This window comes from Apodemus sylvaticus, chromosome 15 (assembly GCF_947179515.1).
Source record: "Apodemus sylvaticus chromosome 15, mApoSyl1.1, whole genome shotgun sequence".
NCBI lineage: Eukaryota > Metazoa > Chordata > Mammalia > Rodentia > Muridae > Apodemus > Apodemus sylvaticus.
In genome coordinates, this window is record NC_067486.1 from 1,791,218 (window position 1) to 1,863,306 (window position 72,089).

A 72,089-nucleotide genomic window follows, 5' to 3' on the forward strand; every position below is an offset into this window, starting at 1 on the left:
CATGTAACAACATCCTGTAAGCAGTCCTTATGTGTCACTTTGTTGGTGCTGGAAATACAGTCTTAGCATGGGAGGGGGTAGGTCATTACCTTGGAGGATGACAGGCATGTAAGACTGCCTGGCTAGCTATACACCTTCATAGAGGACTGCTTAGAGTGATTTCCATGACGACAACTTGATCAAATTAGATCCATTTTTCCCTTTGATCCCTTTCTCTGTAGGATTCCAAAGTACAGTTGGCAAACCTGGAATCCACATCAAGTTGGAAAAACAAGCGGAGCAGGCATTGCCCTCCCTGAGGGTTGCCATGGTCACCACGAGCAGCCAGAGAGAGACCTGGCAGTGGGTTCCAGCCCCAGCTTCCTCCCCACTGCCTCAGTCATACACACAGCTCCATAGCCACAATGAAACTGCACCTGCAGCACCGAGGCCCTGGCCCCCCTTGCAGCTGGACCACATGGTTTCTCAGCCTGGTGGCTGCAGATGAACCTCTGATCCGTTAGCTCTGCCTTCTCTAGCTCCTGCCAAGGTGGCAGAAGTCTATTCTTCTTTACTCCATGGGTCTGTCTGGCCCTAGAAAAGAGAAGTGTGTTGTGGAAAACGACCTCTGCTCTCCGTAGGAGGTCAGGGTGGTTCATTTAGGCTTGGGAGTAAGAAAACCTGTCAAATCCTGACCTCTGACAGTGCAGGCCCAGCTAACCTTACACATCTCGTTTCTTGTGTACTGGCTAGAGCTTGCCCAGAGGTGCCATGAGAGATAATCCACAGGGTGGGCGGGGCTGTCTCGTCTGTCTACACTGTGGCCAGCTATAGACGTGATTTAGATTAGGGATGGGAAGTGGTTTAGTATGGTTTGCTTTCCTTTTCTCTTTTAGCTTGAATCAAACACATTCACTTCTTGAAGGTGCAAACCGGTGCCTATGGACACCTTCTGTTGTGTTCTTAAGGTGTCCAAATAAAGCACAGTCGTGACTCGCTAATGCCTAATATTGTAGGCAATAAAGGTCCACAAGGCCCCAGTCCCACAAAGAACTACAGGCAACTAGAGAATGCTTAAGAGTTGGGGATATAGCCTTCCCCAGGGAAGAGTGCACAACTGATTCTCCAATACCAACTGGAGACAGACATCAAACCCTCACATGGGTTGAGCAGGTTGTGTTTATGTTTTTAGGAATAACAGATTACTGATTATATAATATATTCTTAATTAAGAAGGAAGGGAGATATGATATAACTGTATTATAATCCCCACCCAGTTTTTTTTTAATATACACAACAGATGGAGACCTGGAGCCACTGGTCCTATCACCCCTCACTCAGCTTCTCCAGCTCTAACTACCATCCTGCCAAGCTGCCACACGCATCTGCCCCACACATTAGAACTCGTGGATGCCCTATCAGTCCCTGTTTTGTGACAACCACTTACCTTGCTCACCTAAGTCACCTCAGCAGCTGGAAAGGGAAGCTCTGGCAACCATAGTTTCCTGTGGTTCGGGCTAATGGGTACATCCTGTCCCTATGGTTATCTCAGAGGCCTCAGCTACCCTCTCCATGAGCCACACGTCTACTCCCGGCTCACAAGTGAGCCCCTCCCTCTAGCCCCTAATCTGGTGGTTCACAGCTGAGCAGAATACTAAAATAGGACCCTTTTAAAGATGGGAGTCCACCCTTTCCCCAGGAAGTTTGATTTTTGCTATAGGCTTTCTGTATGCACTAATTAAGGTTTATAGTTGCAGTCAACAGAAACCAAGTTCCTCTAGACTCACAACAGAACCACAGCAGCAGAGTGGTATCAGGTAGAACAGGGAATCAATGCGAAGTCCGACAAAATGGCTCAGAGTGGGCCAGAGTCAGTGGAACCCAGAGAACAAGGAACATTCCAGAACATCCCAGGAAAAGCACAGAAGACGCTTCTTTTCCTGTAGTCAGAGATAACCCCAGACCCAACTGCTACCCCATGGAGCCTGTCATCTTGGGCTAAAGGTCACTAGTTGACCAGGAGCAAATTAAGGCCTTCGGAGGACAAAGTAAGAGAAGCCTGAGAGGTCCCTGACCTGGGGTTTCTCAGCACTTATGAGAATACAGTCGTTTCTTTATAAATGTCTCAGCCTCAAGTATTCTGCTACAGCAATGCAGGAGGGCTAACCACATCTCCCAGAAATGCTTGGTAATAAATGAGCCATGTGACAAAGGTCTGGCCAGTGAGGGAGGAAAGCGTGTCCAGCTTACCTGTCTGGTTCCTAGAGAAAGGAGCAGGCTAGTCTCTTGACCAATTTATCTTTCTTACTTGTGGGAATCGATCATAAACATTTTTTTCTGCTGTCATGTTCTTGATTTCTAAGTTCTTTCTCTGTTCTCTAGCTGTTTTTAATGTTTTATTTAATAATATTTTGTGTGTGGTGTGTGGGACTGTGAAGATACATGTATGTGTCACAGAATGTGTGTATGTGTGTATACGTATGTGGTGTGTTGAAGCATGTGTGTAGTGTTGGGAGTGGGGAGTGCAGGGTGTGTGTAAGTATGTATGTATGTGGTGTGTATAGTGTGTGTTTGTGTGTGGTGTGTGTGTATGTGTGTGTATATATATATATATATACACACACATACGTGTGTGTGGTGTGTATATATATATGTGGTGTATGTGTGTGTGCATGTGTGTATGTGTGAGTATAAAGACACATGTATGTGCCACAGCACACATTTGGAAGTCAGAACACAACTTCTGTTAATCACATCTCTCCTTCCATTGTATGGGTCCCAAGAATCAAACTCAAGGCCTCAGGCTTCTGTGGCAAGCCCCTTTACCCACTGTGCCGCACTGTCAGCCCTAATTCTCATTCTTAAACACTTCCTCTGCTTGTATTCTTCAGATCCTTTCCATTGCTGCAATGAGCGCAACCAGAAGCAACTTGGAGAGGAGAGGGTTGGTTTCAGCTCACAGCTCTCCAGTCACACTCCATCCCTAAGGGGGTCAGGCAGGAAACAGGGCACAAGGACTGAAGGAGGAGTGCCGCTCACTGGCTCGCTCCTGACAGCGTGTTCAGTCTGCTTTCTTATAGAACTCAGGACCACAGCCCAGGGCTTGCTCTGCCCATAGTGAGCTGGACCTGAGCACAGCAATCATTAATGAAGAAAAGTCCCTGCAGATTTGCACACGGGCCAGTCTGATGGAGTTAATTCCTCAGTTGAAGTTCCCTCTCCTTAGATGATCCTAACCTGTGCCAAGTTGACAAAAACTAACCAACACATTGACCCCTTGCCAAATCAACGCATAAATACATCACTCATAACCTTTCTTTTTAAATTATCCCCAAGATCTTATGTAAATAGCACCATGTAAAACATAGTATAACTTTAAAACTCTCGCAGGATTTAAATTTTCAACACTGTTAAAATCCAAAGTCTCTCAATACAGGCTCCTGTAAAATCAAAAACTAAGTTAACCAGGGCAAGAGAAACGGGAGAAATGGCTCCATGGTTAAGAGCACTGGCTGCTCTGACGAACCAGGCTTCGTTCCCCGTGTGCTCTTGGCAGCTCACAACCATTACTGGTAACGCCAGTTCTAGGAGATTCAGGGTCTCATAGCCTCTGCAGTGTTTCTGTGTGGCACACATACATGTATGTAGAGAAACATAAAATAAATCTCAGATGGGAGGTGGAGAAAGTCTCTACAGGACTTGCTGCTCTTCTAGAGGACCTGAGTTTAGTTCCCAGCACCCATATCAGGTAGCTTTACCACTTCCTATAATTCCATCTTAACCTCCTCTTCTGACCTCAGAGGGCAACTGCACTCTCTCTCTCTCTCTCTCTCTCTCTCTCTCTCTCTCTCTCTCTCTCTCTTTCTCTTACACACACACACACACACACACACACACACACAAGCACACACATGCACAAAATTAAGTCACGTGTTTCTCATTTCAAAATGGAGCAGCATAAGTACCTTAGTGTTTTCTGATGTCTGAGACTCGTTCATGGTCTCCTGGGTTCTCTTCTGGCTGACTCTGCCATCTGATGGGCCCCTGACTCCTCCATTGTGCTGGGGTCTCCATAGGCTGCCCCTTCATAAATGGCTTCCTGGGCTCTCTTCAGGGACTCCCTGTTGCCACACAGCCCAAGCCTTGGCTGCTCTCCATGACCCTTCAGTCCTGGGGCTTTCTCCTTCATCAGCAGCCTCCCCTGACCTCTCCCTGTGCTAAGCCTCAGCTGCTCTCCATGACCCCCCTTAATTCTGCAGTTCTTATGCTGCTAAAACCAGCTCCATGTGGGAGAGTCTTACACATGACCAAGCTCAGGTGCCAGCATCAGATGCAGCTTTGGCCCCCTCTGGTCCCATCACTGTCACCAACACCAGGGATAGAGGGAGAGGGGAGAAGGAGGGAAAGAAGGAGGGAGGGATAGAAGGAGGAATAGAGGAAGGGAAGAAGGGAGGGATGGAGAGTGAGGGAGAAAGGGAGGGAGGGAGAGAAGAAAGGGGGATAGAGGGATAGAGGGAAGGGGAGGGAGGAAAGGAGGGAGAGAGGAAGAGGGAGAAAGAGGGGGAGGGAGGAATAAGAGGGAAGGAGGGAGAGATGGAGAGAGCTCCAGGAGACTGTGAAATTAATGATAAGCAAATTTGCTGAGTCAATGTGATCTAACCCTGCCAGGCCTCCTTTAAGATACACACCTTAATCCTAATCTGAATTCCAGATATAAGGCTCAGAGGCGGACCTCAGAGAGAACTGGTGTTTCCCTTGGCAAACAGTTTCCACTCTCCAAGACTCTGAATCTGGTATTTTTCATGTATGGAGTCTCCTCTTCCACATTCCAGAACCAACAAATCACACACACACACACACATACACACACACACACACACACACACACACACACACAAGCATTAGCTGTTAACAGCTCACCTCTCACACCATGGTTTAATATAATATTTGAAATTTGGTTCTGGTGTTGTCTCTGGGAGACAGATCACTGGGACTCAGTGTCACCACCTGATTAATATGGAACTGGGCTGCTCCTGTCTGAGGCCCCTCCCCCTCTGTTGTTCTTGGCTCTCCCCTGAGGCACATAGGTGTCCCAGTAAGTGTGTGGAACTTGAAGGACAACCTCTGGTGTCAACCCTTGCTTTCCACCTTGTTGGGGGCATTTGCCACCTCATCTACCAGGCCACAGTTTCTGGGGAGTCTCCACCTACACAGTAGAGAGGCTAGGATAACAGATACGTGCTTCTATGCCCAACTTTAGTGGGTTCTCTTACTCAGGTGGCAAGCACTTTATTCACTGAGCTTTGTCCCTGGCACCCCTTCTGGCTTCTTAGCAATCCAATGCAGACCAGCGTCTGTCATGAAGCAGGGCCATACAGGATAAGATGCCTTGAGAGATGGTGAAAAAGCAGGCTAGACACCAGCCCCTCTGGTATGCTAGAAGTAGTTACCACAGGGAGAGTGCTATCCCTCCACCAGGATGGGTCAGAATGTACCCAGTGAGAGAAACAAGCTGAGAACAGATAGAACAGGGAAGGCTGTCCTTTGGAACGGTTTTTGCACTAAGAGAGAAAGAAAAACAGAGCTGGAGAGGAGGAGGCCTGGAGAAATGCCCATGTAAACAGGGAGAGCAATCTGTATACTGAGGGACTATCCTAAAGGGGAGAGGGGGGCACTGGAACTGCAGATGGATAAGTAGGAGCCTGGTTGGAGAGGCAGCAACTCAGGCATGCAGGCAGGACAGGGCCAGCCTTCACGGAGAGGCAAGGGGTAGTGGGGGCTGAGGAGTGAGCAGAGTGTTTGGAAGCTGGCATCCTGCACTTCCATGCACAGCCCTGCTGTTTCCAACTTTTGTTTGGTTTCTGAGACTGGCAGAGAGGGCAGACAGCACCGAGCATAGGTACAGAGATTCAAGGGCTACAGTGTGAGATGTGACAGTCAGGCTAATGCCAGAGGGAGACGCTCCTGATTCATCCACCTTAGACACATCAGAATTCCAGGATCCAAACTGTACCTCTGAAACAAATAATTATCAAAGACCCCAAAGGCACAGTCAATTCATAATATTAGTTTCCTAAGCTCAAACAAAAGAAAACTATGCCAGAGAGAGAATAATTCCAAAGGATAACTGCCTACTAATATCTGAATTTATAATTACCAACAGCACCCAACCACATACACTGCTCCCTCAGATACTGACTGCCCCAAAGCCCTCCAAACTGTAGTTTTATGGCTTTGTTTCAAAAAAGAAACAAACAAACAAAAACAAACAAACAAAAAGTCCTCATATCTTTCAAAGATAACCAAGAATCTCCAGTAATATTTTTCTAAGCCTACAAAATCAAAGCCAAATTAAAAAAAAAAAAAGTTTTTCTGTTTCTCCAGATGCAAACACCAGTAAAAAAAGAAAAGCTAGCGTAACTTAACAATTTAGGCCATACACACATACATTGCTAGCTTCAGAGGAGCTAAAGGTTAGAACCACTCACATTATGCTGCTTATAACTTAATTTTTATTAAAGATAAATATCATTGACAAATCATAAATACATATACCCGCTCCCAAAATACAGTATCATAGCCTGTAGAACCTCCTCCACATACAGGCAAATGACAATTCCAAACTCCATTCAGTGACATAGACATTTAATTTTTAATCCTTTAGGAAATCAAATTTGACTACAAAGTGTCCGCAGCTGCATATGAGTCGTCTGCAGTCACAGGAGGCATTTTTTAGGTGAAATGAGTCAGCTCTCCTCCCCTGATACTTCCCTGAAACAGAATTTAAGTAGCTTCTGGGCTCCCCTCTGTGTGGGACAGAGAGGTGGCACTGGGTGACATCCAGGGCAGGGTAAAGTGAGAAGGGTCTGACCCTGTGGGTATCACCCTGAGCATCTGCTCTAACTTCACTTCTGTTACTGTGACAGAATCACCTTGGGGAAGAGAAGGTTTATTTAGCTCACACGCCCGGGCTGCAGTGTGTTATTGCAGGGAAGTCAAGGCAGGAACATGAAGCAGACGGGCGGGCACACCACAGTCCCACAGACAGAGAGGTAAACACGGATCCTTGCTTGCCCTTGGCTGGCTTTCTCCTCTCATACTGTTGCCTAGGGAATAGTGTCGCCCACAATGGACTGAGTCTTCCTACATCAATTAATAATGAAGAAATAATTTCTCATTAAAACTCTCTTCCAGAGTTAACAGTTAAAACTACCCAGCACAGTATCTGAACTGGAGGCACCAGGCTCTGATCCCCAAGACCCCTACAGGAGGTAGTAAAATGTGTGATGCAAAACAACTCAACAGGGGCTGGAGAGGCACAGTAGGGGAGCCCTGATAAGCATTAGGGCTCCATCCCCAGCACCAAAAACCACAAAGCAATACCACAGAAAAAGCAGGTATATGACATTTTGGCCACAAAATCCATTTTCTTCTTGTATTTAAAAGTGTTATACCTGGTAATTAGAAAATGCTACTTTTTAATGGACTTAAAACCTTTCGCTATTGTTGCTCTGCTTCGGTCTAACTTGCTCCTGCCAGGCTTACTCAGCTGTTCTGGACTCTGAGTTTAGATGGTTTCACTCTTTACTTCCAGGAATGATCTAAGGCCACTCTGAGGGTCTTACCCCGGGAGTTAAATAACAGGTGGGAAACTGGGGCAAGCCTCCCAACAAATTTTTCTATTGAATTCCCAACCAAACTAGGGCATTTTGCAAATAATTCTACCTGAGAGGGATTTTTTTTTTTCCTACTACACCTCTACCAGTGCTCACACACAGGGATTTGCATCCTGGAAAGCAACAGGAATAAAAATAAGCAAAGAATTTCAGAGGTCAGCGTTTGAAGGAGTCGTTGCAAAAATTATTTTGTTTACGTGTTACTTATTAGAGCCTTGCATGCACATGTGTGCAGACACATATGTGCCACCGTGGGCTTGTAAAGACCAAGTCTCCCCTTCTATCACAAGGGTCTCAAGGACTGAACTCAATCTGCCATACTTGGCCACACACGACCTCATGATAAGGCTAGTCTCAATGGGAAGTTTGTGAGAATTCTGAGGAAAGCCCCAGGGCTAAGTCACAGGAAGCAGAACCGGGAAGAAGTAGACCAACACTCCAGACAACACCCAGGAGGACAGGGGTGGCAGCGTGCAGGCAGAGTGAGATGCTGGTGACTCCTGGGGTAGCACCAGCCCCAAGCTTCTGAGAGAATCAAGCACACAGGAAGGGATGTTAATGGTGCACCAATGGAGAAGGCCGAGCACTGTGTCTGTGCCACGTCTCAGTTGCAGGGTGAGTCACTGAGTCACCTCAGCTGCCTCTGCTGATACCAATCTGGTTGTAAGAATGAAGAATGTCCCCTTGGGAAGGGTGCTGGCATCTTCAATGCAACAGCAAGTATGGGCACAGGTGACCACATCTGTCTAGGCTCCAGTACGCTGTGCATATACCTACGCCCAACCCTCTTCTCAGCACTGAATGCTCGCTCCAGTCTGCTGTCTATGTGGATGCAAAGGGCAATATGGCTAACAAGTAAGTAAAAGAAAGGTCTGGTACATGGCGCCCGGTGCTAGGTGCTGACGCCAGCTCTCCCACCCTCCAGACAGCAACACCACCATATGGTACAAGCTTTGGCTTCCCCCTCTGTCAAAGAAGATGTGGTCGGGGTTGGTTTTGACGGTGTATGTAGTCTATAGTACACACCCAGAAACAAATACCCTTTCTCTACCTGGTTCAGAATTTCACATATTCTCAATAAGGGTCTAGAACTTGGTGCTTCATGATTTTGAAAAATGTCACAGACAGAATTTTCCCCAAGAGTTGTGGAAGAGATTAATAGGAGAGACAGGAACAAGCATGAATATGAGGCCCTGGAGGCAGCTTCTGGCTTCCTCCAACCTAATGGTGTTCCAACCGTTAAGTTTTCCTGAGTTCAGGTGAGAGCATATTCCAACATTTACAGTTACATAGCCACGAGAAGCCTTTGCCCCAAGCACATAGTAAAATCTAGAAAAGCTGTGGGAAATCAATAATTCCTGTGACACAGAGCAAGATTACGTGTCTGGTGACTGTGGCTAAATGGCCAAAAGCCCCCTGTCTTTACCCATTTATGAAAACCTTCAGGGGTAGAGACACCCAGCTGGGAAGAGAAAGTTAAATTCCAAAAGGCAACACTCAGCATGTCTATGACTACATGATAAATTCCGGGAGGTCAGGAAGGACCACAGATGTAGGAAGAGCCCCTAGACTGGGCCTGCTTCCAGGCTTTGTATCTCCGGAGCTTAGACCCAGCCCAGAGCCCAGGAAAGCTCTGGATACCCCACTATGCCTGTGCCTGGCTACCCTTGAGTTTGAACTTAGATGTTTGAAGTGCCCCAGCGCTGCAAATGGTCACTAATAGTACATCCAAAGCAGAGTCAGCTCAATGGAGACATCTCCCTCATTGGGATGTTAGCAGTGGTCAGTCTATAGAGCAAGACTCAGCAGTGGCTTCTCAGCCTGACTTTTATGGTCCTATAAAACCAGTTTCCTTCTGGCATGGAAGTGAGCTATAGAGGCTGCAGGCATGCATGTCTCTTAAAATCATACTGAGGACACTTTGGGTATCAAGTGGTTAATCTATATTAACTCAGTGCCCAGCTACATCATTCGAGCAAAGGGTAAGGCCTGAAAAAGCTGGTTTATTCCAGTCTTGACATTCTAAAAGTACAAGGGATTGGGAAGTGAGGGGCACGAGACTCTGGAAAAGGACTGAAGGATGCTACTTAGCTGTAAGTCCCTCCCCAACCCCTAGTTTCTCCCACCACCACCTTCTCCCAAGGCATGAGACACCCAATTGGGGACCGACCACCAACTGAATCCTGATACCCCTTGATTCTCATTCCAGCTCCGTCTATAGGCTGTGAGTTTTTGAACGAGTAAGTGACATGGCTGGTCTTAACCTACAAAAGGGGGATGACCATATCCAGGGCTTCTTCATATATATGCTGAGCCCAGAAACGGGTGGATGAAGGGCGTGTCTCAGACATCGAGGGCATCCGGCAAAGGCCTGAAAAGATGAGATCTGTTATTGCTCCGGGTGCCAAGTGGGAACAAGTCATTCCTCAGCTTTCGTATCTATCCTTTCCCATGTAGCTTTGAGAACATCCTCATCCTCTCTCTACCCGAGACAGTTCCCAGCAAGAACATCCCAGATCTTCCCAAATCATCACCAAAGGTTGTCAGAAGTTTGTCCTAGGTGCCAGCAGGCTCCCCTCAGACAGCAGGGCAGTCCTGTTCTTTCGAGCTCTCCAGTGCCTGCCAGTAAGTGAGCAGGTCCTGGGGCTTCATAAAATGGCAGGCCACGATTTTCTGAAAGCGGCACACAGAGAAGCGTAAACCACCGGGGAAGAAGGTCTGTTTGCTGTGGAGCTCCTCCGGCCGGATCTTCAGCTTAGCCAGGCAGAGCCCAACAAACACATCCTCCAGCTTGATGAAGGGCACACTCTCTGAGACGTTGTATACTTGGATCGCCACGTCGCTGGAAAAGACATAACCAGTACCGGAGCAAAAAGGTGGGTACCTGTCCCAGGGATATTCGAACTTACTCACAAACCACTTGTTGAACTTCTGCCTGATGGGAAAGTCATGGGGCTTTATGTAGCCTGTGAAGAACCTGGTCGTTTTATTTTTCTTTAGCAGCAGTTCGGTCAGATACCCAACATTCACAAACATGTCTGAGTCTGTTTTCATCACAAAAGCTGTCTGAGGACAAAAGTGGTAGACCCATTCCATACCCATCATGGTCTTCAGGGTCAAGTTGAAATAGGCGTCTTTGAAGTCCTTCTGGATGATGTCACGGTGCTGCTCGCTCTCCAGGGTTGTGGCGTCCATGTCCTCAGTGCTGTCGGAGGCCCCCAGAAGGAAGAAGGTCCTCACCTGCTGGCCCCGCACCGATGTCTCTCTACCCCATGTCTTGCGAATGGCCATGCGAGCGGCCAGCTGCTTGTGGGATGATGTCACCAGCAGCACGAGGAAAGGCGGCTTCTGCTTGCAGTCTATATCCGGAAGCTGAAGGAATTTCCCGTTACTTTTCTTGAAAACAAACGGGAGTTCTCTGAAAGACTCCATGCTGAAGTACAAGCAGAGCGCGCCCATCATGAGAATGGAAGCATAAACTAGCCTCGTCTTCATGTGGGCCATCTGAAAGAACAAAGAAACAAACGGCCAGGCCTGAGAAGTGTCGGGGTAGAATAATACAAACCCGAACACATAAACTGAAAAAAAAATTTAAAGTTTACCAAAAAAAGTTCCCAATGTAAAGGAAAAATAAATGTTTAAGGAAATAGAATTATGAATCGGTGCAAACATCACACATTATATATGTGTTCCAAATTATATCAAACCCCATACATATGCAATTAAAAAATTAACTTTTAAAAAAAATACGGAGTTGATGTACCAGGTAGGTGAGGTACATGAGATACATGACGGTATCTCATGTACAGCTGAGTAAACTGGAATCTTTCAGAACAGAAATGGAGGCCACACCTCAACAGTGAGACACAAAGGGCTGCCTAACACTTTGGATCACAGTACCACACCTGGGATTCTAGACACTGGGCCCAGTGCTGGGGACAGCCAGCCCCTCACTGATGAACTAACTATTCAGACTCCTTGACAAAGAATGCCACAAAGTAGCTAGATTATGGGTCTGGGAGCTGTGCATTCTGGGTATAAGCACAGGAGTGTCCACAGACTTCTCTGTGTTCAAAAAGTAACTCTTAAGAATTTGAGTTCCTGATTTTAGCTCATTCAGAATGACTAAGATCAGCTGCACAAATGACAGGAGCTGGAGGATGGCTCAGTGGTTGAGAGCACTGGATACTTTTCCAGAGGATCCGGGTTTGATTCCCAGCACCCACATGGCAACCACAACTGTCTGTGACTCCAATCCTAGGGGATCTGACACCTTTACACAGTCATACATGCAGACAAAACGCCAATGCACATAAAATAAAAACAAGTTTTTATAAATAAATAAATGACAAAAAAAAAAAAGAATTTGAGTTCCTGACAGGCTTATGTGTTTGAACTCTTACAGCTAGTGGTGTAGCTGTAAGAGTATAGAGCCCGTTATGAGATGGGGCCCAGCTACAAGAATGATGAGTTCTTGGGGTAAGCAGTCTATGGCATGGTCCTCTCTCTACCTCCTGACCCAGGAGATATGAGCAAGCAGCCTCACACTCCTGCTACCGGCACTGCAAGCTGCTCCCAGTGGTATCTATGTCTTCCTACTGCAATGGAGTATAATCTCAAATCATGATCCAAAATAAGTCCTTCCCCAGTGGCCATTTCTCATCTGGTGCCCAATCACAGCAATGAGAAAAGTCATGAACACAGAGCCACGCCCAATTTTCTGATTTGCGTAATTGCCTCGAAATTCTAGAAACCTGCGAATGTCTTAAGGTTACTCTTTAAACCCTCCAATCCGATTTTCTTTTATCATCTGCCCAATCTTCTTTCTCAGTAAACTTGGAGCAGCCATGTTAGTGCTGTCATACTGAGAAAGAATGACACTCACCTCTGCCAAGTAAGAGCTCAGGTCCGTCCAGAGGGCTAAGCCACAGGATAGAAGCCAAAAGGAAATGAATCCCTTTAGAAAAGCAGCCGGTGAGCGAGATTCCACACTACCTTCTGAGACAATCTTTTGGACTTAGTTTGTCTACCAAAAATGATGATTGTGTCTCTCAGGAATAACTAAAAAAAAAACAAAAAAAAAAAACAAAAAAACAAACAAACAAACAAACAAACAAAAAGATAGAGTTCAAGTTGTTCACACTTTACTAGAGGACTTGACACTTCCCCCTCCCAGTGTGACCTTGAGTGAGTGTTTGAGCTGTAATTCTAGCCTCAGTTTTGTCACTTCTAAAATGGGTTTGACCGAGACACAAAGCCAACCGCAGGAGTAACCTACCTTCAACAACAAATATCTGAGAATCCTCTTGAGCCTCACAGGTGAAAATAAGGACCTGTGGCAGTTTGAATGTGAATGGCCCCCATCAGCCTATATATCTGAACATCTCATCATCAGTTGCTGTAACTCTTTGGTAAGGATTAGGGAATATGGCCTTGTGGAAAAGATGTGTCACTGGGCATGGGCTTTCAAGTTTCCCATCTAGACATGAACTCTAAGCTGTTCCGACCACCATCTTTGCTCTGCCATCATGGGCTCAAACCCTCTGAAACTAAAACCCCAAGTAAACACTTGTGTGAATTCTTTTGCTCATGCTGTTTTGTCACAGCAAAGAAAAGGAACGCAGAAGTTGGTACCAGGAGTGGGATAACTAGATAGACCCAACTCTGTTGTGCTCTGGAGGAATGTAGAAGACAGTGAGACTTAGGACTGAGGAGCTGTTTGAGCACTGTAAACTGAGCTCAATGGGCCATCCTAGTAGGAGTGTGGAGGACAGTTCTGTGGACTATGGTGGCCTACCGCAAGAGGTCTCAGGGGAAAACAATATTAGTAACCCAGACAGAGACCATTCTTGTGATGTTTTGGCAAAGAATGTAGTCGATTTCTGCCCTTATCATAAGAATCTGCCTGAGATTAAGTTGAAGACTGAGAGATTGATTTCACTGGCAGAGGAGATTTCAAGACAGCCTAATACTAATATTGACTTTGCTATGAGATAATTTGTAATTACTCCTATGCAAATACACGAACACACACACACACAATGCATGGTTTGAGGAGAAAAAGAACACCAGGAAATTTAATGTTGGAGCTAAGGTTTGTACTGAGAGAGATAAGGAGATTAAAGAAAAGCCAGATCCAAAATGGAATAAAAGGAGGTGTCTTCTGGCCAGGACCCCACCCAGCTAATTCTCAGCTTATGAGCGGAAAGGGCATCTGGAATTTTCTGCTCATAAGATGCAACAATGGAAAGATACTGTGACCTTGATTCCAGGGGGATAGCCAAATTTGAAACTGTTGTCTGTGGTTCTGGCTTCAGAGTCATGAAAGGTACATGGGTAAAGGGTTGTGGAGTCTTACTCTGTGCTTAGGGGAAGCTGCTGAGGCTGGAGAAGTCCCTTCATGAAGGCCTCGAGAGAGCTAGAAGCCCTGAGAGGCCATTGCATGAGGTCATGAAAGTGAAGCCTGGGTTGCATGGAGACCCCAAGATGTCAGACATGGGTATCTACGAATAGCCGCACACAGGGATGGAGTGAGTGACAGAGCCGTGGGTACCGACTGAGGAGAGCAGCACACAGGGATGGAGTGTGAGAGAGCTGCATGTTGTCGCAGTGAGCAAAGCTGGAGGGGAAGAGCCAGGTGAGCTCACTGCCATTAGATATAGAACCACAGGAGTCGGACTTTGCCATGCTTAGTTTCGGTCTTGCTTTTTATCCAATATTTCTCCACTATGCCTTTTGCTACCTTTTAGAATGGTAATATACATTCTCTGCCATTGTGTATTGGAAGTATTATTTTTATTGGATTTTATAGGTGGTTATATAGTAAAGAGATTGCCTCATCTCAAAAGAGACTTTAGACTTTTAAACTGCATTGAGACTGTGAAAGACTGTGGGGACTTTTGAAGTCGGACTAAATCCATTTTTCAGTCTGGTGTGGCTATAAACCTATGGGGTTGAGAGTGGACTGTGGCACTTTGAATGAGAATGGCTCAGAGCAATATTCTCAGAGGACCTGAGTGCAGTTCCTAATACCCACATCAGGTAGTTCACAACCACCTGTAACTCCAGCTCCAGGGAATCTAATACCATCTTCTAGCGTCCGCAGGCAACTACACTCTGTGCACAGACCCACACAGAGTCACAAACGCATACACATAATTTTAAAATTAAATAAAAATACATTTTAAAAAATCATTAGAGTGTGTGTGTGTGTGTGTGTGTGTGTGTGTGTGTGTGTGTACACCATGCTGCATGTGTGGGCGTCAGACAAAAACTTGCTAGGAACCTGGTTCTCTCCTTCATTAACATGGATACAGGTCTGTACTGGCTGGTTTTGTGTCAATTAGACACAAGCTGGAGTTATCACAGAAAAAGGAGTTTCAGGTAAGGAAATGCCTCCACGAGATCCAGCTGTAAGGCATTTTCTCAATTAGCGATCAAGGGGGGAGGGCCCCCTGTGAGTGGTACCATCTCTGGGTCTTGGAATCTATAAAAAAAGCAAGCTGAGCAAGCCAGGGGAAGCAAGCCAGTAAGAAACATCCTTCCATGGCCTCTGTATCAGCTCCTGCTTCCTAACTTGCTTGAGTTCTAGTCCTGACTTCTATAAAAAAGCAAGCTGAGCAAGTCAGGGGAAGCAAGCCAGTAAGAAACATCCTTCCATGGTCTCTGTATCAGCTCCTGCTTCCTAACTTGCTTGAGTTCTAGTTCTGACTTCCTTTGGTGATCAGTAACAATGTGGAAAGTGTAAACTGAATAAACTCTTTCCTCCCCAACTTGCTTCTTGGTCATGATGTTTGTGCAGGAATAGAAACCCTGACTAAGACAATGTCATCAAAACTGGGTATGTTAGCATTTTACCTGACTCAATATAAAAGAGAGCTAATATCCAAAATATATAAAGAACTCAAGAAGCTAACCATCAAAAAAACCAAACAACACAATCAAAAGAATGGGGTATAGAACTAAACCAATAATTCACAACAGAGGAATCTCGAATGACTGAGGAGCACCTAAAGAAATGTTTAAAGTCCTTAGTGATCAGAGAAATGCAAATCAAAACGACACTGAGATTCCACCCTACACCAATCAGAATGGCTAAGAACAAAACCTGAGGTGACAACACACTGGTGAGGATGTGGAGAACGAGGAACACTCCTCCATTGCTGGTAGGATTGCAAACTGGTACAACCACTGAGGAAATCAATCTTGAGGTTCCTTAGTAAATTGGAAATAGATCTAAACTGAAGACCCAGCAATACCACTCTTGGGAATATACCCAAAAGATTCCCCATCATGCCACAGGGTCACATGTTCCACTATGTTCTTAGAAGCCTTATTTGTGATAGCCAGAAGCTGGAAACAACCCAGAGGTCCCACTACAGAAGAATGGATACAGAAAATGTGGTTCATTTACACAATGGAGTACTACTCAGATATTAAGAATGAGGACATCCTGAATTTTGCAGGCAAATGGATGGAACTAGAAAATATCCTGAGTGAGGTAACTCAAACCCAAAAGGACATGCGTGGTATATACTCACTAATAAGTGGATATTATCCAAAAAAAGAAAGAAAAAAGAAGTAAAGAAGGAAGGAAGGAAGGAAGGAAGGAAGGAAGGAAGGAAGGAAGGAAGGATGGAAGGAAGGAAGGAAGGAAAGAAGGAAGGAAGGAAGGAAGGAAGGAAGAAAGAAAGGAAGGAAGGAAGGAAGAAAAGTACAGAATACCCAAGATACAGTCCACAGAACTAAAAAAGATTAACAAGCTGAAGTGCCCAAGTGAGGACTCCTCAGTTCCACTTGAGAGGGAGAAGAAAGCAATCACAAGTGGGGAAGGATCTGGAAAGGAAAGTGGACTGGAGAGGGATGGGCAGGGAGGAGAGAACCTGATCTGGTATTGAGTGAGGGAACAGGACTGAGGGCCAGCAGAAACAATGGAAACAGGCAACCTCAGGAGGTTGGGGGAACCCTCCAGAATGCACCAGAGACCTGGGAGGTGAGAGACTCTCAGAACTCAAAGGATGGGCCTTAGATGAAATGCTTGACAGTAGGGAGAGAAAACTTGTAGAGCCCACCTCCAGCAGGAAGACAGGGGATCAAATGAAGGAGAGGAGGGCCATCCCACAGTCACCACTCTGACCCATAATTGTTCCCGTGTGAAAGAATTACAGGGATTCAAATGGAGAGGAGCCAGAGGAAAAGAAGGTCCAGCGACAGGCCCTAAGTGGGATCCAGCGCAAGGGGAGGTCCCAAGGCCTGACACTATTACTGAGGCTATGGAGTGTTCACAAAAAGACCGAAGCTGGGCAGTGGTGGCGCACACCTTTAATCCCAGCACTTGTGAGGCAGAGGCACATGGATTTCTGAGTTCGAGGCCAGCCTGGTCTACGGAGTGAGTTCCAGGACAGCCAGTGCTACACAGAGAAACCCTGTCTCAAAAAACCAAGAGAGAGAGAGAGAGAGAGAGAGAGAGAGAGAGCATGACCCTCTCTCTGGAAGACCCAACACCCAACAATCAGCTGAAAGAGTCAGATGCAGTCAGATTTGCATCCAACCAACGGACAGAGGTGCTGACCCCTGTAGTTGAATTAGGGAAAGGCTGTAAGAAGCTGAGGAGGAGGAGACCCTGTAGGAGGACCTGCAGTCTCAATTAACCTGGACCCCTGAGATCTCTCAAACACTGGACCACCAACCAGGCAGCATGCACCAGCTGATATGAGGCCCCCAACACATATACAGCAGTGGACTTCCAGGTCTGGGTTCGGTCAGAGATGATGTACCTAACCCTCAAGAGACTGGAGGCCCCAGGTTTCGAGCTTAGAGGTCTGGTTGGGTGGGGAATAGGGGGTGGGGACATTGCTGTGTGAAGCAGGGAGGTATGGCATGTGCAACAGCCAGAGGGTGGGGGGATAAAATCTGGAGTGTAATATATATATACATATATATAAAGACTAAAATAAAATAAAAAAGGGGCTGCTCGCCCCCTCCTCTCTCTCTTGCTCCACTGCTCCTGCTCGGTCCCCTTGCTCCTGCTGCCCCTCTCTCCCCATTACCCTTCCCCCTCTCTCTCTACATGCTCATGGCCAGCCCCTACTCCTCTACTCTCTCTGCCTCTCTGTCTCTACTCCCTCACGTGCCCTTCCCATGCCCTGAATAAACTCTGTCCCTCAGGAGAAAGGGATGGGCCCACAGAGGCACCACTTCCACCGCACCTGACTGCACATCCACCAAAACATATTCCTTCTCTCCTTATCTTTTTATACAACACAACGATCATTCTGGATATCATGTGCATTTACATGCTCTAAGGTGCCTTTTCTCTAGACACTTTGCAAAGACTGAAGTTCCTAGGGGCAAACACTCCGCTCCTTCACTGCATACACAGACACCAAATGGCAGCCCATGGGCAAAGCAGAGGCCACACCCAATGCCAACACTCCCTGGGTTTCCTGTTCCCATGGGAGTTGGACCTTTTTTTTCCTTCTACAATAGAATTACCAAGAATCTATATCCAAAGTTAAGAGTAAATATTTGTACCTTGAATTGTAAGAACCAGGTACCTCCTGCTCAGAAATTAGAATCTAAAAGATACTAGAACTATCAGGAATATTGATTAGGATGGCATTTTTCTGGAAGGCAGTGTAGCCCTAGATTGCAGCACCATGCTTCTGGTAGATGCGAGCAGGTGGTCACTATGTGTGGTGTCAGCCAAAGGTGGGCACTACGGCAGAAGTGGGTGGCTGACCTTGGGACAGTTAATCTTTAAGCTGTGCAATCTGAGAAGGTCCATTGTGCTGAATGTAGCAAGAGGGGCATGAGGGGAGTGGCTCAAGACCAGAGGACAGTATGCAGAAAGGAAATGGACTCACAGGTCACCACAGTAGAAGCCAGAGAACGACGGCTCCCCAGGGAATCCCATCCCAGGATTGCCAGGCAAGACTGAGCCACCGTTTCTCAGGAAAAGGCTTTTCCATGATTTGCAAAGAAGGCAGTCCTCAGGCCCCCCCGGCAGACACCGTGCAAGAAGAACTGCGAAGGGAAGTGAGCTTCCTGGCAATGGTCTGCTGTTTTGCACAGCTGTAATGAATGTACCTCGAGAGGCACAGCCTCAGGGGCTTCCTCTCTGATCGCTTCTTACTGCTGCTGAGCCTTCCCAAGTTTGTCATCACTGTATTCCTAATATATGCTGTGATGGGGTGTGGAGAGACCCTCCCTGCCTATAGTCTGGAATGATTGCTTCCTGAGAGACCCAAAAATAAAACCAGACACCTACAGACACAATTATTTTTTTACAAAGAAACCAAACCCATACAGTGGAAAAGGGAGAGCAAATGGTGCGGGTCTAACTGGTCTACCTGGGTATCTACCTGGGTGTCTACCTGGTCTACCTGGGTGTCTACCTGGTCTACCTGGGTGTCTACCTGGTCTACCTGGGTATCCACCTGGTCTACCTGGGTGTCCACCTGGTCTACCTGGGTGTCTGCCTGGTCTAACTGGGTGTCTGCCTGGTCTAACTGGGTGTCTGACTGTAGACAAATGCAAATAGATCCATGTTTATCACCCTGCACAAAACTCAAGTGTAAGTGTATCAAAGACCTCAACATAAAACCAGATACACTAAATCTACTAGAACAGAAAGTGGGAAAGAGCCTTGAACTCTTTGGTACAATTTCCTGAACAGAACACCAATGGCTCAGGCCCTAAGATCAGCAATTGACAAAGGGATCTCATGAAACTTCAAAGCTTCTGTAAGGCAAAGGGCACTGTCAATAGGACAAAACGACAGCCTACAGATTGGAAAAATATCTTCACCAATCCTACATCTGACAGAGGGTTAATATCCAAAATATATAAAGAACTCAAAAGTCAGACACCAACAACCCAAATAACCCAGTTTAAAAATGGGTGAGTTAGTCAGGATTCTCTAAAGTAACAGAAATTGTGGAATATCTCTATATGTTAAGGGAATTTACTGGAATGACTTACAGTCTGCAGTCCAACTAACCCAACAATGGGCAGATTAAAGGTGTGTACCACACACATACATACATATACACACATACATACATATACACACATATATACAAACACAGGCATACACACATATACATACACATGTACACATACACAGACATACATACACACATACATATACATATATGCAAACACAGGCACACACTCATACATACACATATACAAATACACACATACACACACATACATGTACACATACATGCATACATACAAACACACAGACACACATGCACACATACACACACACACACACAAAGAGAGGGTGGGAGGAAGGGAGGGCTAGAGTGCCCTGGGCTGCCTGGGAAAGCTGTTTGCAAGGCCCCCACTGCTGCTCTGGAGGAGGTGACCTTGCTCGGAAGCTGCTTACTACTGGGTGCTGATGGCACCATCACTATGGGAGCCTGTGATGCCCACAGTGCCGATCTTCATGGAAAACTCTTTCCCCTTCAAGGCTTCTCCAGCACTGATAAGCTTTAAGAACTGGACCCTGAGCAGCTATATTCAAAAGATCCATGTCTACTTTCACAAGTCTGTGAGAAAGGATGGAGACACCGCAGGAATATATTGATACCCAACACAAATATTGTCAGGAAATAATGCGTGAAATGCCACACAGCCATAAAATACAAACAACATCTGCACTGCATGCTAACACAACAGACACTGTGTGTGTGAGAGAGAGGGGGGGAGGGAGGGAGAGAGAGAGAGAGAGAGAGAGAGAGAGAGAGAGAGAGAGAAACTACCCATGAATGTACCCATTTATCCAAAGCAGAACAAGGAAAACCCTTTTTATGGTAGAGGAAGTCAGAACAGTGATTATCTTTGGTGAGGGACTGTTGAGAGGGAGGGACACAAGGAACTTTCTGGAGGGCTAAATACATTCTATTCTTGGTCAGAGAATAGTGGCTACAAGGATATAATTGTGTTAAGATTCATTGGACCGGACAGCTGAGACCTGTGCCTTTTGCTGTAAGCATACACCATGCATGGTGGTTTGATGGAGACCTGCCCCCCCCCCAGGCCCATGCTTTTGAACACTATACTTGGCCTCCAGTTGGTGGCGCTGTTCGGGGAAGTCATGAAACCTTCGGAAGGAGGAGCCTTGCTGGAGAAGACACATCCCTGTGGGCAGGTTTTATATCCTAGCCTGTTCTCTCTGTGTGTCTCTCTGTCTCTGTCTCTCTTTATCTCCCTGTGTCTCTCTGTCTCTCTCTCTCCCTCTCCCTCTCCCTCTCCCCCTCCCTCTCCCTCTCTCTCTCCCTCCCTCCCTTCCTCTCTGTCTCTGTGTGTGTCTCTGTCTATCTCTCTATCTCTCTTTCTGTGTGTCTCTCTGTCTCTGTCTCTCTTTATCTCTGTGTGTGTCTCTCTCCCTCCTCCCTCCCTCTCCCTTTCTCTCTCCCTCCCTTCCTCTCTGTCTCTCTGTATGTGTCTGTCTCTCTGTCTGTCTTTATGTATCTCTCTGTGTCTCTGTCTCTCCTTCCCTCTCCCCTACCTCCCTCTCTCTGTCTCCCTCCCTCTCTGTCTCTCTCTGTCTATCTGTGTGTCTCTCTGTCTCTCTCTCTCCCTCTCCCACTGACTCTCCCCCTCCCTCTCCCTCACTCTCTCCCTCCCTCCCTTCCCCTCTCTCTCTTTCTCTGTGTGTGTGTCTTTCTGTGTCTCTGTCTCTCCCTCTCCCCCTCCTTCCCTCTCTCTGTCTCTCCCACCCCCTCCCTCTCTCTCTGTCTCCCTTCCTCTCTGTCTCTCTGTCTCTATATCTCTCTGTGTGTCTTTCTGTGTTTCTGTCTCTCTTTCCCTCTCCCCCTCCCTCCCTCTCTCGTTCTCTCCCTCTCCCTCTGTCTCCCTCCCTCTCTATCTCTGTCTCTGTGTGTGTGTCTTTCTGTGTCTGTTTCTCTCTCCCTCTCCCCCCTCTGTCTCTCACTGTCTCTCTCTCTCTCCCTCTCCTCCTCCCTCCCTCTCTGTCTCTCCCCTCCCTCCCTCACTCTTTCTTCCTCCCTCTCTGTCTATCTCTCTGTGTGTATCTTTCTGTGTCTCTCTCTCCCTCTCCCTCCCTCTCCCCCTCCCTCCCTCTCTCTGTCTCTCTCTGTGTCTCTCTCTCCCTCTCCCTCCCTCTCCCCCTCCCTCCCTCTCTCTGTCTCTCTCTGTGTCTCTCTCTCCCTCTCCTCCTCCCTCCCTCCTCCTTCCCTCCCTGAGCTTCATGTCTGAGAATGAGATTGATTGCTAAGCACCCTTGCTGCTATTCTTCCCATGGTCAACCCTTATCCATTCGGAACCTTAAGCTGAAATAAACTCCTTCTTCCATAAGTCACTTTTAGAACAGTATTTTATCATGGCAACAAAAAAATAACTAACACAGTATGCTAACACTTTCAGTGAAATTAGAAATCTCTGAAAACGTGGTATCTTCTAGAGAACTGTCCGAGTTCATTTGGTCACAGCTTTAATTTTCCCTCCCACAGTGCAGTTCATGTTCCTGTGTACCACAAAACAGGCCACAGGAAGAAAATTGGGTTTGTTCTTTTGAGTCTCATCCAAACCACATGTGAGTGGCGGGGGAAGGCTGGGAGCTGGCAGAACCCTTGATCACTGTGAGTTTGTACAATGACTCTTGGAGTATCTCATCAGTTAATGAGTCAGTCAACTACATGCCAAAGCCTATTCCGATTTCCATTATGAATGGGCTGTGAGGCAGCAGACACAGATACGGGAGTCCCAGGATGCAAATAGAATGGAATAAATCAGGAATGTGGAATCAGAAGACAGTTTATAAGGCTGGTGGTTCAGTTGGTGCACGCATAAGGACATGAATTCTTTCAGAAAAAAAATCTTCTGAAAAAGAAATCTTCAGAATTCTTCAAAAGAAATCTGGACATGGTGGCAGACACGTTTGATTCCAGCCCTGGGGAGGTGCTGACCTCGGGTCCCTGGGACTCGTTGGCTAACCAGTCTAATCTGCAAGTTCCAAGCATGAGGAATGAGACCTGGGGTAGACTTCTGCCCTCACACACATACACAAGAGAAGGCTGTTCCCATCCAGGCTCAATCCCAGAATGGTGTCTAGTGCTCCACACCTGGGTCCTGAATCCCTCATCACACGGAGGACAGGGTAACTGTGACTCTTCCCACCCATATATGGTAGCACCCACCTATGGTACCCAGGGCTGCCAGCTTGGTTTTGCTCCTTGTATCTCATCTTCTCATAGGCATCATGGGCACTAGCCTTCTTGCCTATAAATGGAAAGCCCATAGGATAAGATCCTTATTCCAAACTTGGTTACATTTCTAAGCCCCATCTCTAGGTCTAAGAACACAGCCAAGGGCACCTGCACCTCAGAGGTCAATGCCTTAAAAGGCAGTGTGAGGGCACATCTGGCCTCCCATGACTGGGGCAAGAAGTTTTATCCAAAACCAGTGGTCAGGACCCAGGCTAAGGAAGTCACACATGGGGATATTTGATGGAAGCTACTCTAGCAAGCCAATCAGTAGAGATGGGGAAACCATGCTGTCCTGGTGGGTAACAGTACGGTGTGTGGAGGAAAAGCTGCCCCTGAGGGGGAAACCTAGAGAGGCAGTTCCACATGACCTTGTAATGACCAGTCTCAGAACCAGCACATCAAAGAAGGAGGTTGTGTAGGTTTCTCCAATTGCTCAGCTGTAATGGGAAAATACAGAGTGGCTAAAATCATAACTGTACCACCCCACAGTTCTGAAGGTAAAGTCACCAAGCAGGGAACCAGCTCCTTGGGAAGGGCCTTCTCCCTACCCTGTCTTCACACAGCAGAGATAGATTTCAACTGTGGTTCCTTTTGTTCAGTTTGTTTGTTTGTTTGTTTGTTTGTTTGTTTGTTTGTTTGTTTGAGACAGGTTCTTTCTACATAGTCCTGGGTATCCTGGAACTCAGGCTGGCCTCAAATAGAGATCCACTTACCTCTGCCTCCCCAGAGCTGGGATTAAAGGCATGTGCCACCATGCCAAACTGTCCCTTTCTACCTTTATGGTGACAGTAATTCCTTCACCTGAACTTCATCCTGCTGAACTCAGCTAAACCTGCTCAGCTCCCCAAGACCCCAAGTTGGTACTCTGGAGGCTAAGGCTCTGCCTATGAACTAGGGGCTGCTAATCCAGTCCACAGCAGGAATCATCTCTAACAGTTATGGGGCACCTCCAGTGTTGTGAGATACCATGGATACTGCTCGACCCTTCTCTGAATTAGGGTTTTACTACTGTGAACAGGCACCATGGCCAAGGCTAGTCTTATAAAGGACAACATTTAACTGGGATTGGCTTACAGGTTCAGAGGCTCAGCCCAGTATCATCAAGGGGAGAACACGGCAACATCCAGGCAGGCATGGTGCAGGAGGAGCTGAGAGTTCTACATGGTCACCTGAAGGCTGCTAGTAGAAGACTGACGTCCAGGCGGCTAGGATCAGGATCTTTAAGCCCACAACCACAGTGCCATGCCTACTCCCACAGGACTACACCCTCTAACAGTACCACTCCCTGGGCAGAGCATATACAAACCAGCACAACCCTACAGGGCTTGGTTGTCTTTGAGGAAGCGTTCTTTTCTGGCCTGCCAGGGGAGCTTCCTGCTGGGAAATTACACTTGACCTCAAATTCTTCTCTCCTAGACATGAAAAATGTCATCTTATCTTGCCTGGAACTTCATATGGGGACCAAAGAGGTGTCTGGGCTGTATTCAAGCTCTGCCCCTCACTCTGCAATCTGCTCCCTATTGAAGCTGCCTCTACCTCATATAAATAATCTTTTTTTTTTTTAAGAACCAACTTTATGTGAGGTGAGCCATGTGCTGGAGCTTCATCTAGTGTGGTGCAAAGTGCTTTTCAAGCATGGAACTTCTGCTGTATTCCCTTTTGAACAAAACCCCAGATGATACTGATTTTTTTATTGAGCACAATTTATCCACAGAGTCAAACAGAACAACAACAACAATAACAACAATGCATGTTTTCAGATTTAAGGATGTTTCTTTGTTTGGATTTTTGTTTGTTTGTTTGTTTGTTTGTTTGTTTGAGGAAAATAAGCGTTTGATAACTTCAATTCACTAAAAATCAAAGCAATGGGGTCTTCTTAGCAAAAAGCAAATAAAAGCTCTACACACCGGAAAAAGGCTCTGCAGAATGGCAGCAGTCACGATGCTGGGTATTTTGACTACCCAGTTTGGAAACCATGAAAATTTTGCATTAGATCCTTGATCACCAAAGTCTGGCAAAATAAAGTAGATAATGATTCCTTGGCTCCCTGGTGGATTGAATGAGAATGGCCCCCAAAGGCTCATATATTTGAATACTTGGTCTCCAATTGGTGGAACTCTTTCTTTAGGGTTGGGGGTGTGGCCTTGGAGGAGCTGTACCATTGCGGGTAGGCTCTGAGGTTTCCACAGCCCATGCCATCTTAGTCGCTTTCTCTGCATCACACTTGTGAATCAGATGTACACTCTCAGTTACTGCTCCAGCGCCATGCCTGCCTGCTTCCTGCCACACACACTGCCATGACAGTCACAGACTGAACCCTCTGAAACTGGAAGCCCCAAATAAACTCTTTTTTCTATAACTGCTTTGGCCGTGGTATCTTATCACAGCAGTATGAAAGTAACTTAGACAACTGTCAAGCACGTAACTGACTGAGCCCAATCCCCTGCAACCACCTTAACTCTCCTGGCTTGCAGTATTCTTTTTATTGTTGTTTTTTATTGTTGTTTTTGTTGTTGTTAGATATTTTCTTTATTTACATTTCAAATGTTATTCCCTTTCCCAGTTCCCTCCCCCCTCCTGGAAACCCCCTATCCCATCTTCCCTCCCCCTGCTTCTATAAGGATGTTCCTTCACCCCTACCTCTCCCACCTCCCTGCCCTCGATTCCCCTACACTAGGGCTTCTATCAAGCCTTCAAGCTGGTTCATCTACTCCTGGTGACTATCCCTGACTCCCAGCCCTCACACTAGATTTTGTGACATGGTCACTGCCACACTGTTTAGGTCTCGAATCCCTCATTTTTACCCACCTCTGCCTCCATTAATACAACTATTTTTACTGCCAGCTCCTAACTGAAGCTTTTCCTTCATAGGCTACTCATGTCACTATCATGTTGCATGGATCTAACTACAGGACTGTAAACCATCAATTCTCTGTACAACCTACCTTCCTATTACTGATAGCCTCAAAGGCTATGGATATCATTTATCTGTGTCATTTACCATGGCAGACTGTGTCAGGACAGACAATTCAGCACACAGCAGCCCAAGGCAAAGTTTGGAGACAGTACATGAGAAGGGAAGAAATTTCTGTCTCTAAATACCCAATTACACTTCTTGGCTCAAATACATTTTTCTCATTTGAAAACAGATGCCGGGTTTATGTGGGATCTCACTGTTGTACAAAATGTTCACTGAGTTGGCTACGTTTGCTTTCTGAACCTTTCATGCAAGACTGATGATTTCTGAGAGGTGAGCCTGGTTTACTTCAGAGAAGTGGTCATGTTTGACTCCCTGCTGTTTGTGGGATGTGGGAGGGGTAAGCTGCCGGGTGGTTAGAGGTCCAGTGTACTTCTGGGACAGGTTCAACCCCGGGGTTCTCCAGGGTCTCTGCAGAGCTTCCAGCTTCCCTAAGCAGTGGAGAGTGCTTTATCATACTACCTGGTTCCTCTTCTTTCTGTTGAAACTGGACTTTTAAAAAGTGCAAACCAGGGCTGAAAAGGTAGCTCAGGGGTTGAGAACACTGGCTGCTCTTCCAGAGATCCCAGGTTCAATTCCCAACAACCACGTGGCAGCTCCCAACTATCTGTAATTCAAGTTCTGAGGGAACCTATAGTCACACACACACACACACACACACACAGAGAGAGAGAGACAGAGAGAGAGAGAGAGAGAGAGAGAGAGAGAGAGAGAAGCAAAACTTTAATGCACAGAAAAATAAAAATAAATCATTTTTAAGAAACAATAAGGGCTGTAGAGATGTCTCAGAGGTTAAGAGTAGTAGACTGTTCTACCAGAGGTCCTGAGTTCAGTTCCCAGCAACCACATAGTGGCTCACAACCATCTGTAATGGGGTCTGAAGACAGTAACAGTGTGCTCCTATACATAAAATAAATAAAATCTTTAAACAAAACAATAAAATAAACAGCATATACCACAAATGACTGATTATTTTCCATAGTGCTTGGTAGTGCAGGGGTTGAGAGTAAATGGAGCCGTGTGTTCACTGGCTGCCAGATCAGCACTGACTCCAGAACTCCACTGGGGAGTGTTTCTTTTTGATAACTTTACTGAACAATGCAAGGTGTGGGTCATCTGGCCTAACATGTTATTTCTCTTGTTATTTTTCTCCCCCTTTTGACTAATGTCTGGCCCTGACTCCCGGCATTTCTCAAAGGATGAGGCCTAGGAAGAAATTTGGCTAGATCAGCTGGGATCAGCCACTAGTTATCTTTATTCAGGAGTCAAAAGTCCACTCTCCCCAGCTTGCCTCTGGCCAGTAAGACTATGGACAGGACTTTACCTCAGTATCACTGTTCACGGCCCCTTTAGCCACATCAAGGTCCCTCCATGCAATGTGAAAATGCAAAGATTCTACAAGCACCAGATAGAGATCAGATACTAGGACGCAAACTAAAGCAAAGCTGAGATAGTCACCTGGTGTGTGTCAAGAAAGTAACCCAACACTCATGTACTCTGGCAAACTGCTGAGAAAGCATCAAGAAGGAAAGGCATGAAAAAAAGGATCTGCCTCAGGATGAATATGGTGCCACATACTGTTGGTGTGATCTTCCTTACACTGTTGAGGTGTGTCTCTGTAACTTCAGTTGTTAATTCTGTACCTGGTGGAGAGCTGAGTGCTCGCAGGATTTTGATACTGTCATTTCTATGACCCATCACTGGGTTTTCTAGTTAGTAAATGTTCACCCTTCCTCACCTGCCTAAAGACAACCTAAGATCTGTGTCAGGTGTTGTCTCAGCGCTGATGTGTTGTAATAAAGACCTGACAGCCAATAGCTGAGGCAGGAAGTACGAGGGTGGGACTTTCAGGCAGGCAGAATGATATGGGGAAGGGGAGTAAAATTGGGAGATTCGGAATTGAACATGGAAGGGAACACACAGGGACAGGAACAAACCAGGGAGGTATAAAGCTAGCCATAGGGTGGGTCTCAGGCTAGAATAGTTGGTTAAGTTTAAATGGTAGCTAGAAGACTGTGCCAGTAAAAGGCCTAATCCTTAAACTTAATAGAAGTCTCCCTGTCTTATTTATACCTCAAGCAAATCTGCAAAAAGTTCCACAATAATATACACTGTGTAAGAACCAAGGATCTGATTACCAAGTGTGGAAAGAAAAACAAAAGATATCAGTGAAGACGACTGACTTTGTCATGGGCCTGAGCAGCAGCATACAATAAGAACCAGGGCGCACTGGTGCCTGAGGGGCAGCTCCAGACACTAGGAGCAGTACCTCGCCGTGTGTGCAGCCCAGATTCCTCAGTTAGGAGTAGGCTTGGCCATCTGGAAGGAGCCTTCCTCCAGGACTTACAGAGTACAACGCTCATCTGTCACCTAAAGCCTAGATCCCTTTGACCTGATTGAATCTTCTGACTTGTTTTAATTTGGGCCAATTATCCCACAAAGAACAAAGCTGTGACTCGTTCATCTTCTTAGCTCAGAGCTGTCCTGGTGGAGAATGCTTCTGAGTCATGAGAATGCCCAATCTGATATTTAAAGTGATACGGAAATGTCTCTGTGGCTCAGAATTTTCCTGCTACCTTCAAGGCCATATGAGACCTTCCTTCCCAGAGAGAATGGGGGGGGGGACCCCACACATCTATGTTCCTGTAGATGTGTGGGGGCTAGCATTTATTAACCCCATACCCTATTCCATGAACATTTTCTTATTTAATTACCTCACCAGCCTTCAGATTAGATCTTTTAAAAATGCAAGACTGAGAAGCTGGAGAGATGGTTCAGTGATTGGAAGTACTTGCTACTCCTGCAGAGGATCTTAGTTTGGTTCCCCAAATTGACATGGTGGCTCACAACTGTTCTGTTCCAGGGGATCCAATATTATCTCCTAGCTGTCATCCTCTTCTGCATAAATGTGGTACACACACACACACACACACACACACACACACACACACATGCAGGCATTCATACATGTACCATAAAAATAAATTTTAAAAAATGAGAGACAGAGTCTTGGTTAGGGTTTTACTGCTGTGAAGAGACACCATGACCAAGGCAACTCTTATAAGGACAGCATTTAATTGGGGCTGGCTTACAACTTCAGAGGTTCAGTCCATTATCATGAAGGAGGGAACATGGCAACATGCAGTCAGACATGGTGCATGAGGAGCTGAGAGTTTTACATCTTCATCTGAAGGCTGCTATGAGGAGACTTGCTTCTAGGCAGCTAAGACAAGGGTATTAAAGCCCACACCTACAGTGACATATCTACCCCAGCAAGGCTACATCTCCTAATATTGCCACTCCCCCAGCCAAGCGTATACAAATTATCACAGGAAATGAGAGAGGAAACATGTTTTGCTAAGGTCATCTAGAAGTTACCTAGATGAAGGGGGGAAATGACCTCAAGAAGAGAGAGACCTAGCTGGAACTTAACACCTATGATGGCACCTTCCTGGTGACAGGCAACTTACAGGGGAGGATCTCTGGATTAGTGATATTCTGCTGATTATCATCCATAAGTCACTGGCCTCAGCCTGCGGCACGAAGAAAGGCAGCAATTTGGAGCACATGCCACCAAAAAAGGACCACAGGTGAGCTTGAACCCCAGGATGCAGGTGCACAGCCCATGGTCTTCTCTGTCTTAACACTGAGTTCTCCAACAAGCTCTTGGGCTTCTGGGTAACCTAGATTCATTTGTTGAAATGGAATGAGAGGCAGCCCTACTTGAGGCTTAAGATATCCCGACCCACATAGGAGGCGTTGACACAAAGCACAGGATCTATCATAAAGAACTGTGGGTTCTTTATGTTCCTGGAAAGACTGTTCAATATTTCAGGAACATTATCCCCTCGTGCATGACTATGGTAAGCATCCTATAATATAGCCCTGTCCCTTTCAGGGCAGCTATGGGAACCACAACAGGACAGAAACCTGGTACTGTCTGTAGCTGATAGATGGGGCAGGGGGAAAGCAGGTTGACTGAATAGCTTTCCAGAGTGGCAGTCACATTTCCAGAACCTGTCTTGTTGTCAACCTATCTTGCATGCTAAGTACTCAGCTGACCTAAAGGAAGAGAGGTGGTACTTTGTAAGTCCAGTGTAGGATAACCCTGGGCTTGCTTCTACTAGGTCTAAGACTAGTGATGCAGTGGTGTTAGGACTAGAACTAGGGTTAGGGTTAGTACTAGGACTAAGGTTATGTTAGAGTTAGGACGAAAACTATAGTTGAGTTTAGACTTTCAGTTATAGTTTCCTCCCCTCCACCCCTGCCTCTTTCCCTTCTCCGACACTAAGCCTTGAACCAAGACCCTAGCTGGGTTAGCCTTAGGCTAGTGTCAGGACAGGAGATAGAGCTCTGTTAGAGTTGGAACTAGGTTTAGGGTTAGGGTTCTGAATAGGATTTAGTTAAGGATAGATTTGGGATAAGGTTAGTGTTATACTTAAGATTAGGGTTGGGGTTAAGTTTAGTCTTAGTCTCTGATTTGGATAGGGTTAGGGTTGTCTTTTAGATGAGGGCTAGAAGTTAGAGTCAGTTTGGGTTCTGGTCATGGATGTTTTCTGTGATGTTGAGATTCACCTGGAATTTCTGTTTCTTGCTCTGAATTGAGGGAAGGTTATTTGGACAGCTCCCCCGACAATCTCTCAATTCAGATCTCATCATGCACTCACAATTCCTCACGGTCTCTCCTACATCTACAGGACTATTTCCTTAGCACACTGGCCGCCTTGATTACAGCATAAAAGGGTCACAGCCTTCTATAATACCTTATACCTAAGAACACCATATTGAACACCAAGAAATCAGCCTCCTAATCCTGCTTTCTTGGGAATGGCTAGGGGTGTTCTCTCTACAATGGCCCCAATGGCTAAACCTCCTTAGATACATCCCTGAAGAAATAGATCACCCTCTTACATACAGCTTCAGGTTCTCACTTTTTTTTTTTCAAGACAGGGTTTCTCTGTGTAGCCCTGGCTGTCCTAGAACTAAAACTTCAGACTAGTCTGGCCTCAAACTCAAAGATCTACCTGCCTCTGCCTGCAGAGTGCTGGGGCTAAAGGCATGGGCCCCCACTGCCTGGTATGACCCCATAATTCAGCTTCTAGCATTTTCCAGTCCTTCAGGAAGAAAAGAACACCATGTGTTGGTTTCCTTGGAGGAATGATCATGTACAAAGAAGTCGCCTGTGGTAATTCAATCTGAAGCTTGTTAAGTCTTTTGACAAGAGTTCCCTGCCAAACGTGACTTTGCCTTAGCATACTGTGTGAAGAAGGAAAAGCTGCAGTCACCAGAGAGATGGGTCAGAGGACAGCAACAGATGAGCCTGGGAACAAAGAAGAGGCCACGCCAGGCGCCCATCCAAGAGTGGCTTCCTGCTCAGAATGGGGATGCAGAAAGAGCAGTAAGTTTATAACAAGATTGCATACCAGAGTTTTATACCATTCAAGATTTTCCTGCATGTTCATTGACTGCTCTCCCCGCTCACTGGGCTTGTGGAGACTTCCTGTTGGCCAGTATCCTTTGTTTCTGGCCAGTGGTGAGCAACACCAGCAGAATTACAAGGGATGGAGACAGGATTGCAGGTTCCTATCTGATTCTCTCTGACCAAATGGTATTCTCTGAGGTGTTCCTCCATCAGATGGCCCCTTGGTACAGCTGCATTTCCTACTTGGCATTAGGTTCCAATCCTTCTCTGAACTCTCTGGGGTACCATATGCTCTTTCAATATGGCTGTGCCCGAGGTGTCTGTTGTGGTATGAATGAGAATGGTCACTGTACATTCATATCTTTGAATGCTTGGTCCCTAGTCATTGGAACTGTTTACGTAAGGATTAGGAACTGTGTCACATATGGGAGGCTTTAAGGTTTCAAAAGCTCACACCAAGCCAAGTATCTATCTCTCTATCTCTCCATCCATCCATCCATCTATCTCTATTTCTATCTTTCTCTACCTCTAACTTGAAGTTAAGATATAAGCTCTCGGCTACCACATCATGCATGCCTGCCTACTGCCATGCTCCCTCGCCATGATGGTCATGAATTTGCCTTTGAAACTATAAGCAAGCCATCAATTAAATGCTTTGGTGCAATTAAATGCTCATGGTGCCTCTTTATCATAGCAAAAGTAAGGAAGACAGACCTTTATTCTATTAATCCCATTAGGAGAGAGTGTATTTGAGGCCTCTCCAGCTACACCACCCTGCTTGACTTTAATCAAGTTTCTTAAAACCTTGAGCCTCTGTGTCTTCAAGCTTAAAGTAAGAAATATTATATTGGGTTGTAAGAATGTATTTACAGAATAAAGCAAACATTTTGAAGGGGATTTTAAAACTAAGATGAACTTTGCACATATGAGTAGTTACTGCCATAAAGCAAAGAATCTGCACATTGTGAAACGATTTCAGAATTATGAGATTTACCCACTGGACATTAACAGCATGTCTAGTGTCATAATATGAAAAATAAAAAATAGGGTCCCTGCAAGTTTCATAATTCACGTACGAGAAGGCAATGACCATGCATGGCTTGGTGGTAGAGCACTTACCTAGTATGCAGGAGGCATTGAAGGAAAAGACAGGGATTGCTGAAAATGTAAAATGGAAGCCTTAGCTATGTTGCTGTAGACCACTTAATAAAGCAAACTATAATAGACTATTCTAGAAACATATTTTAAAATTACATTTGTACATGGATTCTGTGTTGATTACAAATATTCATGCCATGATCACAGTTCAAGATTTAACAAGGTACCCCCATAGTTATATATCCTATTAACTAACATGAACTGGTTTCAACAGAAGCCAGAGAAGTCAGCATCATGGCATAGGATATATAACTATGGGGGTACCTTGTTAAATCTTGAACTGTGATCATGGCATGAATATTTGTCACCCTTTTAACTGGCTTTTCCCTTCACCTTATCACAGTGGCAGCAAACACTGTTGAATCATCTCTGCATTATTGATCCCTCATTACTATGGGACCAAAACATAAGAAAGACAGTCAAAGCAAACCCTCATGGAGTCCAGTGGATTGGGAACACCAGTCTACTACGTTCATACTCTGATGAACCAAAACGACCATTCCCCTGAACCTAGCAATCCATTCCTTAGACTTTCATAGAAAAAGGAAGTAGCCATTCTCCAGGGGCATTCTTTGTGGTCAAGAAAGTTGGCACAGCTTGTACACTGTTGTCTGTGTTTCTGCCACATGCTCTCTTGTGCTTTCTTAGTGACGTGGGTCACAGCAGCCTTGGGTGAAATTCTACCCAGGAGTATTGGCATTGTGTTGATGTTTATCTTAGCTCTCAGAGTTGGATGGCAGAGAACATTTGTCAAAGAGGATTAACACAGAACTCTGACTCCAAGGCTGCCCCCTCCAGCATCTGGATTTCTTTTGAATCTGACTTTAGCTTCTCATATTCACATCACTCCAAGTCTGGTTGCAAACACACAGTCTGCACTGAAGATGACTTTGCCAGGAAATCTACAGATTTTACTGTGAAATGGTTCACAGCTAACATGCAACACATTTTTACAACCTTGTTAAAATTGTTAAACATTGATAGGTTTGTTAGAAAGTCCTCCTGTTTGGTAGAAAGGGGCCTCCTGTGTTTCCACAGGTGTCTGGCTTTCTGCGTTGGCTGACACAGAACAAGTTGGGACTGTTTTCTCATGAAAACACAAAGTCATAAGTTCTTCTACTGATTTTATTTGATAATATATATTCTACTCATTTAACCAGTTGATTGAGGAAGTGGGGAGGTGGCTCAATAGATAAAGATCTTGCTGAAGAAGTTTAATGATCAGAATTCATATTTCTAGTACCTTTATAAAAGTTGGGTGGTCATGGTGGCTCACCTGTCATCCCAACACCAGAGAGGCAGAGACAAGGATCCTTAACTACCTAGAGGATCCCTAAGAACTGAAGTTACAAATGATTGTGAGTCATCTTATGTGTGCAAGGAATCAAACTTGGGTCCTCTAAAAGAGCAGCCAAATTCTTGAGCTCCAAGTTCAATAAGAGACCCCACCCCAGTAAAATAAAATAGTGAGGAAAACAGCCAGTATCAACTTCTGTTCTACACCCACACGTGAACACACACAACACACATGACACACATACACATGCAAAAAATCATTTGAGGAAATAAAAATCTTAATTTTATGCTAAAATTAGCAGATTCGGGCTTCAACTTAAACTAACAACACTGTTTTTACATATACCTCCATACATCAGCACAAGCACATCAAATATAAGAAGTGGACTGTCATCCTGGTCACAAGGCAGCAATTAACAGCAAACTTCATAATGATCAAAACTTCTGACTACTTAGAAAGAAAGAAAATTCATCCTAGGAATGGAGTACAATCCCAGCACTAGGGAGACCAGGAATAAAAGATCTTGAGTTTGAAATCAGCATCACTAGACAATGAAGGGAGGGATGGAGGGAAGGAGGAAGAGAGGGAGGGAGGGAGGGAGGGAGGGAGGGAGGGAGGGAGGAAGAAGAGGGAAAGAGGAAGAAGAAAATGGAAGAGGGAGGTAGAAGGAGGGAGGAAGAAGAAGGAGGGAGGAGGGAGGGAGGGCAGGAGAGAGCAAGGAGAAAAGGGAGGGAGGGAAGAGGGAGGAAGAAGGAGGGATAAAGAAAGGGAAGGAGGGAGAAAGGAAGAATGAGAGAGAGAGAGGAGAAAGTAGAGGGAGAGAAGAAGTAGAGGGAGGAGGAAGGAAGGAAGGAAGGAAGGAAGGAAGGAAGGAAGGAAGGAAGGAAGGAAGGAAGAAAGGAAGGAAGGAAGGAAGGAAGGACAAGGAACAAGAGGAAGAAAGAGAGTGAAAGGGAGAGAGCCAGAGCTAGAGAGAGGACAGAAGTGAGAGACTAGAGGGAGAGCGAGAACAAGGATGGGTATCCAACATATTTGCCACAGATGACAAGGAAGGGCCAAGGGACAGCCCAGGGCCCACAGAGTGGCTGTAGTAACACCGCCATGTCAGAATCTCCACCCACACCCAGTCTGCTCAGGTCTGGCTCTCCACAGCCCGGTGCCCTGCTATGAAATTGTAAGGCCCCCTGACTGTGCCTGAAGGCTGGGTAAAGCAACGTCTGACATTCACTAGATGCATTGAGAGACAAATGTGGCCACCACAATTCATACAAATAGGTAGTCAAGGTCCCCAGCCCCGTGGGTTCCAGACATGTGATGGGGAGAGAGGGTAGAGTGGGTAGAGACACCTCCTGGGCTGTGGAAGATAAAAGCAAACAGTGGAAGACACGAACTCTGACCCTACCTCCTCCTGCCTGACTCCGGGAAGTCCCTGCTGTCACTGAGAGCCAGAAACTCCAATTTTCATAATCTAGGTACCTCCCCTCTTGATGTTTCTGCTGCTGTTGTTTTGTTTAAATTTCATTTTATTATTTTGTATGTATGTATGTATGTATGTATGTATGTGCACCACATGCATGCCTGACACCTGCAGAGGCTATAAAAAGATGTGCAATTACTGTTATCACTATTGTTGTATGTGTATGATGCTGGTGCATGCGCTTCAGCACACATGTAGAGAGAGGACTGTTTTGTGGACTTTCCTATGGCCTTCATGCAGATTCCAGAGATCAAGCTCAGATCGCTTGTCTGTCGGCAGGTGCATCCAGCTCTTCAAGCCGTTTCACTAGCCCAGCTTTCAGACTCTGAAAGACACTGACAGGAGCTAGGGTCTGGGGGTTCCTGCCTGCAAGCCCAGCACTCAGGAAGTTGAGGCACAACAGGTAGCACAAATCTGAGGCCAGCGTAGACTACACAGTAACGACTTCCAAGCTAGTCTGATGTACAGAGTGACTTGTACACCAGACTTCAAAAAACAAAACAGCAACAGCAAAGAGCACAGAGAAGACTCCCTTGAGTTTTTCTGGCCTTTATGACCTTGCCTGATTGTCAAGGTCACCAATAAAAAAAATGGAAATTACATCAAAAGTAACAATGCCTCTAAGGAAGCCACCCAGCACACTATAGAGGCTTGCCAGATATTGGTTTTCCTTTTCCTAATGGCTTATATTGAACGTTATACTAATGTCTACATTTAATTGGATAATGGCTAAAAGGTGGCTAAAGGTTGTTTGGGGTGAGTTTGTTGTAATGGACTGGCCATAAAATGTGTCATAGCCTCTTTTGTACCTAGGGTTCCAGGTGGTCATTGTTTGGGGATCAGTTCCTGCCTCATCTCAGACACCTCTGCTCTCCCTGGGAAGCAAAACTGCGTTGACGTTGACGCTTCCAGCAAAAGGCAGCTCGTTGGTCAGCTTTGTTTCCTCTCTCTCACCAGCCACTCTTTCTCTCCCTCCCATAGCTTCCTCTGTTCAGTATGTGTGACAGCTGATTGTATCTGACGGAAGCCATAGATGCAGAATCTTATCCTCTGACAGAAAGATAACACCAAATGTATCACTAAACAGATGGAACTAACCTACACTTAAAATGCCAAAGAAAAGCATAACAATTGATCAAATACATGATTACATTCATTTTATGTCCATCGAAATGACTTCATTTTCACATTTACCAAACTCCCAGCAATAAAGACAAGGCAAGGAGGTCTCTTAATGATAAGTAAACACCAAATCTTGCAGTATATGTGCCTAAAACAGAGACTTGTAATCCAGGATGAACAGTAAACAGATGGAAACACTCTTTCTAGATCGCACAACAGAAAAATGAGGAAAAACCAGAGAGTGAAAAATATCCAACAGGAGACAAAAAACGTAGAGAATGGAGCTGAAGAAAATATGGCAAAGAGGATCTACACACTACAGTGCTTCAGAGGGTGTGTTTTAAATGAGTTAAGATAAGTTATTTAAGAAAATGAAGACATGGCTCAGAGTCTAAGAGCACTGGCTGTTCTTCCAGAGGACCCAGGTTTAATTCCTGGCACCCAGATGGCTACTCAAACTGTCTTTAACTCTAGTTCCAAGTGATCCCACATCCTCACATTGACACACACGTAGACAAAACACCAGTACACATAAAGTAAAAACAGCAACAACAACAACAACCCCCCCAAAAAACCCATGAAGTCAAAAAATTTAAGATTTTTTAAAAAGACTACTAAAAATAAAATTACCAGACTAGGAAAAATGAGCTATATATATATAAGTTTAAGTAATATCTTCAGAAGGGAGGTATAAAGGAAGGTCGGGAAAGTATCCATGGAAAATATCTATGATTGTAAAGAAAAATTTAAAAACTAACTGCTTCCATGAGAATACTATTATTAACTCTGTCAATAAATTCCAAATCTGAAATTATTTTAGAGCAAATTATAAACCTGTAAAGTTTGCTGAACAAGAAACAGAACTTGGATAAAAAAAGAACAATGAGACAATAAGTCTCTAATAAAAAGTCAACCTGTCTTCCTATATATCTAAGGGATGTATATATATATATCCCTTAGAACAAATATTTTCTAATATATATATATAATATATATATAATGTATATTATTAATTTCATTAATATTATATAACATTTATATAATAAAATATATAATGTATAGTATATAATATTTATTATTTATTATATCATGTATCATATATTAAAATATATATTCTGTTATATAATATAAAACATATAATAATTAATATTATATAATAAATGTTTACACACATTTGATTTCACACACATACATTTGATTTCAAAGAAACAATAGCCAGGTATGGTGGCACACACCAATAATCCCAGTATTTTGGAGGTAGAAGAAAGAGAATTAGGAGTTCAAGATCAACCTTTCTATTTGGGGGCCAGCCTAGGCTACATGAGACCCTGTCTTTAAAAAAAAAAAAAAAGGAAACAATAAACAAGCACTCAACCACAGCCAAGGATAAGGAAAGAAAAGCAAACTGTAACCACAAAAGCAACATTCCTAAACAACACTATGTGGACAGCATCTGGGGTCACCCAGAGATGGGCCTAGAGATGGGATTATCTTGGTTGTATTAACTGAAGTGGGAAGACCCCCTCACCATGGGTGGCACTATTCTCTGGGCGGAAAAAGATGGAGAAATAGCAAGCATACTTTCACGACTTTCTTCTCTGACAACAGACACAATGTAACCCGCTCCTCTGATTCCCCACCCCATCCCACCCCCAGGATGGGCTGAATCCATGAACTATGAGCAAGAATAGGCCTTTTCTCCCTTAAACTTCTTTTGTCAGAGTGTGTTATCACAGCCACAGGAAAAGAAATAACACACTATGTGACAATATTGGGGGGGGGCACAATATCGGTGGGAAAAAAAACAATACATCAAAAAGGAGTCAATAAGATTAAGCACTAATTCATCATTTTTAAAGGGAAACGTTTTAACTTGTCAAAATGTAACCATCATAGACTTAACTCGGACACTACACTTCAGAGTGAAACTTAGAAGCATTGCCATCAAGTTCAGGAGCAAGACAAGAATGTCCACCATGGTTGCCTCCATTAAGCATCTCACTTGCTGGCCATAGCCAATGCAATAAGACCAGGAAAACAAACAAAAAAAGAATACAAGAAGTGAAAGAGGAGAGCCTAAGCTTGTTTTCAGTCACTATGGTTATGATCTCAGACTGACTAGGCTAGCCTGTCTCAGAAGCAATTCTCAAATCTCTGAGCCCTACCCCTGAGGTGACCAAGATGCTCTTGCAAGCAACTGACTGTCACGTGCTAGTTTATCATTTTGTGCTATTTTGATTTTACGGCATACTCATATCAACGTGTGATTATGCCAACAGAGCAAGGACAACTGGGAAAACCAAACTCCCACATGAGGTGTCTTAGCACGGACCAGTTCACTTCCCTTTTCATCAGTCAGGAGAGCCATATGTCCATGCTAACTCCTAAAGGCTAGAGAAGCTGTAGCCTCCTCTTTTTATTCATAATCATAACAGCTAATATAATTAGCTGCATTCAAACAGTCAAGACAGGAGCTGGAGAGATGGCCCAGTGGTTGAGAACACTTCCTGCTCTTTCAGAGGACTCAAGTTTGGGTCCCAGTTCCCACGGTGAGCAGCTCACTCACTACTGCCTTTAACTCTGACTCCAAGGGATCTTATGCCCTCTTCCAGACCCACAGTTGTGTACACACATGACATATATTCACAAAGGCACACACAGAGAAATGAAAAATAGCAACATTAATACCAATAAGAATATAGTTAGCTTATTAAGCCTCTACATTATTATTAATAAGAATTCATAACTTCACCCTAATGATAAGAAATGTCAGGCAAACTCAAACTGAAGGATACTCTAGGAAACAGTTGTCCTGGCCTTTCCCAATATGTTAAACCCATAAGAGACAAAGACTGAGACACTAATAGAGGGACATGGCAAGGGACATGACAATCAAGAATACATGGGGTTATGGCTATGATCCCAAGCCAGAATAATATTAGCAAGAACACTGTGCAAAATGTAAACAGTCTGGAAATTAATTATGTTGAGCCAGGTGATGTGGTGCATGACTATAATCCCAAAACTAAGGAAACTAAGAGAGAAGGATCTAAAAATTAAGGCCAGCCTCAGCTATATAGTAAGACATCATCACTATCATCATCAATTAATGTTGTAGTTGCTCTGAAATCAACAAGGCTATTATTATGACAGAACAAAAATCCTGAAAAATGACAAAATTTTTAACTCAACCTAACAAGTGAACTTGAAGTTTATAATAGAAGACAAAAATATATCAGCACATTAAAAAAAAAAAAACAGGAAAATTTGAAGCCTGTGAATCTTCCCAGTCACTAATTGAGTCAAGAACACACAGGTAAGGTACAGGTGAAAAGGCTAATGCTAAGAACTAAATGGTATCTCCCCAAAATTCATATTGGAGTTCTGGCCCTGATATGGCAGAGCCTACGGGCTATAATTAAAGGTTAGATGGTGAGGTCCCAGTGTGGGGCCCTAATTCAATTGAATGATTAGAAGGAAGAGAAATGTCAGCTCCCTTACAGTCACAGAAAGTGGAGGTCTGCAACCAGAAGAGAGACCTCACCAGAAGCCGGCATCCTGGCTTTGATCTAAGACTTACTTGGCCTCCACAAGTTTCTACCATGTAAGTCACCTAGATTAAGATGTTTGTGTCTTACATAACCAAGGTAATCAATAAAGAGAGAATAATCAAATTGGAAACAGATTTGCACATTTATAAGGCAGTGGCAGCCTATCACTAGGAAAACAGTCACACCTGAGGCTACTGGCTGTTCACATGGAGTAGTCACACCTGAGTTCTGAGCTCACAAACAATTCAAACCAGACTCAAGGCGCGTTAAACCCAAATGGTTTTCTCATGTAGGGAAAGTTGCCCAAACTTTAAAACTTTTACAACTTTACAACTTTTATAAGAAAAATAAATGTGATTGCCTTCAAAAATAGAGTGGAAAGATGCTCTTAAGACAGAACACAAATCACAAAGACTCAACAAATTTGATCAAAGTAAAAACTAAAAAGTATGTTAGAATAAATATGACAGTACAAGCCCCAGACCACAGAGAAGTGTTCCCAGTGTAAATGAAGGTTCTAATAAGCTTCTACAACCAATAAGAACAGACATCCAAAATAAAAAATAAACAAAAGATACAAACAGGAAAGTCATAGAGGAATCCCAAGCAGTAGGCAGATAGAAAGACTTCCATAATTTGAATGTGAAATGTCCCCCATGGGCTTTTGTGGATAAAATGCTTGGTCCTCAGCTTTTGACCCTGTTTGGGAGACAATGGGACCTTTGGTGTGGAAGCATGGCTGTAGAAGATGGCTGCAGGCCTTTAAGAATTGTAGCCTGGCCTCTTTACCCAAGCTCTATACTGCCTGGTTGGCATGATTTATCTACTCTCCTCATGCTCCTGCTGCCATGACTTCATGCTACCCTGCTGTAATGGACTCTACCTTCTAGACTGTGATCTCAGATCTTCCTCTCAAGTTCTGTCTTACTAGGTATTTGGTCATAGTGAAAAAGACACATAGATGGATGGTGATAGGTAGATGATAATGATGAAGATAGATAAATAAAAATATAGTAGAAAGATGATACATCGATAAATAGATGATAGATAGACAGTAGATAGATAATACACAGATAGATAAATGACAGGTAGATAAATGATAGATAATGATGACCTGATAAATAGGTGATAGATAGACAAATACATGATAGATGATGGATAATGATGGTGACATAATAGATGATAGTTAATGAAAGATAGATGATAGGTGGGTGATGGTGATAGATGATACATAGATGGTAAATAGATAATAGATACACAGATAGATGATAAATAATAGATGATTGATAGATGATAGACATACAGACAAGAGATGAGAAATAGTAGATGATAGATTATCAATAGGTATATGGTAGGTAATGGAGAAATGATACATGATTATGACTAGAAGACAGATGACAGACAATAGATATACCAAAAAAAAATACAATAGAAGATAGGTAAATTACGTAGATTATAAATAGTAGATGACATATATAGATGAGAAATACCTGATAGGTGATAGATGAATTGATGCTAGCTAGACACACTGATTGATGGATAACTGATACACCAGATATGCATTAAGTGGTAGATTCATGCTATATATTGTGAATAGAAAATAGACAAATGATTAATCATAGATGGTAGATGAATAGATGATAGACAAGAAGATATAAACACAGACAGATGGAAGATGGATGGATCAATTGACAGGGTGAGGACAGATAGATACATAAATAAGACACTTATATGTAAATAAAAAATGGCCAGCTATGCTAGAATCAGGTCAATGCACTGAACGCAGTGAGACTGAGTTCCTAATCTTTCTATTAGAACAACTGCAAAGATCTGACCATCCTATGTGTTGGTGAAGCTGAGGGGAACCAGGCACTGAGTTTCTGAGCCATGTGGTTGGTGAAAGTGAGATTTAGTGCACCACCACCCCCAAATAGCATCCTTCCAGGTCTAGAACCATAGGAGACCCACATGCCTGGGAAGTCAGATATGCTAATATAGATGGATCCTTAATCTATAGAAAATTACACAGGTATTCAAGAGACAACTGACCAGGAATGCCTCCCATCATGTTTTATACAAAAATGTAAAACATCTAAAGATCCAGCAAAAGCAATAAGAATGCAAAAAATTAGTGTTGTGCCTCAACACCCGTGAATTTCAAAAGCATAATGGTGGCAATGTGAGATGCAGATTCACATGTAGAGTTATGAACACACACACATACATACACACACACACACACACACACACAGGATGTGGAAGAATCTACTGAGAAAATGCCAAAGGTCAGAAAAGAGCTGAAGGCCAATGCCTTATAACCAGCTCACGTTTACAATCTTTCCTCATAAGTGACAAGCAGGAACCACCAATGTGACAGGAACACACTCACACATGAGCAAGCTCACACACACAGCTTGTCTGCTGCTCTCTGACTTCTCTACACGCCTGAAATATTTCTTAAAATTCTTACCATTTTAAGAAAAATAAATGTGATTCGTCCCTGGCCTGAGTGGCCTTGAAAATGCATTTTAGTAAATTTCCAGGAAAAGCAACCTGCCAGCCCTGATTGTTATCCGCATGGCCTGATGCCTCCCTCTGTTTTCATAGCCTGAGACAAGAAGCAGATTATGACACTCGGGACTTGACTAAAACTCTGAGAAGAATTCAGATAAAACCCCCATAATTGGAAGGCAATAACAGACGACCAACTTAACTTTTACCTACAGAGACAGCCAACCAGGTAGCCTGTCCTTGTTAAACAAGAACGGCAGCACAGATAACCTGCAAGAATGAACTCACAGAAGTGGATCAAAGGTGAGCCCAATAAATGTACTGCTCCCCAGAGACACCCAGCACTCAGAGGGCAAAACACAGTGGGCATAGGAAAGGACAAGAGACCCAGGAGATTAAAAGAAGACTTGCAGAGCTAACGCATGGCAATTAAAACACCCTCAGGGAACAAAGAAATGAGGTCTTGCAAGAAAGACTATAGACAGCCTTGGACCATGATCCTGGAAAGGGAGTTTGAACATGGAATCAAAATCTTACGTAGTAGAGAGTGCAAACACGAGTCAGCTCACTCACCACTGTGCCCCAAAGTCTGTCCGCTATTTTAGTCATCCTACCATGCCCCAAAATATCTGTGTCATACCAGCTGGCAATGCCCCTTAAAAATCAATTATTTTATAATTTGAGAAGCTTTTTATTCTATCCATTGTTAAGCAAAACTCAGCAGAGCTTAGAGAATGGTAGGTAATGATGGCGTCAATAGTCACTGTCACTAGAAGCACAGGGGAAGATGGGACAATCTAGCCCTCCCATGCACTCAGAGAAGTAGTAGTATCAGCATCTATGGCAGTGCAGTGGTTCCTAACCTGTGAGTCTTGACCTCTTTGGGGGTTGAGTGACCCTTTCACAAGGGTCACATATCAGATATTCTGCGTATCAAATGTTTACACTGTGACTCATAACAGTAGCAAAATGTAGCAGCAAAAATAATGTTATGGTTGGGGGTCACCACCACATGAGCAACTGTGTTAAAGGGTCGCAGGGCAGCGCTAGGCCAGTTGAGAACCACTGGTCTATGGCATCAATGGAGAGAAGCAAGGTACAGGGTTGAAGTGATCTGCCCAAGTTCCCAGGTCTTTCTGTGAGTGTACAGAAGTGATCAACTACATTTTTAACACCGTGTAGTCCCAGATGACTCTAACTCCTATTGAGGATGTGGAATAGTGTTCAAAAGCAGATATTAAAAGTCTGCTTGAAAGCAGCAGACCGAGAAAGACGCAGATACTTACACCCAACCAATGGACTGAAATCAGGGACCCCTGTGGTTGAATTAGGGAAAGGCTGGAAAGAAGCTGAGGAAGAGGGTAATCCCACAGGAAGACCAGCAGTCGCAACCATCGCTGAGATCGCTCAGACACTGAGCCATCAGCCAGACAGCACACATTCGTTAGCTGGCACAAGGCTCCTGGTACATACACAGCAGAGGACTGCCTAGTCTGGCCTCAGTGAGAGAAGACAGCCTAACCCAGGAGAAATTTGAGGCCCTACAGAGTGGGGAGGCACGGCAGGGGTTGGGGGATGGGGTAGGCGACATCCTCTTGGAGATGGGGGGGAGGGGAGGAGGAATGGGAGGTGGAGCTGTGGGAGGGTGAACCATCCGGAGTGAGTAACGATTAGATTGTAAAAATGTAAATAAATAAAAGTGAAAAATAAAAAGTCTGGTTGGTCGCTTCTCGGCCTTTTGGCTAAGATCAAGTGTAAAAAGTCTGGTTGATATCTTTAAACCCTCGATGTTGATTTTTAACTCAAATGTTATTTTTTTGTCAGGCGCAAAACAAACAAATGGCTATTTGGAATGCCTATGAGCCCACCAAAGCCCATGCTAGCGTCCAGGCTCAGTGGTACCTGCGGCGACCCAGCTCTCCTAACCCGATCGAGCGGCTACCCAACTTCGCCGGCTCTCAGGCTTCTCACTCCCACATAACCCTGGCATTACCTCCGTGGTGACCCTCTTGGCCTCTTCTCCCCTTCTGCTCTCTGTTTTCTTCCTCTCTCTCCCCCTCTTCCTCTCTCATTCATCCTCCCCCTACCACCCACCACCCCACTCCACCCACCCACCCACCACCCCACACACACACACCTCTCTCCTCTCATGGCCCAGTTCAATCTACTGGTCATGTTTAGTCTACTTCTTTCTCTCCCCATTCCGGACTCTTCCAGATGCCTCTGGCTGTACTCCCCCGCATATCTACAACAAGAACCTCCCCTCCAACCATACCTCCGAGTGGTCACGCCCTCGCTTTATACAATTTTGTCAAAAGCTCTATAGTTTTCTCACCACTGGCTGAATCTGCAGGTATAGTTTACAGATGGCTAACCAGTTCTGGAAGCCGGCAGGAAATGTCAGTAGATGTCCAGTGACTAGAGCAGATCAGCTTATACCCATCCCCAGTGCAGGTACGCACTCTGGATGGTCACTCACTCAGACTGTTATAAGGCGGGTGACACATGTGCTGGCATCAGAGTGTGTCATGGGAGTGGGGCAGATTTCCGGGAGTCAGGGCGCTTCCTCTTTCCCGCCCTAATTTGGACATGTTCAGATCTCTCTTGGCACTGACGGGTGTGTTTTTATTACTCTATTGAAATTATAAGGAGCTTGGGTCATTATAATTGTCAACATGGCATCTAGACCAGATAGAACTAGCCTGGAACATTGCCACTCCACCCTCCCTTAGCTGGACAGTTGGGAAAATGAACTAATGTAATAGCTAGCACACAAGGGCTGTGATTTTCAGTGTCCAGGGCTTAATGGTTGAAAGCTGTGCACCTGGCAGGACAGCTGATCATCAGCTGTTTCAGGGTTCAATCTGGTCACATTATCTCCTGATCCTGGTTTTAAACTGAGAGCCATGTTGCCTCCCCGAAATCTCTAATGTCTGCCTCACCCACTCCCACTTGTAGGTTGGCTCAGACAATTCCCTTACCAGAGGCAAAGAAAAGTACTGGAGGCCAGCCACCAAGCCTGATAGAGCGAAATACCCAAGCCTGGCCAGAGGGTAGACCGAAACTAGGAGAGGAGAAAGAACCCTTGCCAATCATGTGTTTCCCTGATGGCAGGGAAGTGACCAGAGACAAGCAATTGTGTGCAGGAGAAAAGTCAATTGTGTGTATCGGAAGCCACTCCTCAACTCCCATCTCTCCCCTCCTCTCCCACAACCCAACCCCAGCATGAGCAGCTTACCCAGCCCAGGGTGGAGCCCATGCAGTGAACTCCAGACAGCTGATACTCATAGTCAGGTGAGAAGGCAGGCAGCTTACCTTCTGTCAGGACCAAGGAAGGATCACACCTTAACTTATCCAGGAGCAGTACCTTGGAACTGTGGGTAGACACTCAGGACCAGGATCTAGTCCTGACAGAAAACCCAGGAGAAATGAGATCAGATGCCCAGTTAAATAGCACACAGAACAGATGGCAAGTTCCTGAGCTCAGAACCCAAGGCCAAGCCCAAGCCCAGAAAAGCAGAGACTGTTCTCTGGAAGCCCTTCCAGGATCCTCTGAGCCTGTCCTGTCCAGTGCCTGTAACCAGAGAGTGGAAACTGAAGGAGAGCCCGGCTGAAAGGAGACTCACCAGCATGCTGGGACATCTCAGCAGTCTCACAACTCAAGAGATGCCCAGGTTTATTCAGAGCACCTGCCCAAAACCCACAAGGAAGGGACATCTGTTGAGAGGGATAGTCAGCAAGGAACAGCTGTCTGGGTCAAGCTGGGGGAGGGGAAAGGGAACCCAAAGGAAGGATATGCTCCTCAGGGTCAATTCTCAGACTTGGTGCCATCAGCCTTGTCCTGAGCTTCTCCCTCAAAAATCAGACTTTATTTTTTATTTATTTATTTTTTAATTATACAAAAACTGAAGGTAACAGAAAACAGTCATTCATGATATGATCTCTTTGAAGCCTAATGTGCATATTACTCAAACTGGTTTTTTTTGTTGTTGTTGTTGTTGTTTTTTAAGAAGAAACGCTGAAAAGATGAGACAGCTACACGGAACATATACAAGATTGGATGGATGACTGATAGACAGTTTTGTTTTGTTTTGCTCAGTTCTGAAGATTGAGCTGGGGCCTCCCACTTGCCTAGAGGCAATTCTACCACTAAAACTATATTCTTTGCCGAAAGCTATAATTTAACTGAAAAAATTTCATTATCCAAGAATGGGCTTAATAAACATGCATATAACTCAGCCATGCAACTAAAATTTTCCTACATTTATAAAATGGATAGAAGTCCAACACTGACTGGAGCAAGACCTTTCCCCAGACTCCAGCGCATTAAAACCTACACACACACACACACACACCATAGCACAGCTAAACCCTACCCCCAACCCACCCCCAAAGAAAATGTTGATTACCAAGCCCAAGGCACTCCCATAACCAGAAGAGCACGCCAGGAAGTCAGTCACCCCTGACTATCTACCCTAGCTGAGAAGATGGCTTTTTCCTTTCTGGTTCTCAGCCCTGGGCCCACACACACTGCAGGAGCTGCTGCGGCGGCGGCAGGATGCTTCTGAGTTGGCTTTAGAATTTGACTTGATTGATGTTATTTTCTCTCGCTCACGCTATTCTTTTGAATCATGTCCTGTGTCCATCTGATGTGTAATCCTCATTTATGTGTGCGCTGCTACCCACCCAGAAGAACAACTTCCTTCGGTGTGGTATACATACAAGTCTCTGTCAGTGAATCCAAACACGCATCAAGCTCCGTGACATCTCTGCCTTAATTTTACAGGAAGAAGAACACATGGATGCCAGCCTGCCCTGCTGTTTCTAGTCCCTGTGCCCCTCGCCCCCGCCTCCCTCCGCAATCCCTTACCGTCGTCCTGCTGGAGCTGAGAAGGGACGGGGCAGGGGAGGCAGGCGGCTCCCAGGCTCTGTCCAGGCCAGGGCAGCCGCAAGCTGGACTGGCATTTGCAAGTGGGAGGAGCGCGCGGCAATGCGCTTAGGGACTGTGATAGGTGCGCGGCGGGCGGGAGGAGGTGCACTTCACTCCCGCAGCGCAGCAGCAGCAACCGGTCAGTCAGAGCCTGGGCCCCTGGACCACAGAGCTGCGAGCTGAGCTATGGAGAAGCAGCAGGAACCAGCTGCCAAGGTCCCGCCTCCCGAGTGCGCTGGCCAGAGCATCTTCCCTGGCACCAGCATTTGCGCAGATCCTCTAGGGCCTCTACTGGCTGTGCGCTCTGGCCCTCCCAGGGGACAGTCTCGAAGTTAACTTTGAATTTACTCGCAGTGCAGGCCAAACCGCAGGGTCCCGCGTTTCCCAGACCCAGTGACCTCCGGAAGACCACACCGCTCCCTCCCCTCGAGAGGAGAGAGGGGAGAGGAAGACGGAAGCGCGCGGGGGGAGGGGGGGTGGGGGGGCAATGGAGTGGGCGAGGATTCCCATAAGAAAGATTTGAAGATTTGTGCAAGGTCAAAGAACTTCATTGCACCCTATTCACTTGGGCAGTGACAAAGGTACAGTTCATTTTCCTGTGTTGCAGATTTGGAAATTGAGGCACAGGAAAGTGAAGAGGCTGGTGCTGGGTAACCCTCTCTGCCCCAGGCCAAGTGGAAAAGGGTGTGCTGGTAGTACTGAGGGTAAGAGGATAGCTGGAATAGGAGAAGACACCAAACCTTTCTCTGGCCTGAAATGTGCCATATATTTATGTGCCCATATGTACAAGACTGCACAATTCTTTACCAGTCGAGTACTGCTGTAATTCAGTGGTCCTCAGCCCTAGCTGCACAGAACAATCTTTGAGAAGCTCTGAAGATGCACAACTCTCATCCCAAGTAAGCAAATGCGCTTATTATCCTTAAGGTTGTGTCTTCCATGTTCTCAGAACAATGCAGGTTCTTGTTTGCCTACAGTTTAGCACTCCATTGTTTTTACACAAAGACAAATGCGCTCCTGAGCTAGGGACATAGAGCAAACATTAGGAAGACTGGAGCACGCAGCTCTACTGAAATGGACTCCTTTCAGAGAAGGCCTATGGGTTGTGGGGACTGTGGAGAGGAAAGGCTTTAAGTGGTACACTGCCAACCCCCGGATTATTGAACTCCCACACTCTGTGCAGGGCTCCATGAAGAAGCTCAGTTTCCTAGGGTAACCAGGGACTGATGTACAAGCAAAATCAAGATGTACAGAGCCTCCTGCAGACAGGGGGCTGGACCACCTACCAGGTGCAGAGCTGAGGCCAGCACCCTCTACATCTGGCCTCTCCCTCCTGTTTCTCCCTGACCTCTGAGCAATCCTTTTTCCCACCTATCCTGTAGTTTCTCAGCCCAGATCACCTTGGCTCTAACAGTTCATGGTCTCAGACAAGTGAGGGATTTGAGCAGATGCAGGAGTGTTCATTCGTTTCTGTGTTTACTTACAAAATGGTAAGTGGTGTCTCTGGCTGGGCAAACGCTTCATGGAGAGCAAAACTGTCTCCAGCTGAGAACCACTACTCTAATAGAAAGGTCAGGACCCAGTGACCTACAGAGAGAGTCACTCGCTTGAGTATTTTGTTAAAGGAGCAGATCTGACTCCAATAGCCTCTCTTTAACTTGATCCACATTACTGCTTGGCACTTCAATGGACACCTGCTTCTTTGGTCTCTGTCTTCTGTGCCAGAGCAGATGCTGGGGTACACACCACCACATCATAGTTAAAGCCCCAGCCTAGCATGTCAAAAATGAGCAAGGAACACTGGTTGACGGTGGAGCCATTTAAGGAGATGAGGAGTGGATGTTGTCTGTGCTGTGCCAGCTGGGATGATGACAGTGGTGAGGGCTGAGGTAGCGCTGGAAAGAGCAGACCCTACCTTCTCCCGCTGATGACCTGGGCTGGGTCTAGGACACAGAGGAAGTGTTGCTTGCCTGCCTCTCACTCTTTTCAGTGAGCCTCAAGCAACTTCCAGCAAGATATTCCTGGCTTCTAAGCCAAGAACCTAGGTAGGGGCAGCCTGTGGCTGAAAGTCCCAGAGACCCATCAGAGGTTCTGTGAGGCCTGGAAAATGGTTCTCCCAGGGAAGCCATTATCCTAATTACAATGACTCTGCAGGGAAGGCTTCTCAGGCCCACAGCAGTTTTCTAAACCATTAAACACAGCTATCCAGTGGAACAGGAGAAGGGTCATTGAGACAGAGTCAGAGGATAAATTGGCTACAGCTCAGAGTGCCTAGTGTGAATGCTGGGTGCTAGGTGTCATGGATAGGAGGCCACTATCCCGGAGCCCTGCATTCCTGTTCCACCAAGGGACACCCTGCCTGTGTGTGTCAGTGCTCCTCCACAGATAGGCTGTCCTGTCCTGACCTGGGCAGGGGCCTTTCGTCTGCTGGCAGAGCAGAAAAGGGTTCCTACCTCCCTTTGACCCACACTGGTGAACCTTCGCCTGTGTGACAGATAGGCAAGGCTGAGGCTAGTCATATCATGTATATTAGTAAGTGAGTGGCCCTCATTCTTGTGAGCAGGTGGGCCCTCAATGCCCAGGTGATGGAGTCTGCCCTCTGGAAGATTACACACACATACCACATATATGAAAACACACACACATACAAACACACACATATGCCACACACAGAGAGACATATACCACACATACATATACCACAGACATACACACACATATACCACACACACACAAACACATACCACAGACATGCAAACATATATGCCACACACAAACACATACACATATTCCACATACACAAACACATACATATACCATAGACATATAAGCCACATACACACACATATGCCACTCACACATATACCACACATACATACACACATATACCACATAAACACACATGTATAACACACACACACACACTCACACACACACACACACAAGTCAGGAGCCATAATGGGACAAGCTAATATACTAGCAGGTGATCATGTTGAAATGGCCTGCTACGGATTATTATAAAATCTGCGACAGGTGAGCCCTTATTAAGCAAAGCTGTAAGGGAGTCATTTTAGGAAAGATTCCTGCTGTTAATATGCTTTTCCTGTTATTATTAAACATATATAATATTCAATAAGTAATAGCACACCCATTTGGAGCAGTTCTCTACAGATCCACAAAGGTGTACTGTCTTACAGTGATGTTGTACAGACAAATAGAGGACTTAAGTTTTAATGATGATCCTGTAGGAATTCCTAAAATTATATCTGTGATTATTCAACTCTTTTATACTGGTACTGCTATTAGGTCCTTTTCTGATAATCAAAACTGCAATGAGAACTCTTCCAGTCTCCCAAGTGTCACCAGTTAATTGCTCTTAGAGGATAACCAGACTTTCTCCTACTCAGAGCATGTTCCAAGAGGTTGTAAAACATTTAACCAAAGGTCATAAAAAGGGAACTAAACATTTATTATAGGTGCTAGGACAGAAGATAAAATATTAACTGGGTTTATCTATACAAAACTTCACTTATAACTTACTTATGATTTTTAAACCTTCCGTGAACCTGTGGAGCTGAGACAGGTGATTGATGTTTAGCCAGATAATTACTCCTAATGGACATGCACGTAAACATTCTCTGCTGTAAACTTCTATTTCAATTTATGATTTGATTTTTTTGTGTGAACTTGTGATGAACTTTTTAACATGTGATCACATATTCTGAAAGATGTTTAAGTGCTGAGGACAAAAAGAAGAGTCAGTGCTGTGGTGAGTGGAATGGAGGTGAAAAAAAACTGAACTGAGAAGACTTGAACTGTGAGAGGGAACCAAGCTAAGCTTTTAGACAGAATTGAACTCAAGAAGAACTTAGAAGTACAGGCAGAGCTTTCAGAAAAAAGTCATTGAGAGTAAGAGCATTGTTGTGACTTCAGAGCAGGAGGAGAGAACAAGATTAGAAGGAGAATGCAGAGTGCAATAACTTAAAAATTATAGGTAACATAAAAAAAAAAACTAAGAGCAATGCACAGAATGCAGAGGGAAAGAGGAAAAAAGAAGACACTGCAGAGAGCAGAAGGAGCAGGCAGGCTTCTCCTTACCATGGGACAGAGCAGGCCCCATGGTGAGGACAAGGCAGGATTAGTCTTATTAAAAGGAACAAAGCTTTTTTCTTACAAACATGAGTTTAATTCATTTAGCATTAAAAGGGTGGAAGCCTTTTCCTTCTCTATGCAGTAAGGACTGGAGTTCATTTTTCATCCAGAATGAGTGAGTTCTTTCTGCACCTGTGCTTGGTCTTTTGTTCCATAATTATGAGAACACATGCAAGCTAGGCCCAACTGGATTTGAATGGAAATTTATAAATGAGCAAGCATGAAGCTGTGTATGAACTTATGTGAGATTATGCATCTTTGTAAATATGCATAAGTAAAAGTTTTTCTTTCTGAGAGTGTTACTCTCTTCTCCTGGTTCAAGAGAAGTTTATTGCTCCAAATTTCCCCCTAACCTGACAAGCAAGAGGCATCTGGACAACAGGGAAAAGGCATTAGCAATTAATTCTTTACTTAATCTCCTGCTGTTTTAGGATGAGGTGCTAAGTGCCTGAGACTGTAGTCTCTGGCCTCAGAGGAGCACAGAAGGCAGCTCAGCTACAGTAGCATAGTAACTTAGACTTAGATAAGTAAACCTTTTATTATACAGCAACTCTAAATATCTTGTAAGACAAAGTCCTACCCCAGAATTTTGTAAGACCAAAACTTACCCCCTGCCAATGCCCTTCCCCCTCCACTGTCTCTAAGAAGAACCAACAAGAAAGAAGAAACCTCCCACTGGGACTGGCCACACACACACACACACAAACACACACACACAAACACACACACATATACCACACACACAAACACAGACATACACACACACACACATATGCCACACACACATACACACATACACACACACACAAACATACTCTGAATGGCCTCCCTGTTCATGACACCTAGCACCCAGCACTAACAGCAGGCACTCTTGAGCTGCAGTCAATTTTTTCTCCATCCTACACTGGGGAAACTAAGGATCGGGTTAAGGGAGGAAGGCTGCATTTGGAGGCCTTTGGATACTTCTGAAATGCAGAACCTTCCAGCCCTGCAGCCACTAGGATTGTATGGTGCTGTGGACGTGGACTGTCCTCCCCTCCCAGAGGCTCATACAGTAAAGACCTGTTGGAGAAGCTATCGGATCCCAGGGACTCTGACCTCATAAACAGTTTTAGTCGCTTGTCACTTGATGGCACTGAGAGATGGGGGAGGGAAAGTAGAGGGTGTGTCCTAGAAAGTGTGTGTGTCTGTGTGTCTCTCTGTGTGTATGTGTGTGGTAATGTGTCTGTGTGTGGTATATGAGTATGTGGTATATGTGTGTGTGGTATGTGTGTGTGTTTGCATGTGTGTGCTATATGTGTGCTTGTGTGTTGTGGTATATGTGTTATGTGTGTGGGTTTGTGTGTGTGTATGTATGTTTGTTATGTATGCATTTGTGTGTAGTGTATGTATGTGTAGTATTTGTGGTGTTATGTGTATGTGTGGTATATTTGTGTGTATTTGTGTGTGTGTGGTATATGTATGTGTGGTATTTGTGGTGGTATGTGTGTGTGGTATATTTGTGTGTGCTTGTGTATGTGGCATATGTGTGTGTGCATGTCTGTATTTGTGTGTGTGTGGCATATATGTGTGTGCATGTCTGTATTTGTATGTGTGTGGTATATGTGTGTGTTTGTATGTGTGTGTGTATGTGGTATATGTGTGTGTTTATGTGTGTGTCATGTGTGTGTATGTCTGCTTGTGTGTGTTATGTATGTGTGTTTGTGTGTGTGATGTGTATATGTAGTATATGTATGTGTGGTATTTGTGGTGGTATGTGTGCTTGTGTGTGTTATGTATGTGCGTTTGTGTGTGTGATGTGTATGTGTAGTATATGTATGTGTGGTATTTGTGGTGGTATGTGTGTGTGGTATATTTGTATGTGTTGTGTATGTGGCATATATGTGTGTATATGTCTGTGTTTATGTGTATGTGGTATAAATGTGTGTTTGTATATGTGTATGTCTGTGGTATATGTGTGTGTTTGTGTGTGTATGGCATGTATGTGTATGTCTGTCACATATGTGTGTGCTTGTATGTATGTGTATAATATGTGTGTGGTATATGTGTAAGTGTTTAATATGTGGCATATGTGTGTGTGTTTGTGTGTGTGTTGTATATGTGTGTATATAGAATATGTATGTGTGCTATATGGGTGTGTTTGTGTGTATGGTATATGTATGTGTGTTATATGCGTGTGTGTTTGTGTGTATGTGGTATAAATGTGTGCATTTGTGTGTGTGATATATGTGTATGTGTGGTATGTGTGTGTGTTTGTTATGTATGTGTGTTTGTGTGTGTTATATATATGTAGTATATGTATGTGTGATATTTGTGTGGTGTGTGTGTATATGGTATGTGTGTGTATTTGCTTATGTGTGTTTGCTTGTGTGTGTTTGTGTATGTGTGTTGTGTATGTGTGTGTAACACACATTTGTGTACATATGCATCCATGCACATGCCAGAGGTCCGGTGTCTTTTCTCAGCCACTCTCTACCTTGTTTTTTCAGACAGGCTTTCTCATTGAACCAGAAGGTCACCATTTGGGCTAGACCAGGTGGTCAACAAGTTGGAAATCCTCCTGTTTCACCCCTACGGCACAATTGCAGACAATCGTCCCCACCCTGGCTGAGTCCTAAGGCTCAGTCCTCAGGCTTGTGCAGGCTTACCTACTGAGCCATCTCCCCAGCCCTTCATCTCTGGCCATTGCTGTCAGTCTGGTTCTGACTCCCACGGAATGAATAGTCTCTCTGTACACTCCTGCTGCCATGATGCTCTCCCTCACTTCAAACCAAGTCAAGGATCCTGCCAGCCTTGACTTCTGGAACCACAAGTCAGATCAACTCTACCTCCCTATAACTGGTTTGTGTCGGACATTTGTCAGAGACTAACTCGCATGGGGAGCATATTTACCCTCTTTACAGTTTGTATTTTCATATGTTATTTGAGATTATTTCAGAATGATACTTTTTTATGGCCTGTGTGAAGTCCAGAGACACTGAGTGTTCTAGTTGATAGTTCCTGTTGTTGTGATAAAACACTCTAACAAAACCAGCCTGAAAGGGCAGGTTGACTGGGATCACAGTTCCAGGTCAGCCCTTTACTACCAGGCAGTCCAGGTGTCATGAGGCCAGGAGTTAGGCCTTCCCAGGCCAGGCAGGTAGGATGGGGCTGCCAATGACTTTCCAGGTGTCAGCTGCTGAGATGACAGCTTTTGTCTGGTAACAAGAGCTGAACTCATTCTGCTTCCTAACTTTTTGCCTTACTGGGAACTTGAAGCACAGCCAGTCACTTCACATCCTCAGTCCCCAGCAGAGAACAGAGACTTTACACACACACTAGTGCTCAGAAGGCTCTCTCGCCATTACACCATCCAGTATCCCCTACTCAAGGAGCAGCACCAACCACAGAAGAAGGCCTTCCCACCCCCAAAGACACAACCATGGATCAACCTGCTCTGGAAAACCCCTCACTGACTCTCTTCCCAGGTGATTGTACATTGTATCAAGTTGACAATTAAAGAGATCCCCCATACTTGGGCCATTTACTTCTAGCCAGTGGGCTAGCTACAAAACACCACCCTTGGCCTGAGGTTGCTCTCTGACATATCCAGCAGGTTCTGGAAGGTATCCCTGAGATAAGTCAAAGGTCTTCAAAACTAAAATCTTAGGCTAGAGGTTCTAAGCCAGAGAGAGGCTTGGAACATGAAGAATTTAGCCAACTGTTGTAATCTTCTCCACTCTGGAGGTTGGTTCCACCCTTCAGTTTCTTCATCTAAACGTCAGGTACCAGCTCCAGGCCACTGCGAGGACTATGGAAGGCCTGGCCATGCAGCAAAAAGCTGGGAGTCTCCTAGGGGCCTTGCACTTGACTTTGCTAATGTGTAACATTTGTTTGGTTTCGTTTCTGCCATTGCTACCAGGTGTCAGTCTATGGGCAAGAAATGTTACCATCTTACTAATGATATTTCCCCAGCTGCTGTCATAGTGCAATATCTGATGTGACAGTTAGTATAAACAGTCAACTTGACATAGAGTTACCGGGGAAGAGATTGTCTAGGTCAGGTTGACCCATTGCATATCTGTGGAGGGTTATCTTGACTATGTTGACTAAGGAGAGAAGACCCGACACTGTGGGTGGCAGCATTCCCTAGGACGAGTTTCTGAACTACATGAGAGTGAACAAGGAGCCTACAAGATGGCGTAACTTCGGGTAAAGGTACTTGTCTGAACTGGAGCTACGTGGAAGAAGGACATACCTCCCAAAAGTTGTCCTCTGACATCCACACACATACATGTACTCTGCCACAAGTGACCAACACACACACATAAGCACATGCACACACACACATACACTGCGATTTTTAAACAGTAAACAACAGAAGATTCATGTGTACACATGAATCTGTTGCTCCCAGCTCTTCACTGTGGATGTGATGTGACCTCCTGACTCGAGTTCCTAAAACTTTGATTTCCCACAAAGATAAATATAACTTGGAACTGTAAGTCAAATGAAGCCTCTCTCCATTAAGCCGCTTCTGTCAGGGTATTTTTATTACAGGAACAGGAACAAACAGGACAATGTGAGCACTCAGATGAGGGGTCCATGGCTAGGCCAGACGATGGAATACCAAATGCACTTACAGGTGAGTGACAGGTAGAACTCAGCACAGAGCCCAGAACGCAGCCAGCACCACACACACACAATCGGTTTCATTTGCCATCCCGGGGCTCATTTTATTTTGCTCTTACAACAAAGGGTCTTTTGCTAGGAAGGCTGCTCGATGCAAAGATGATGCCATCAGAGGCGATTTGGGAACAGAGGACAATAAAAACATCTCTCTCCCTGAGTACAAGCAAACAAAAGACACCTCCCATTGGTCTTTTCTACATTGTTTCAGAAGAGAGGATTGAAACTCTGATTCTTTAAAAACAATGTGGAGCAGGACTGGGGACATGGTTCAGGGGGTAAAGTACTTGCTAGGCAAGCATGAGATCCCGAGTTCAGATCCTCAGTATTCATGTAAAAAGCTGACTGTCATGATACTGGGGATCCAAAGACAAACAGATCCCTGCAGCTAACTGGCTGTGTAGCAAGCCTCACTGCTCCAGATTCACTGAAAAACCTCTCACAAAGTAAGGTGGGAAATAACTGAGGAAGATATCCATCACCCTCCCCGTGCCTTACATAAGCATGAGCACACACACACACACACACACAAATACTGAGAACTGTCTTTCTGACACTAGCGATAAAACATACACATACAGAGAACAGCAGTTTGGAGAAATGAGACTTAGCTCTAGCTGTTATTCAAATCCAAGGATAGCCTGGGCTTTCTACAGAACCATCTAGAAGCAAAAATGAAGAGCCAATAGCTGGAGCAATTAAGAAGGGAGCAGGAAGAAGCATCATTCTATAGTAACGAGCTGTTGCTTTGAAGATGCAGCAGCCTTCACATCTGCAATGCTGCCCTGTCACATTAGAGCCTCAGCCTCTCCTAGAACAACCTCCATCCTCTCCAGTAACTCTTTCTTCAGAGACACATGCTACTCTTGTCAGAAAAAAAAAAAGCCACCTGCTGGCCCTGGATGAGCTGGTGACAATAAAAAGAAAAAGTCCTTGTTCAGAGAGATAAGAAGGTATTTATTCTGCAAACCGCTGGGAAAGAGATGAGACCTGTACCATTTGCTCTAAGGGGCATTTGTCTGAAGTGTAACAATTCTTCGTTAGCTTCGCACATTGATCTACTTTTAAGGATGAGGACTCGAGTCTGAACCTCAGAACTCACATTATAAAAAACATTGACCATAGTTATAAATAGGTGTGACACCACCACTGTGGGTTGGGTTGCCAAGACATAAGTACCAGCACATGTGTTCTTGTACATATGCATGTACATCATGCATGCACATGCAAATACATGCTCATGCACAAACACATTTGCATGCACACATGTAAACATTCACACGCATGCACACATCTATGCACATGCATGCACACATGCATATGTTCATACACACACTTACATGACAGTCTTTCTTCTTCAGGAACGCAGAGGAGCAGGAAGAAAACCAGCATGGAGCCAGCAGCCTTTCCAAGGCAGAACCAGTATTCTCACAGGAACTGCTCAGCACAGGATGATTTGTGGGTGCTAGAGAACTTAGGAAGACCCTATCAACTGTTCTCTGTTTAAAGATTAGAAGCTCTTGTTTTCACATAATGTGTGTGGACTTGGATTGAACTAGCTGAAGAGACCTCCAGTCAGCAGACTGCAGAGCCAGCAATCTTACGGCTCTCCCACTGCTCTGGATCAGAGGGCTTTCCACTCTGGTCAGTGGGACCCCTGTGCAAAAATGCAGAAAGGAAGCCACAGGAAGAGGAAGCCCAGACAGCTTGTCACCCTAGTGTTCCAGGCATCTCCCGCTGCTGCCTTCAAACAGTCCTCTGTGGCTAGTCCACGTGGTAGGTCACAGGAAGAGGCCTGACAAGAGGTTTCTTGTCAGCTTTCTGCAAAGACTGGGATGACGCATCCACAAAAGCCGGAGTGAACAATGAGGGCGGATGGCAGTAAAGAATGCGGAGATACTGCAGTAAAGAGGTCGCAAAACATCACTTTGTGAGATCAATATACACTAATAGAAATTTTAAGGAATAAAAAAGCAAAATGAGCCTCTGAAGATCCACGGTCACCAACTAGAAATTTGCAAGATTTCCAAGCGCTATTTACAGGCATCCTGTGTAGATAGCCTGAGAGCCCATAGAACGGAATGGGCAGGATGTATTATTTACATCTGAAATTGAGACCCAGCGGTGCCTGAGCCCATGGCCTCTCCTTACCTCCAAGTGCAAGGCTTCCACAAGTTAGCTCTCAGCTAGCTTGTCACTGAGTGAGCGGCCCCTTGGGAGGAGGGGTGGGAGGAAGTGCCAAGGGCCCATCTCTCTGTTCTCTCCTCACTCTGCTGGTGCCCTTGCAGTGGCTGTGTGCAGCATGAATAAATTTAAAATGCAACTTGGTGAATACAAAGAACGCTGCTGTGGGGAGACTATTTTCAGTGGTTGGTCTTGCCAGTAAAACCTAGGAAAAAAGAGCTAATCAAGGGCCACTTGGAAAATGCATTTAAGTGCCTTTTTGAAGCAAAAATATTAATTATTATTATTATTAATTACTATAATAACCCTGAGTCAATCATAATACCAAGCACCGGCGTATTAATTTATTCCCCTATCACCATACTCCTATAAGGCACATGGTATTTTGCAGATGAGAAAAATGGGGCACAGAGAGGTCAAAGCATTGGCCAGAGGAGCACAGCATGATAGAAGTGAGGAATGAGGAGTGTTAATACTTTATTAGCACACCTAATTCATCCTTTCTTTTATTTTTTAAATTGTTTTGGGTGGTTGTTTTGTTTTCTTTGTTTTGTTTTTCAAGACAGGGTTTCTCCATGGAGTCCTGGCTGTCCTGGAACTCACTCTGTAGACCAGGCTGGCCTCGAATTCAGAAATCTGCTTGCCTCTGCCTCCTAAGTGCTGGGATTACAGGAGTGTGCCACCACGCCCGGCTTCGCTTTTATTTTTAAGATTTATTTTTATATTGTGTGCATTAGTGCCTGGCCTGTGTGTGTGTGTGTGTGTGTGTGTGTGTGTGTGTGTGTGTGTGCGTGCCTACCAATATCAGAAGTGGGAATTCCAGACTGGAGTTACAGGCAACTGCGAGCTGCCTTGTGGGTCCTAAGAACTAAACTCTGCTTCGTGCAAGATCAGCAAGTGTTCTTAACCACTGAGCCATATTTCCAGCCCCCGCAACACCCCACCCCACCCCCGCACCCCTAACCCTTGATTTTTATAATGATAAACTAAGGTCTAAAGTCTCCAGTAGGAGAAGTCAGCTTGCAGCACTGGGATGGCAGGGGCTAGTGAGCTGCATAGATTCATTTCAAAGGGAAAAAACCCTAAAGCCATAATTAACCGCTAAGCCAGAATGCTGATGAGACACCGTTAAAAACAGAGACAAGGGACTAATTGCCCTACTTTCATCTGAGATAAAATATCAAGAGCTAGAATAAATAAGAAAATTTTAATGAGAGAGTATGGAAAAACTGGAAATGAAGGATGAAGGCAGTTGACATGTTCTCCATGGGATCAGGAGATGCCCCTCAAGCCAGCTCCAGGGCGGCCCAAGGCCCTTCTACTTCCATGGACTCTCAATGTGACTTTAAAGGCTAGCCTGGTTTGACTGTGCTATGACAGTGTTTACAGCAGTGTACGCCCAGTTACTAAAACTATAGTCAGCAAAAAGTGCAAAACAAGAGGCTAGAGAGGTAACTCTCTGGTTAAGAGTAATTACTGATTTTTTGGGGACCACAGGTTAGTGCCCAGCACCCACAAGTTGGCTCATAACCATCTCTAACTCCAGCCCCAGAGTTACACTGCCCTCTTCTGGCCTCCACAGGCACCAAGCATGTGCGTGGTCCGTAGACATAGGCAAAACACACATACACATTAAATAAAACCAGAATTTAAACACAAAACAACAAACAGGGTTTCGTGCCCCAACAACCAAGGGACAATCTACAGTTTAGAGGGGTATGTGTTTGTGTGTGTGTGTGTGTGTGTGTGTGTGTTGGATATGTTCATGTGTGTGTAGACAAAGGTGCCTAGTACAAACATACGTGTGCACACTCATGTGGAAACCAGAAGCCAGCACAAAGTATCTTTCTATATAGCTCCAAAGATAGATAGATAGATAGATAGATAGATAGATAGATAGATAGATAGATAGATAAGTAGATAGGTAGATAGATGATGGATGGATGGATGGATGGATGGATGGATGGATGGATGGGCGGGCAGGTGGACAGACAGATAGACAGATAGACAGACTATATATATTATATTTTATTGTATTATATTATATTATTATATCTCATATATATCCCTGATCTCATTACTCATTGAGCTCCAGCCCTACTCTCACAAAGTAAGGTGGGAAGTAAATTGTGTGTGTGTGTGTGTGTGTGTGTGTGTGTGTGTGTGTGTAGTGGAGAAACAGTGTCTCCTCACCGAACACAGAGATCACTGATTAAATAAACCGTCTAACCAGAGACCTAGTCATCTTCCTGCCTCTGCTCTTTCCCTGGACTGGGGTCACAGATGTGCTGCCAGGCCCCCTTTTATTTGTGTGCTGGGATCTGAACACAGCAAAATGCTTGCTTCCCTTGGTTGTGAGATATGAAGCAATGGGACCAAGTATGCATCTGAGAGGGGACAAGCTTGAGAGACTCCATGCTCCTGGATGAAGTACAGTATCTTGACTCATGGAGTTAGGAGGACAGCTCAGTTGACTGGACTTGCCTAGCACACACAAAGCATGAGTTCCATTCCCAATACACTGTAAACCAAGTGTGCTAATGCACTCCTGTAACCTTAACATTTGGGAGCTGGAGGCTGGGAGACCAGGAGTTCAAGGTCATCTTCAGCTACACAGTGAGTTCAAAGCCATCCAGGGGTGACCAGAATGATAGGATACCCTATCTCAAAACACAAAGAGTGAATGGATAGTGAGTTATAACAAGGTCAAGTCTGCTATAAAACCAAACCTTCCTTATATCTCACCATACCCTATGACATTCAGCACTGCCTGGGAACTCTACAGAGACATACCCCACCCGACCCTACCTTGAAATGGAAGTTTCTGGATATGTCAGGTAATACAAACTTACATGATGTTTTGCTGAGGCAAGACCTATGGGAGAACACGTGGTGTTTGGAGAGAATATAAATAGGACTCAATGGACAGTGACAGTGGACTTGCATAGCTAGCTTTGCAATACTTTCGCTGGTCTTCCCTGGTCTTCGTTTTGTTGAGAGAGGCATGGCAGGGAACTTCTTCTGCCTGGCGTCCCAGCCCATCTTGGTGGCTCCTACTCACTTGTGCCAATTCAGCAGTGGCCTGGCAGTTTCTGCTGGATCACTGGATCATGCCACAGCTACTGATTCCTGTTTGCTAGCCTGGCACTACTGAACTGAACTGCTGTATCCTGACAGAGATGGGAATCATCCCCAAGGAACTACTTCTAAACAAGTCCACACCTCCTTGTCCTATTTACCATCTTTTCTCCCCTACCTTTGGATGGTAGGCTAGATTGGGGGGGGGGGGGGTGTGGAAGCATTTGAGAACCCTTATTTAAGTAGGTTTTAAAAATCTAAACCTACACTACCCCCTCAGCAGATGCAGTCCCTGGATTCTTAGCATCAGGTGCTATGAGCTGAATGAGCTCTCATTCTTTTTAAGTTCCTAGCCCATGGCGTCATATCAAAAGAAAACAATGAAGACAGGCACAAATTACAACTCCACTCCTTTTGATCTACCCTGATCCTGTTTAACATACTAGCTCAGGTGGGAAGATGTGGGGCCAGCCTCTCAGGTCCTGCCATGAATGACAATGCGTGCTCAGCCCATTCCCTCAGGACACACACCTGCTGCTGGTGGTGTCTCGCTCGAGCTTGAGCATGCTAAGGACACCTCATGGCGTGGCTCCATACCCACGTGGAACCTTTGACCTTCGCCAAGTCAACACTGGACAGACAGCAAGGAGAGACTGAGAAGCAGGAGACACAGATACGCCAAGGGGCTTTCTGCAAGCTGTCCCCAGACTTCTAAATCAGTCTTTCTAGGGGCTCAGTACCATCATCCATATGACAACTGGTGCAGAAGACTTGTGTCCCTCCACCCTCTCCAAACTCCAGTCACTTCTTCCTGAGTGCCACTGAGAGGTCTCCCCATGGCTAGTGGACTCTGTGGCAACCCCTGGCCTCCCTCATGAGGTCCCCTATTAGCAGGGAGACACTAATGAAGTATGTGTCTCCACACCATTTTGATTATTATCTGGTGATGATTCAAATCTGGAGGTGGCATTTACCTCCCTCTGACTCCTGACTTCACACCATACCTGGTGAGATGCTGGGAACTAGAGTGACCATCTGAGCTAGGCTGCCCTTCCTGCAGAGGCTCTACTCTCTGGAATTCAGACATTTTGGTTACCTGCCTTTTTGTACCATTGACCTCCTGGCTGTTGTGCCTGGTTCTCCTCACAGGGCTCACAGTCATGACTACTCTAAACTTCCCCTGTTATCTACAATAAACTTTCTTCTCCACCATAGGAGAATATGACCTAGGAAAAGTCACGTCCTTTCCTCTCCTTTTTATTTCTTTTTTTTTCATTAGCCAGCTCCCAAGGAATTCCCCCCTGTGTAAGAATGAGCTGTGTTGTGTATTAAGGGACAGCTGGCTCAATTTTTCCTTTTAGTTAAACAGTGTTAGATTTTGATCATGTCCTTAGTTAGAGGTCAACCTGAATCATTTGATTCCTTCTTTGATAATCTTATAGATTACACATTGCAAATTGCTTCCACTATTCTACAGGCTGAGCATAAAATGTTTCGTGATATGTTATCTCTTTGACCATGAACCCATAACCTGTACCTTTCCCATAATCATAAAAGTAACTGCAAAATTCCACTTTTTGGCCAAAAAAAAGACCTTTCTGTTTCTAGTCTGGGATGCTTTCACTCTCGTACCCCTGAGGAGAACGTAAGGCCAACCCAGCTGTAAAAATAAAATGTTTGCCTCGCAACATCTCAGTGTTAGGTCCTGGTTCCTGACATCACAACACTGCATCTGAGGAAAATTCTGGAGTGAGTTAAACTGCTGGGCTTCAGTTGTCTAACTCAGAAAACTTAAAAGAAACCAAGCAACCAGGCAAATAGGGCTACCTTGTAGACAGAGAAGACAAAAGCGTCCACCTTGACACTTTCTATAGCAGAAACCTAGAACTCACTAAGTAGCTCAGGCTGGCCTTGAACTAGAAGACCCTCCTGACTGGTCAATAACCTGCTCTGCCCAGCTCTTCTCATCATGTACCACAGGACAAGCCAGGAGCAAGCTATCCATTTACATCTTTTCTTAATCTTTGACCTGCCTCAATGCTTCCTAAAATTACAGGGATGGGTCACATACTCGATGGATGTTCCTGAGTCACCCTTTGCCCTACCTGAAGTTATCTGCACCCTGAAATCCAAACACAAGTTTAAATTGTCTGCTACAAACCTGCCTGGCTTTTACATCTTAATCAGTGCGGGCAGCTAATGTTATGTCAACTTGACGCAAGCTGGAGGCCTTTTTAGGAAAAGGAAACTTCAACAGAGAAAAATGCCACCCCACCCCACCCCACCCCCGCCAAATTGATTGGTGTAAGAGGACCTAGCTCACTGTGGGTAAATGGCCTGGGGTTGTATGAAAAAGCAAACTCAACAAGCCCTGGGGAGCAAGCTGATGAACAGTGTTCTGCTCCAGTTACTGTCTTGTCTTCCCTCTGAAGATTTACAAGATGTAGGGTGAAAATAAACCCTTTCCTCCCCAAGTTGTTTTTGGCCATGGTGTCTTCTCACAGCAATAGAAATCCTGACAAGATTTCCTGGTGGCATTCCACGAAACCAACTGAGCGCAATAAGATCTGTAAGTCATAAGCACAAACCACTGGGCTGTCATCACTACTTCATATCTGTGCCTTCCACATACTCAGATCCAGCCAACTAGAACTGTACTGAATACACAGACATTTTCTTGTCAATCCGCTCAGTGTCTACTTAAATTGTATCAGCTGTGCTAATACAGAGATGGCTCAGTATATGGAAGGATGTGGGAGGGTTTTATGCAAATATTGCATCATCTTCTGGCAGAGACTTGAACATGTGTAGATGCTGGTTCTTGCAGAGATCCAAGTAGACCTCCTGGACACCACTCGATCATTGGTAACGGTAAGAACTTATTACCTTATAGTTCTGGAAATCAGAAATCCATGTGTCCCCAGAGCCTTGTTAGCATGACAAAGATAACTTCCCACTACTTAGTATGGGTGGTCTTTGCATGTTGTCCCTTCACCTGGAGACCACCCCAGGATTGCCACCCCAGGGTGGAGGCCATGAACCCTTGAGCAGAAAGGAGTGCTCTCCCAGGATCCCTGCATGAGCCCAGCTTCCCACACTCCTTCAACCTGGTGCCTCTCAGAAGCTGCTGAGTTAAGTGCTCACAGTTCATGGGTCATTTTGTAACTCTGATCAGTCCCCAGTGAGACTCCCTCCCAGTCAGCTAAGATTTCGGTCTTGGTTGGAGAAAGCCTTCTGTTGTCCCTATGTGGTAGGAAAGTTAAGCTCGGAGCATCTAACTCTGCCACATCCTCTCCTAAGGAAGCTCTTCCCGTCCTCACTTATCACCATCTGCAAACTCTCATTCAGATGCTTAGTTAAGAAGCAGAAGACAATAAATTCTGGGGCTGGAGAGGTGGCTCAGTGGTTAAGAGCATTGGCCACTCTTGCAGAGGACCCAGGCTTAGGTCCTAGCTCCCACATGGCAGTAACTCCAATCCCAGGGGTATGGGCTGCTCTCCTTCAATATCATTAGGTTTCTATACACATGTAGTGCACAGATAGACATTACGGCAAAAACACCCATTTCTTAATAGAAAATTAATAAGTCCCATTTTTAAGTCCCTTGTTCTAATTGCTAGATAGAGACTTTCAAGCACTTACATAAATTTTAAGTGAAAGAGAAGAATTTCCAAAGGGGAAAAAATTAATAGCTCATCTATTCATGTATTATAAGCAAATCATTCATACTGAAACTACAGCATTAAAAGAGACAAATAACCTCAACTAGAACTGATCAGATTTCCTTGGTCAACTATGTTTGGGCTTTTTAAATAAGAAGGAAGGGCCACTGAGTCACAACTATTGACATTTTAAAGAAAGGAGAGAGCAATTTGTAAGAAAAAATTTAGTCAGGATGAAGCATTAAAAATGAGATGTTCCTTTGGTTTAATAACAGTGTGAAAAGAATACTGTCATGAGATTCTGATTTATGAAACGTGCGATCTACTTCCCTGGAGAACACCTCATCAGCCTGGGCTTGTTGCATTTCCACACCTGCCTTGCTGGCCCTGGGCTAACACTGTTCTCATACATGTTAAGATTATGGAAATGTATTCAACGCGATTGAATTTTAATAACTGCCATTTCTATAAAAAGGTACTGACTCCTGTAACTTTCTCTTCTCTATACTCAGCTCAAGCAAAATGCATCTAACCTCTCCAGTCTCTTTTTGCATGAGGGATATGAATGTTTGAGGGTTATTTAAATATATCTTTCTGTTATGGATTTCTGGTTTGATTCCATGTTAGTCTAAGAACACGGGTTTCATAATTTTGACCATTGGGTCTTGTCCAATGACCCAAAATATAGTCTATCTTGTGCACACATAAGAAACCAGTGTATATATACACACATACACACACACACACATACACAAACATACTACATACACACACACATACACTCACACACTACAACTATCAGGGTTAAGACTAGGGTTTGAGTTAGGGTGGGTTATCACCCTGTCAGTTATATCAGACTGTTCACAATGGCTACTCAAACCCACGGTGCCCTTATTGACTTATTTGTTCCATCAATTATTAAGAGAAGAAACCTGGTATGTCATTAGTTAGTCCATAACTAATTATGGATTCATCCATGTCACTCTTATGCCAGCACACTGGTCCCATTGAAAGCATACATGCACAGGCCACATTCACTCTTCTTGGTGAACCTGTGACTTCATGTGTGTGTGTGTGTGTGTGTGTGTGTGTGTGTGTGTGTATGTGTGTGTGTGTCACATACATATAGAGGCCACAGAGGGTGTCAGATCCCCTAGAGTTACAGATGGTTGTGAGTTGTCATGTGGGACCTGGGGAAGCTCAGGTCCTCTGGAAGAATAGCAGGCACCCTTAACTGCTGAGCCATCTCTCCAGTCCCACGTAACAGATTTCCAAGGCTGGCCATGATCTTAGGTTAGTCCTAGAAATCCATATTTTAGGATTTTTATTTTTAGCAAAGCTGGACCAATTGGGGCGCAGGTCAACATTAATAGAGCATATCATTAACAAGTTCCTCTTTTCCAGCTATGCCCAAGGCGAGTTCTAGGAAACAGTGGTTTCATCTCTGGATGATCTGAGCAACCACAAAGTCACTTCACACAGGAGTGGGTGCAGTTCTCCAGGTGTGATCCAATCACGCTTGACACCGAGAGAAGTGAGAATCCCCTTCCCATCAAAATGGCCTGCTCATCCTACTGAGCCCTATTCCCCACCTGTAATTTATTTTTAAGTAGCCAAAAGCAGAGTACATGCAGACATGAGAAATTAAAGAAACTTAAGAGGCGTATTTACTCATCTCAGATTAGTATTTGGTAATTGTTCTAGCATGCAGAGAATGTGTTAATCTTTAAAGCTCAACTAGCTTTCCACTCGGCTTTGGTTTCTATTTGTTTATTCTCCGGGGGTGGGAGAATAAACTTGTGGCACACAGGTGGGGCTCAGAGGACAACTTGAAGGCGTTGGTCCTCTTCTTCTACCACGTGGGTTCTGATGACCAAACTCAGGTCACCCAGGCCAGAAGCAAGTGCCTTGGCCTCAGGTCTCTTCACTCCACTTTTTATCATTTACAAACAACTCTTTATTTAACTTTTTAAAAAACGTCTTGATGGACTTGCTGTATGCAAGTGAGTAGCTAAGGTCTCCTGGATCTCTAGAAAATGTCTATCTACTTAGACAACCTACATTCTCATAAGCAAACATCCCCAGTCTTCATCTTCATAACAACTAGTGTACAGGTGTTTTCTCCTAACTAAAGCATTCCTTATGAAGCAGGGAGGGAAGCTAATGACTCAAATAGCTAAGCATACATCCCAGGCCACAAACAAAAGTTAGAGGATTCACAAGGCACCGTCTGAAGGTTGTATAAGCAATTAAAAAACGCTGCCTATCAGTCACTCAGGGCATCCGGGTACCACACCCAGAACAGCTTGGCACCTTGACCTGACTAGGAGCAATCAAGGGGTTAAAAAAAGGACAGATACTTGGTAGAAACGCTAGGATCAGGTGGCCTGTGCTTGGCTGGGATCCAGCACACCTACTACCCACATCTACAGCACAGAGGGAGGGCTTGGCTAGTCTCTGTAGGTGAACTGTAAACACCCTGGAGGAGGAAGCCAAAGATGAAGTTTTTACATACTCTGGTCAATTGTTTCTAATCCCTTATACTTGCACACGCCTTCGCCATTGGAGCCCAGGCCAGAGGAAGGCTTTGGCGTCCTCTGCGGCTCACTCCAACATGAAGGCTTTGTCTCTTCTGAGTCTGACCCTGGGAAGGTTTTGCCATTCCCAGGAGGTTTAAGCACTGGTCCTTGACATGGCCATGCCCATGTCAACAGTACATGTTCACTGAGGATTTACCCACTCCTACACGGTCCCCACATCCAGCAATGTAGCTTTTGGGAACATCCCCCCATGCAGGTGTGGGATTTTCAGGATATATCTGTCCCTAAGATCCCAATCCTACTGTAAGTAAGCCCCAAGCTTATTATCTATCATAGCACTGATAAATTCCCTGGTTCCTTAAACTAGACGAAATGGAATCATTCCTTCAGTCGGCCATTGGTGCCCTACCTGGGGCGAGTGGATATTTGTTCACATTTCCCAAAGAGAGGTTACACAGCAGCAAAACCAACCTAGGAGTTCACGCCTCTCATCTATACGCTTCGTGTTGGGAATGAGAGAAAGAATCGTTTTCTAAGTAAAACCATTTTGGTTTCAGACTCCATTTAATCACAGAGAAAAAAACTAAATTCCAGGTCTCTAAGGGAGCTGAGGACTTCCCAATAGCTTCTACTGTAAACAATTGCCTGAGTTTAGACATCCCAGAGACAGCTTGTAAGGAGACAGGTATCTGAGTCCGGCCATCCCGGGAACTTTTCCATCTTACTTTCAGGGTGAAATAAGTTCATGTTCCCAGGCCTGGGAAGGAACTCCTGTCCCACTTCATCAAGTGTGCTTAATTGTCTGTTAACTGGTAAGGAATATAGAAATTGCTGTTATCTAAACCAAGGTGCCTAAGTGGTAAAAATATGCAATGAATTGGCTGTTATGCCCTAATTAACCACAGGCAGCTGACCAGCTCCTTTGTCCTTTTGTCACACTGAGCTCCGGAACTAATGCCTAGGAAGATGAGTTAGGAGCTGAGTTCTGGACCTAATGTCTAGGAGAATGAATTAAAGAAAGACCTTGAAGCCAGGTGCTCTTGACACGGCTCAGTCTCCAGTGGGTACTCTCTTACTTAACCCATAATATCAAAACATGATTAGATACCACTGCAGCTCTCCCCAGTTCTCCCCTCACCTCCTGTCCCCATCCTTTAAAAATGTTATACCATCTCTCTTCCAGGACAAAGTTCAGATCCCAGACCATCCACCTCCCTGAGCGGTCAGAAAGTAAAGCTTTCATTTTTAAGTTTCCATAGCTAAAATGAGTTTTCTTGGCTTCCACCTAACCCCAACATTCAAACAGAGTCATCCGTCCATTAAGAATTTACATTCTGGACTCTAACTGCATGTAAAACTCTGTTCCTCAAAAATATACATTTTCTCTGTTTCAGATCAGACAATGTCTTTTCACCAATCTGTAGGCCGTTCTTCCATGTAAAGTTAAAGGTTCTGCTGGAAATCCAACTACTGTCAACATAATACATTGTGTCTTTTAGCCACCTGAAGAGTGGCTCTACGAAATGCCCAAGTATCTTAACAAATTGAAGACAAATTATCCCAGAATTACTCATTAAACCAAGCAGGGAAGTAAAGCTGTCAGGGTTTTGCTCATGAGAAACCAAAGCTACACAACACATTCAGTGTTTCTCTGGCTAATGCTAGGAAGCCATCTGTTTCACAAGACATTCCACGAAGCTTCCAGGACCTGAGTTGGAATTTATCCATCTGGACTATCTCTGCTTCTCCTTTCCTAAGAGGAGAACTCACACTGAGTCTCTGGGGTCTCTATGGACCCTCAGAAACACTGGGGTATGCAACTCACCTAGAGTTCAGTCTGTCCACGCCTGGCTCAGCGCTCCTTAGAGCGCTTCCTACTCACTTCAGACTGCCTCCCTTTGCTCTGCCCTCATGACCTGGAAGATCCTCTTTGACAGACAATGGAATGAGGACTATTCTTTGCCTTTTTCCCTCTACTACTAGTTAATAATATATCCTCTAGGGAAACTTTAACTTTATAGCCCTCTTCTTCTTGCTCCCTTAAAAAACTTATTGGCCCTTCCTCTGCCTTATCCCATTTACACACAGAGAGGGGTGAATGTGCATGCGCCCAAACACACACACACACATGCACACACACAACACATACATGCATACACACAACACATTTATACACACATACATCACACTCATAAACATCATACACATATACACATCACACACACATCCACACACATCACTCACATACATATCACATCACACACACACACACACACACACAGTCCTAAATTCAATTCCAGCAATCTTCCTGTGTGGATCTCTGTCTTCTTTGATTCCCTATCTATCTGTATAGTTTGCAGCTTTTTGTTCATTTATAGTTTGAAACTTTTCATTTGTTCATTTCTATTCTTGTAAGTTTTTGTCCCTTTCAAGAGTCTATAGTCAAATTTTTGAAATGTTAGGATATTTTGTTTAAAAAAAAATTTAACGAGAAAAAATCAGTAAGCATGGAAAAAATAGCACAGAAACAAGAGATAAGTTGAAGGAATGCCAATTAAATAACTAGAAAAGTTTCTAGGCATTGATGAGATCAGATTCAAAATTTCTAAAATAGGAATCTCAAAAGTATGAAGTCAGGGCTGGAGAGATGGCTCAGAAGTTAAGAACACATGCTGCTCTTCCAAAGGACCTGCGTTCAATTCCCAACACCCACAGAGCAGCTCATAACCATCTGTAACTCCCATCCAGGGGATCTGACATCCTCTTCTGGCCTCTGTGGGCACCAGCCATGTATATGGTACACAGGCATATGTGACGGCAAAAGCCTTATACACATAAAACACTAACAATGGAAGCTACTTCCACTATCATCAGGTTCTAAAGGGATATTTGGGAATAAAATCAAAGAATTGTGTAGTTTTCTCCATATTTGTGCCAGAAACACCGAAGAACATATACTGATCATGGTGTACTCCACAGACCCCATCAGGAGACAAGCCACAGAGAAAAGCTCATGTGGACCTACCTGACAATATCTTTGCTGCTGTCTTTAATCTGAAAACCTAAAGGAAGATGTGATTTGAATGGGAATGGCTCCCATTGGGTCATACACTTGAATGCCTGGTTCCCAGTTGATAGGACTGTTTAGAATCAGGAGGTGTGGCCTTGTTGGAGAAGGTGTGTCACTGGGCACAGGTACTAAAGTTTCAAAAGCCCATGCCCAGGCCTTATCTTGCCCCCCTCCTTCCAACTTGTGGATCAGACATAAGCTCTCAGCTACTGCTTCAACACCATGCCTGCCTGCCTGCCTGCCTGCTGCCTGCCTGCCTGCTGTCATGGTCCTCACCATGATGATAATGGACTCACTCTCTTAAACTATAAGCCAATAAACTCTTTTATAAGTTGTCTTGGTCATGATGTCTTTTCATCACAATATAAAAGTAACTAAGACAGAAGGTGTACAGGGAGAGCAGAAGCTCTGGTGTTAGCAATGTCCCATAGCTAGCATATTATAAGCCAAAAGGATTATTGTTGTTTTTAAATAAGCTACTCAGATCTTTGAGTACCTGCCCAAGGTGAAACCTAATTATGGCTCAGGATGCCACTGTAATAGCCACTCGCCCCAGAGGACACAGGATAGAAGCTTAGCTGCTATGCAGAGATTCGTTTTAGAAGGATGCATATTCCCCTGTTTTTCTTCATATGCAAATCAAAGAGCCTGTCTAAATATGCAGACATGCATTATACACACAACCATATGTGCATGTCTTTCCTGTCATTACACTTACGCTGAATCCTGACATAGTCTAAATAGTTCTTGTTGACTTCAAACTCTGAACTTCCTGAAAATACTCTAGATTGTGCAAAACGCCTTTTTTTCAGGCTGTTCCTTATGCTATAAGACTTCATTTTGAGTGCAAACACAGAATTAGGCTGGCTCTGTACATTGTTGGACACACAAACAACACAAACTGTCCAGCCTTATTCACAGGGTACGGCCAGTAACTAAGAGAATCAGTTATCTAACACCTACAGAAATTATTTTTGCATCTCTATTGGCCTTCAGTGAAATTCCTTGAACTCATCTATGGCATTAGAACCCTTCTGTACCCATTCTATAAGATGATAGATAGAGGATAGATAGATAGATAGATAGATAGATAGATAGATAGATAGATAGTAGATAAATGATAGATAGATAGACAATAGATTTGATAGACAATAGATAGATAATAGATAGATATGATATGATAGGTATGATAGATAAATGATAGACAGATATGATAGGTGGTAGATAGATAGATGATAGGTATGATAGACAAATTGATAGATAGATGATAAATAGTTAGATGATAGATATGATTGATAGATAGACAGATAAATAGATATGATAGATAAGTTGATAGATGATAGATAGATAGATAGATACATAGATAGATAGATAGATAGATAGATAGATAGAC

General features: G+C 44.7%; 1 protein-coding gene across 1 annotated transcript; it reads right to left on the bottom strand.

Annotated features, from left to right (window-relative positions):
* Positions 1–6,479: 6,479 nt before the first annotated feature.
* Positions 6,480–57,813, bottom strand: B3galt5 (beta-1,3-galactosyltransferase 5). Its single transcript, XM_052158987.1, has 3 exons — positions 57,503–57,813; positions 12,541–12,716; positions 6,480–11,159 (listed from the first exon to the last, which is right to left on the bottom strand). Exon 3 carries the CDS (start codon positions 11,157–11,159, stop codon positions 10,233–10,235), a length of 927 nt encoding a protein of 308 aa, XP_052014947.1. The 5' UTR covers positions 12,541–12,716; positions 57,503–57,813; the 3' UTR covers positions 6,480–10,232.
* Positions 57,814–72,089: the final 14,276 nt, after the last annotated feature.

Excerpts from the sequence above, each read along its gene's own strand:
- B3galt5 (XM_052158987.1), bottom strand. The coding sequence starts at position 11,159 with ATGGCCCACATGAAGACGAGGCTAGTTTATGCTTCCATTCTCATGATG.